Raw genomic sequence first — 72,089 nt, forward strand, 5'->3', positions numbered from 1 at the left:
GGATCCCCACTTTCCCCCTCTTCTGGATGTTGTCACTAGAGTTATTCCTTCAGAGGAGATTGATAATTGGGGTTGATTATGGGGATCGAGGGAAGAGATAGAACATCGAGCATATGCATGACTTGCTTCCTTATTCTGTTTTGAATGCTATCATAGAGATGTTAGGAATTTTATAATTTCTAATTAATTAATTAATATGGGCTACATATTATATTATAACATTTATATTAGTTATTTATATTTTTATGGGTTCAACATAAGTGATCTAATTTGGTGAGCCTATTTGACTATCAACATAAAATTGATATGGGCTTAATGAGCAGAAACTAGTTTGGCCCATTAGGAGATAATAGGAATCCTAATAGGTTTAAAACCTGAGACACAGTTATGGTCTCCAATACACCAAATCAAGAAATAGTTTATCCTCTCCCCATATGAAGAGAAAACGACAGTCTCATAAGGAATAAGGTGATTTTCTTGAGCAAGATCATTAAACCAATTGTTTGTGACTATTGTCCATATTCCGCTACATTTGTTGGATCAACCACTATGTATCCAGGTATTCTTCATAACCCCTCTTGATAATCTAACATAATGTGTTCTTGGTGGTTATTGGTATTTTATAAGGATTCCCTAAAATTCCAACAAGGGATCCCTCTGCCTCGACTTGATAATGATAATGATGTTTTAGTTTGGAAAGGTTCTAGTGATTGGTCCTTCTCTATAAAGCTTGCTTATGAGTTAATTAAACCTGTTGTCATGTTCAACCAACAACGTCTTTTTAGATCTTATGGAAATGGAAAGAACCGGAGAGAATCAAGACTTTCTTATGGAGGTTGGCTCATAAGATTCTTTTGATGAACACTTGCAGATTTAAATATCAACTAACGAATGATCCTCCTATGCTCGATATGCAAGTGTCATGAAGATGTGGCTAAGTTAGTGTTATGAGCAGAAATTTTGCTCAATGGATCCTAGCGTTCGAGGTCTAGGTACCTCCAGAAAGAGAGATTAAGGAGAGGAAAATTCTTGTTGTATTGCTTGCCCGTTAGAATTACATTGCTTCTATATTTATAGATGTTCTGCTACAATTCTAGAAGATAAAATTCTAACAAATTTTGGCATTTCTAACAAATTTTGGCATTTTATGCCTTGGAGGAAATTCAACTTGCACTGCTAATGGGGGACAACCCATAACGGCCAGGAATCTTTATCATATTCTGATTCTAGAATGTTGTTGCACCACTGCCAGCTCAGCTTCACCTTGTCTTCTTCTTCATTTACTTCTACATTTTGTTCTGTGCTTGTTGTGCTTTGGTCCCTGTACATAACAGTTGGTGTGGCACAAAGTAGTTGGTTGAGGTTTGTCCAGTGATTTCTTTACTACTGACCTTTACAGATGGATGGCTCATAACTTAATAATCAATTTTCCAAATTGTTATCATTGGAATATTTTGTTTCAGTGTCTTTGGATTCTCTTTGGCATATGAGGAACTAGTTTATCTTCCTACAAGTCGAGCCTAAAGTTGATCAGATTGTTGTTGAGATCTGGGCGCATACAAAAGAAATTACTCGTATGTACCTTATTGATCACATTATACATCCCCAACCTCAAAGGGATGGATCAACTCATATCCAATGGGTTCCTTCTCCTCATGGCACGTGGAAGTTAACTGTTATGGGGCAGTGATAGATGGGAGGATTTTGGCTTTAATCGAGGCCGTACCCGAATCAAATAAACATTAAAAATGCAGTATCGAGGAAGTGATCCTAGGTCGTCTCTTAGTGAGCAATGATAAACCAAACGTTCATAACATATGTTAATCAAACAGTAACGAGATGGGCGGGGTTTGTTTGTTTTTGTAATTTCAATAGCTAGCAAACTTGAATAAGAAAATAACAGAATTAAAACATGTTGTTCCCCCTAGATTCAAAATCAACTCTCTTATTCTAGGTTACAAGAATTTATCCCTAATCAATTCAACCACTTAATCCAACCCGAAATTAATTGACTAAGCAAAAATTAACATAAGGCTAGCATTATGTGATTAAGCAACACATACACCAATTATTCCCTCTCATATGTCCATTAAGCATGAACGTAAATTAAGCACAGAGACAATTAATCAAGCATTAAGCATGCACAGATTAATAGCAACAAATACAGAGCAATTGGTGAAGGGGAAAACTGATCAGAATTCAAAGTAATAACAAAACCTCAAAGAGAGTTGTGCTTGATCCTCAAGAGAAAACAACACTAGAGACTTAGCCTTCCATTAATCAGCAGAAATGAAAATGAATTCAAAGGCAGAAGCAGAAAACGAAATTGCAATTTGAAGCAGAAACAAAATTTGATTGCTACGTGAACAGTGCGAACAGTAACACAAAATTGAAAATACAAAACCCTAAAATTTTCCCTATGTCAACAATCTGCTTCTACTAAAACCCTGGTGCTATTATATAGGTCTTCAGCCCCAAAGCTTACAAATCTGTTTTAAGTCCAAGCCCAAAAACGAAATAAAATAAAACTGGACCAAATAAAATACAATTGGATGAAATAAAATAAAATTGTCTGCTCTCTTCAAGTCCAAGCTGATTCAGCCCAATTCCGAATCCAAGTCCAAATGCTTATAATTCTCCTAAAATTAAATTAAAAACACACAAAATTAATCAAGTAGGCCCAAATGATAAAACTGCATAATTAATTTTACAATTAAGGCCAACTAGTAATTAAAATGGTGACAAAAAGGGTTAAGAAATAGGAGAAAATAATGACACATCAGGCTTGTGTGGTGGAGTTATAAGGGACCATTTTGGAGCCTTTATTCTAGCTTTTTCCTATAGACTAGGGAGTTGTTGTGTTGTGCAGCCAGAATTATGAGCCCTGAGGATCATTCATAATAATAAATTCCATGGTTAGGTTTTGGTGGAATCAGATTCTACATTGGCAATTCAGTTTATGAGCCATGAGGATCATTCGTAATTATCACATGTGCTAAGGAACATGGTTGCTACACGTTGACTAGTCGTGTTGTTAATATGGTTGCTACACGTATATATGCGCTAAGCACCCATGAACTTACAACAACCACCCATGAGAAGATCTGTGACACTAAGCTGGAAAATAAAAACTAACCATGTGGTCACTTAAGTAAACAACTTAGTAAATAACAGAGATTGATATGAACAATTTATAATAATGAAAATTTATTTAAGGACCAAATATTTTAAAAATAATTTAAGGATCAAAAATTCAAAATCCCTATAATTTGAGGACTAAAAATTTAATTAACCTTTTTTTAAGAAATCAATAAAATATTTGTACATTTCAAGTATAAAATGCCAATGCTTAGTCTCCTATACCTTTTCTCTCTCCTCGTCATAAGACAACCAAAAGCTTTTTTTTGTGAAGAATGTGCATATGCATTTAATGCACCATCAGAATTGGAAGGTTTTTTCCCATAAATACACCTTCTCTCTCTTACTTTTTTCTAATGTACATTGCTTTGCAATTTAATTCTCAATATACACTACTTGGGACTTTCTCTTTCCTTTTTGTTTTTTTCAATTTAAAATATTATAAAATATAAATATTATATTATATAATTTTTTTAATTGGTTTTAAAATTACATATATATTAAATTAAATTTTATAATTTTGTTTTTTTATTTTTTTTAAATAAAAAATATACAAATAAAGAATAAAAAAAAAAATTGATAAAATTAGAGTACAATGTTTTAGTTACTTTGTATGTACTTTTGTAGTTAAATTTATGTGTTGATATTTTTTTTGTTATGTTCGTTAATTAAAAAAATAAGAAAATTAGTTAGTAGTATTAAAATAAACTACAAAACACAGTAAAAAAATAATTGATACATTTATCTTATACAATAGACATAAAATTTCAAAGAGTAGTAGCTGCTATATTGAAAATATCTTGAAAAATATTTATTTAGCCGTTATTTTTGGCTTAAGTGATAAGAATTGATATTTTTATTATTTATGGCTTGCAGATATGAAAAGAAAAGGTTAAAATATCCAAAAGATATTGATAACTACTAAATATGTGATATTTTTTATAATAAAAATATATTAAAAATATCTTTAAAGATATTTAATTAGCAATTATTTTTTGCTGTCACCCGAATCAATGTGCAAGAATATGGACGAGATCAATGAGGTCCTAATCCAAGGAGAAAGAGGACGACAAAGGGTCGTCCGTTTCAACTCGCATGCCTACTAAGATGGACGAAGAAGAAAATGAACGGAAAAGTAGAAAAAAAATGTGGAATTTGCCGGCAAAGATGGTCATAACAGAAACAATTGTCCTAACATATCTCCATCTTAAGTTTTTCCTTAGTCAAGTGTAATTTTTTAAGTATTTTATTGATAATGCAATATAATGTTTTTCTATAAATAAGTTGTTAAGCAAAAAGTCTTCTCATTTTTAATTAAATCTAATGACATAAATAAACTAATTATATTTAGTAATATAATTATATTAAAAATAATTATATTAGAAAATTCAGATTTTAAATAAAAATATTCACCTAAAAAATATATTAAGTAAATTAAATAATAAAACAAAAATAATTATATTTAATAATATCATTTTCTTTAAAAAAATTATAAAATTTAATTTAATAAATAAGTAATTTTAAAACCAATTAAAAAAATTATATAATATAATATTTATATTTCATAATATTTTAAATTAAAAAAACAAAAAGGAGAAAGAAAGTCCCAAGTAGTGTATATTGGGAATTAAATTTCAAAGTAGTGTAGATTAGGAAAAAACATGAGAGAGAAGGTGTATTTACGGGAAAAAAACCGAATTGGAACCTCAAAGGCCATTTATTCACCAAGTATAAAGAGAAGAATAAGAAGAAAGATAAGAAGTTTTATGTGATTTTTTTGCTTTAATCTTTCTAAGCTCAAACTTTCATGCTCTTTGTTGTTACAAAGTTTTGTAACTAAGCTTATCTTGTATATCTTCTCTATTGAGAGTTATCTTGTAAGTCTTTAAAACTTAATTGGTTTGTGAAAGCTTGGAAAGGCTCAATATTAAAGAATACATAGGTTAAGTGATTTTGGTTATAGATAGCATTGTTGTAATTAGGGTGCCTCAAGAGGTTGTGAAGAATACTTAGTTGTAATCCAAAGTTGGTTAGTGAAAATCCTTGAAAAAGAATGGACTAGACATAGTTTCAAGTTATAAATAGATGTATAAAATCTTTGTGTTCTCTTCTCTCTATCTTTTTTCTCCTTTTACATTTTCCTTAGTGGACACTCTTATTTTTGAACTTATAGTTGTATTTTGCAAAAAACACTTTTAAGTACGTTAACAGACAAATCAAGCCCCTTTCTTATGTTTTATCGATTTATTTCAACAAGATACTTACACATGCAAACAATTAGAACATTGGCTAGTACCACCATTCTTAATCTTATAATAGCATAGCATTAATTTCAATGGTCAATATTATTTAATAATTTGAATTAATCTAATAATTCAAAATAATAATATTGATTTCACTAAAAAAAACTCAACAATTTTTGACTTGGATAAAACCAATTAAACTATTAGAGATTAAAAATGATTACTAGAACCAAATATCAATCGGTTTCAAGTACATATTGATATGGAAAAATATTACAAGTGCACGGTTTTCGTTGGTTAAAAAATATTGAATTCGTAGAGACTATGTTTTACAATTATCATTTTATTATTAATAAAAAAGATTAAAAAAATGGGAGATTTAATAATTTAAGGAGAAAGAATAATGAGAATCAAGATAAAAGATGGGATAATTGTTCATTTTTCCCCCGTAGTTACTTTTTGTCCAATTTTTCTTCAACTATATTCAAGGGAAATGAAACACCGGAAAGCGCACTAGGTCATCGAGTATTTAAAATTAAAACAGAGTGATCCGAGTATCGAACTCAGGGAACTTGCTTATTAGGCAGAGTTTTATTCAAAAGTAAGGCATTGTTGGAACAACATTGATAATCGATGGTTAAAAACAAAAATAAACTACTTCTATGGTAAAAACAGTAAATGCAAGTAAGTAAAAGTTGACAGCAATAGGTAAAAAGCGTTGGGTCTTTCTAACAAACAAGCTGATGCATATGAAGATATTTCTCTGATCAATCATACTTTTGTGTTCTATGTTGTAGCCTAAAATACTAAACCTCGATCCTTCGTAAGTTTAGACTAATTCAACCTATGCTTCGTCCGCAAATTCCTCTTATAAGACTAGGCTTAACTTAAACAGCATTATCATAATAGCATATTCAGAAAACCAAAACCCCAACAATCCATCCCTGGTAATGTGGTTATTCAGTCCTGCTTCTATCAAGTTCTAAGGCAACAGTACATTTCCCAATGCTAAAGTCACCTAACTGTACACACAAATGGGTGATCAGACCAAGAGCATGCAGAAATTAAGCATTGAAAGAAGCATTGAACACATAAAATACAATTAATTAGATATTAAAGTAATTACATCAGTTGTTCCTTAGAAATCCCCAACAAGGGTGTTTAGCCAGCCATTACAGAAAAACCCTAACACAAATGAGATTGAGAGTATAGAATAATTGTTCCTTACACAAGAAAGGGGATCCCTCTTCCTCCTCTTAGCACCTCACAATCACTCTACAACTCACTAATCTCTCTCTAATTGAAGAACCCTAGGCTTCTCTGCAATGCTGCTCCTCTTGCTGCCTCCAGAGCTTCTATCTCGAAATTAGCACTGTGGTGTACTTGCTCTGGAATTTAGTACTGTCGGCTAAAATTCTCTGCCCTAATTATGCACAAGACAGGCTTTAAGTAGGCTTTGAATCCGCGACGCTGCGCTTAGCGCCACCCTCGCACTTAGAGCGAGTAAGTGGATTTGGGTTTGGCGCCAATCTTGCGCTGAGCCTAGCAAGAGACAAACGTCTCGCTTAGCGAGCTGATCTCGTGCTTAGCCCGCGACCTTGATCCTTATGCTCTTCCATATTCCCTTGTCACGCTAAGCGCGCTGAAGTTGCGCTTAGCGGTGGATGCGCGTTGAGCCCAAATGGTCCGCTTAGCACGACTACTCCTTTTAGCACGTCAAGATTTTAGCCTCTTTTGACCTGAAATTGAACATATTTCATCATTAAATCAAATGGAAAATATTCTAGAGACAACTATAACAATAAAACAAGATTTATTTACAAATCCCTACAAAATAAGTATAAATTGGTTAAACTATACAAGTTTTAGAAAATGTTTTCTATACAAAAGTTAGTCGTATAAGACGACTAACAAACTCCCTCATATTTACAGTTTTGCTTGTCCTTAAGCAAAGAAAGAACAGTTCACTTGTCCTCAAGTGACAAAATACAGTGGTCAATCCAAATGGTGTTTGCTTCACATATAAATTCAATCATATGAAATGAATATCATGGAATGTTTCAATCAATTGTTGTTTACAAACATGCAGCTTTTCAAAGATAGGAACATATGCATTAGAGTCACAACTGAAATAAGCTACTGACAATGTTAGATATCAAGGAAAGAATCATCAACCAAAGCCTCACAGTCATTGTTTCACTCAAGCTCAAGTGTTTAGGCCTATTCCATTATAAACAACTAACACAAGTCCCAACTTTTGCAAATGATCTCATACCATACTGAAATAAACACACAAAATGAATCTGAAGGACTTTCTAGGCTTGTAATGAGGTTAGGCTACCAACAAATCATGGTTTTTCTAGGATTCAAAAGCTTATATTCTAGGAGAGCATTCATCCAGAGATGAACCTTTACTCTTTTTTTATTCCTACCCCATACTTGCCTTTTATTTAAGCACTTAGCATCGTTTCATTACTTTGCAGCATACACACTTATTAAATTCATTTGTACTTACAGTTTTTTTAACATATATACAGAAACAGTATGTGTATATACAGAAATAGCGTGTGTATGCTATTTACTTTAACCATTTCAATTCTTACCCAATATTTCCCCCAAATTTGGAACAAATTTACCTTGGCAATTACTCCCCCAAATTTGGGACAAATTTACTTTGAACCAAGCTTTCTGTGGATGATGCTCTCCTACACCCTAAAACAAGGTAGTAGGAGATAACACTGTATAGGCTCAAGGTTCAATCAATCAATAATTCATTTAGCTCAAACTGGGTGCAAGGGATAAATCATTCAAGCACAAGGTCAGCTTTTTGGCTAAGTAGCTATCACAATCAAAACATGGCCTTCATCATCCTCAATTCATGCTTTCAATCCATACTTCAGAGATTCATGCAAAAATCAGTAGTAAATTATAGTCGTTTCTCTCAAAATTTAAGGATCACACTCTCACCAGGATACAATCAATGCATTCCTTCACAATCAATCTGACAAACTGACTAACATTTTCAGTCATACTTCTAATCACATGTTCTTTTTCTTCTAATGGTTGCAAGCTTGATCAAAAAAACATCTAATCATTCCAGTCCACTCAATTCATACATGATGTAAGCTCCATTGGAGCATGTAGGCCTAGGATCTTCTTCATCAATGGATTCCTTTGCTACTTGGAAGATGAATAGCAGCAGAATGGAGAAGGAAGAGATAGAGGAGATGCCACTTCAAGGAGAAGACGAGTCTAGAAGAAGCTCACCACCATAGGAGGTCATGGATAAGAGCTTGGAGGAAAAAGGAGATGAGTGAAGGGAGAGGAAGAGAAGAGCACGAAATTTTGTGCTCTAAAAGAGCTCTGAAATCTGAAGTTTAATTTTCAAATGATCAAAGTTGGAAAAATGCACACACATAGCCCCTAATCCAAGATCAAGTCCACGATTCTCCAAGATCAGCCCACTAATCCAAGATCAAGTCCAAGATTTTCCACTAAGTGTGCTTAGGTGTCATGAGGCATGTAAAGCATGAAGGACATGCACAAAGTGTGACTATATGATGTGGCAATGGGGTGTAGCACGCAAATACTCACCTCCCCCTCTAAAATTTAATTGGATTGGGCTTCTCCCAATTCAATTAAATTTATTTCTCAACACACACATCAAATATTCACTTAATGCATATGAAATTACAAAACTACCCCAAATACAAAAACTAGTCTAGGTGCCCTAAAAGACAAGGGCTGGAAAATCCTACATTTCTAGGGTACCCTGCCTACATTATGAAGCCCTAAATACAAGGCCCAAAATTAATGAAACCTTAATCAAATTTGTATAAAGATAAGTGGGCTCATACTAAGCCCATGGGACCGAAATCTACCCTAAGGCTCATGAGAACCCTTTGTTGGATCAAGTGGCCTTGGAATAATTAAGAAGGGGGGTTGAATTAATTATGAACGACTAATTAAAAATCTATCGTTCTTAATGTTACCAGATTCAATTAGGCTTTTGCTACTAAGTTAAAAAAATAAAGAACAGAAATAGAAACTTAACCAAAAGTAAAAGCGATAATTAAAAGTACAGTGAAAATTAAAGAGTGTAGGGAAGAAGAAGAAAAACAAAAGATTTATACTGGTTCGGCCACAAACCGTGCCTACATTCAGTCCCCAACCAACCTGCGGTTCTTGAGATTTCTTTTCAACCATGTAAAATCCTTTACAAGCCAAAGATCCACAAGGGATGTACCCTCCCTTGTTCTTTCTGAATAACCAAGTGGATGTACCCTACACTTGAACTAATCCACAAGAGATGTACCCTCTCTTGTTCTCGGTATAAAAATCTCTAAGTAGATGTACCCTCTACTTGTACCACAAAGGATGTACCCTCCAATGTGTTGGGACAAAGAATTCTCAGGCAATTAGTCCTTTGAATCTTTGTAAGGGGAAACAAAAGATATCTCAGGCAGTTAGTCCTTTGAAATCTTTTGCTTAAGGGGAAGGGAAGAATCAAAATAATTCTCAGGCGGTTAGTCCTTTGAATCTTTTGTAAGAGAGAAGAGAGACACAAAAGAATTTAGGCGGTTAGTCCTTCTATTCTTTTGGCAAAGTGAGAAGTGAATGAAAAAGATGAATAGCACAAGTTTTTGATCAAGGTTTAGAAAACCAGAAAACTTTGGAAAGCTTTTGGCACAAAGAAGAAGAAGAAGTTCACAGAGATTCAAGGCTTGTAAAGTATTGAAAGAGATGAAAGAAGATATTGAAAGATCATTTTTAAAATTCATGTCATGGTCACATATTTATAATCTCTTGATGACTCAAGTTAAAGTTTGTGACTCTTGACAATTTCTTTAAAACTAGTCACCTTTTAAAGTTGTGACTCTTCTGAAAACTAGTCACTTAAAAAGTTGTGACTTTTGGAAAAATCTTCAGAAACAAGTCACTTGAAGAATTGTGACTTTGGAAATTTATTTTTCGAAATTAGTCACTGGTAATCGATTACCATTAAGGTGTAATCGATTACACATCAACAGATGTGACTCCTCAGTTTAAATTTTGAAAATCAAAACGTTTAGAAGCTCTGGTAATCGATTACAAGTATTGTGTAATAGATTACACAAGTTTAAAATGGTTTGAAAATGTTTAAACACAAGTTGTGACTCTTGAAATTTGAAATCTAACGTTTTAAAACACTGGTAATCGATTACTACCTTCTGGTAATCGATTACCAGAGAGTAAAACTCTTTGGTAATGATTTTGTGAAAACTTCTTGTGCTACTCAATGTTTTGAAAAACTTTTTTAGTACTTATCTTGATTGAGTCTTCTCTTGATTCTTGAATCTTGAGTCTTGAATCTTGATCTTCAATCTTGATTCTTGAAACTTGATTCTTGAATCTTGTATCTTGAAACTTTGGAATTTGCTTTACTCTTGATTCTTTAGCATCATCAAAATAATCTTGGAAGGCATTGCTTCCACAATCTCCCCCTTTTTGATGATGACAATCCTGAAATGAAGAGAGTACATACAAGTTTTGTTCTACCGTTCACTCATCCCTTTCTCCCCCTTTCTTTTTGAATTTATGCTTAATTTTAAAGTTTTAAAAAAAGTAATATCTTGATTTCTTAAAATACCCATTTTTCTCTCCCCCTTTGGCAACATCAAAAAGGCCGAAGTGCGTAAAACATACATAATTTAAAACATACACAAAGCTTACTTTGTAAAACAAACATAAAAGATTCTAAACCATTCATGAAGCAAGACATGAATAAACCAAATTAAAATGCAAACCACATAGTCATATATCACAATCCATAAATATTCAGTCATACTAAGCAAATATTAAAAATACTAAGTGTTCAAATGTCATAAGCATATAGCCAAATACAAGGCTTTAGAAACAAAATATAATAATAATAATAATAATAATAATAATAATAATAATAATAAAGTCTAAACTGATGGTGGTGGTGGAGGTAAATCAAGGCAGTCACGAATGATGGTGACATCTTCTTCAACCTTTGTGATCCTTGAGTCCATTGCATCAAATCGCATGTCCACTTGTCGTTCCAAAGCATCAAACCTTTCACCAACATAGGTTTGGAGTCCATCGAACCTGTCCAAAATACTCTGAAGGAGAGAAGAGTCCCCTTCAACCGGTAATTGTCCTTCATCATCATTTGGTTGAGCACCCTTTTTTACCCAAAAGCCATCATGCTCTTTGTGGTAACCAAAGGACGCAACCACAGAGCACCGATCAAGAAAGATCTCTTGATTGGAATATATGGTTCAGAATCAAGAGGGATGTTAAAATGTTGAAGGAATAGAGTGACTAAATGTGGATATGGTAAAGGAGCATTTAATTGCAATGCCTTATGAATGCAATACCGTACTAAGTGTGCCCAATCAATTATTTGGCCAGTATGAAAGGCCCACATGACTATAAGATCTTCTTCAGAAACCTGTGCAAGGTTTGAAGATCTTGGGAGTAAGATACGAACAATAAGATAGTGAAGGATGCGGCTTTCAAGAGCCAATGAACTGGCAAGCAACCTTCCGATCATATCCGCTTGGTTAGTGCAAACCAACCAACGGGCATCATGCATGGAAAAATCAAATTTCCAATCATCATCTAGTGTACCTTCAAATGGTACACCTTCGCTAGACAATTGAGTCAAATCATAGAAGAAGGATTGGTCAATGACCATCTTTATCCATTAAACTTCTGAAATCAAGGTACTTTCTTGAATTTCAAGATTAGAATAAAAAGCTTTTACCAATTCAGAATACACAGGTAATTTTAGAGACATAAAAGGAATGAGATTTGAGTTTTGACATGCTTGAATGCATTTGAAACTCTCATTAGAAAAGAAATCCATATCTATGAACTTAGGGTCTATGATAGAACGAGAGGAGAAGAGATTTGTGTACCGTATACGTTGTTTTTCTGATGAGAACAATGCGGAGGAGGAAATGGAGGAAGGAATTGGAATATCCTGAGCCTCGGAGTGTCGTTGGCTTCTACTTGAAGAACCTTTGTGCTTCTTTGATGGTTCCACCATTTGAGAGACTTATTTGAAATTTCAATCGGTTGAAATGAAAGAGAATGAAAAAGATGAATTTTGGGCTTTGTGGAAAGTGATTTGGATAAGAAATGAGTGAGTTATGGTAGAAAGAAAAATTGGGAACGAGGGTTTCGCGAGAGAAATGGAGGTTCTGGTTTGTGAATTCTGAAATTTGAATTTATAAGCACCAGGGACACGTTGTAATTGATTACAGCATTTGGTAATCAATTACACTTAGCCTGACTCGTTGTAATCAATTACATATTGTGGTAATCGATTACCAGAGATCTTTTTAGGAAAAACTAAGTGCTGAATGAATTCTTAGAGTCAAAGGATTTGAAAAGGGGTCAAAATATTTTATATCTAAAAACTCTTATATGAAAATAAATATATATAACATAATAGATTTTAAAAAAGCATTATGAATATCTTTTAAGCAAGTAATTCACATATCATAAAAAAATCATGCAAGAATCATATGTACTATTAACTATTTGTTTTAATAATAAACATCATGCTTCAAGAAAGAAAATAACTCAATCAAACACAAAATTCACAATAGCAATCAATCAAGACAAACCAATAAAATTTTGTTAGTCATCATATAAACAAGTTAATTGAAAGGAAAGTTTCAACCAACTTAATTTAAAAGAGAATGGTTTTGATGTTACCTTTTTCATGATTTAAGTGCCTAGATCTTCAAAGATGGAAGTCAGACTTTTGCTTTTTGCTTAATCTTCTTGAGAGATGTTCTCATCACTTCCATAGTCCTTGGATAGAAGATTGATCTCCTTCTCCGAACCATCGGATGAGTCATTGTCATCCCAAGCAACATACGCCTTCTTGGATCTTCTTTCTTTATAGCTTTTCTTCTCATTCTTCTCGGGCCATGACTCATTTGAGGGGCAATTTGCTTTCATGTGATTGGGTTGATTACACTTATAGAATTTAAGTGTTGGAGAAACTTCTTGGGATCTTTTCCCATTGTTGAAGTTACGGCTTCTCTCGATTCTTCTATTTTTGACGAATTTATGAAACTTCTTCACAAAGAGTGAGAAGTCCTCTTCATCATCAGATTCTTCTTCTTCTTCTTCTTCTTCTTCTTCTTCTTCTTCTTCTTCTTGTATTGAGGAGGCTTTGAGTGCTATGCTTCTTTTCCTTTTGTCGGTCTCTTCATTGTGGTTGAGACATTGAAGTTCCATTTCATGTTCCTGCAATTTGCCAAACAAAGTGGCAAGAGACATAGAGGAAAGATCTTTACATTCAGAAATGGCAGTTAACTTGGGCTGCCATTCCCTACTTAAGCATCTTAAAACTTTATTAATTAAATCTTTATTAGGGAAGATTTTTCTTAAGGAGGCAAGATGGTTAACTATGTGTGTGAATCTTTTCTGCATACTTTGGATGTTCTCATTAGGGTTCATCCTAAATAATTCATATTCATATGTAAGGGTATTGACTCTAGATCTTTTCACATCAGTGGTGCCTTTATGTGTAAGTTGGAGAGTATCCCACATCTCATTTGCATTTGAATAGTTTGACACTCTAAAATATTCATCAATTCCTAGGGCAAAAGTGATAATGTTTTTGGCTTTAAGATTATATTGGATTCTTCTTCTATCCTCTTCAGTCCACTTATCTCTAGGTTTTTGTGTTGTTGTGCTAGTGCTTGCATCTACTATGATGGGTATGTAAGGTCCTATTTCTATTGCTTCCCAAATGTTTAAGTCTATGGCTTCAATAAAGATTTGCATTCGGGTTTTCCAATAGTGGTAACCCTCACCATTAAAGATAGGTGGCCTATGGATGGAGTTTCCTTCAGGAAACAGAGAATTTGAGGAGGCCATGAATCTTGAAGTTGTGACACTTTCTACAAGATACCTGCTCTGATACCACTTGTTGGATCAAGTGACCTCAGAATAATTAAGAAGGGGGGTTGAATTAATTATGAACGTGTCTTGACTAATTAAAAATCTATCCTTCTTAATGTTACTAGATTCAATTAGGCTTTTACTACTAAGTTAACAAAATAAAGAATTGAAATAGAAACTTAATCAAAAGTAAAAGCGATAATTGAAAGTACACAGCGGAAATTAAAGAGTGTAGGAAAGAAGAACACAAACACAAGATTTATACTGGTTCGGCCACAAACCTTGCCTACATCCAGTCCCCAAGCAACTTGCGGTTCTTGAGATTTCTTTTCAACCTTGTAAAATCCTTTACAAGCCAAAGATCCACAAGGGATGTACCCTCTCTTGTTCTCTTTGAATAACCAAGTGGATGTACCCTCCACTTGAACTGATCCACAAGAGATGTACCCTCTCTTGTTCTCAGTATAACAATCCCCAAGTAGATGTACACTCCACTTGTACCACAAAGGATGTATCCTCCAATGTTTTGGGACAAAGAATTCTCAGGCGGTTAGTCCTTTGAATCTTTGTAAGGGGAAACAAAAGATATCTCAGGCAGTTAGTCCTTTGAAATCTTTTGTTTAAGGGAAAGGGAAGAATCAAAAGAATTCTCAGGCGGTTAGTCCTTTGAATCTTTTGTAAGAGAGAAAAGAGACACAAAAGAATTCAGGCGGTTAGTCCTTCTATTCTTTTGGCAAAGGGAGAAGTGAATGAAAAATATGAATAGCACAAGTTTTTGAACAAAGAACTTTCCTTGGAAGAGAAAGTGTTGAACAAAAACTTTTTAGAAAGATGAAGAGAAATGAATTGGAAAATTCTGTTGAAAGTATTGAAAGAGATGAAATAAGATATTGAAATATCATTTTTAAAATTCATGCCATGGTCACATATTTATAATCTCTTGATGACTCAAGTTAAAGTTTGTGACTCTTGACAATTTCTTTAAAACTAGTCACCTTTTAAAATTGTGACTCTTTTGAAAACTAGTCACTTAAAAAGTTATGACTTTTGAAATAATCTTCAGAAACAAGTCACTTGAAGAATTGTGAGTTTTGGAAATTTATTTTTCGAAATCAGACACTGGTAATCGATTACCATTAAGGTGTAATCGATTACACATCAACAGATGTGACTCCTCAGTTTAAATTTTGAAAATCAAAACGTTTAGAAGCTCTGGTAATCGATTACAAGTATTGTGTAATCGATTACACAAGTTTAAAATGGTTTGAAAATGTTTAAACACAAGTTGTGACTCTTGAAATTTGAAATCTAACGTTTTAAAACACTAGTAATCGATTGCATGCTCATGGTAATCGATTACAGCTTTGTAAATCAGTTTGAAAAACAATGTTGGCTAGTGCTAATCGATTACTACCTTCTGGTAATCGATTACCAGAGAGTAAAACTCTTTGGTAATGATTTTGAGAAAAATTCTTGTGCTACTCAATGTTTTGAAAAACTTTTTTAGTACTTATCTTGATTGAGTCTTCTCTTGATTCTTGAATCTTGAGTCTTGAATATTGATCTTAAATCTTGAATCTTGATTCTTGAAACTTGATTCTTGAATCGTGTATCTCGAAACTTTGGAATTTGCTTAACTCTTGATTCTTTGGCATCATCAAAATAATCTTGGAAGGCATTGCTTACACACCCTTGGGCTTTCTCTTGCATCTTTGGTCCAATCTTCTTAGAGTCTTCTATCCAATGCCCTTGGGGGGTAGGATTGCATCAATACATTTGCTCATTCAAGTCATTCACAAACACTCATTTCATATCAAACAAACCATTGAAACATGATTCAATCATTTCACTGTTCAAACAAGCTTTTTGTACAAGCAATCAACAATAAAATAACTGGAATTTAAATGACTGAAACATAAAGCAACTAAATAACTAATAACTAAATTGTTCATGATTTGCAGAAATTAAAACAAAACAAAATTTAAACATCCTACTCATCTTGTGGCTGATCTTCATTTAAATCCAACACTGGAGCAGCTAGTACATCTTGAAGAATGGGCTGCTCTGGCTCCATGGCTGGTGCTGATGGCATGGTGTCCTCAGATATGGGTACTGGAGAGATAGGAACTGGAGAAGTAGGCTCCTGAGCTGTTGCTTCCTCCTGAGCGACTGGATCAGTCTAAAAAATAAATGGCTCAGGAGGAACAAGCTCATCCTCTGCATTTGGCACAGGCTCCTTTGCTGGCACAGGCTCTTGGGCTACAGAAGCCTCACCCCCTCCAGTAGGAGAAGGCTGGACTCCTGGCCAAGCCACTTGTGCAAGAAACTCATCCACACTCATAGTTGGCTGCTGGCCAAAGCTCTGCAATCTCTGTATGATGATGATCTAGCCTCTATGCAGGCTTTGCAGCATGGCAAATAATGTCTCAGATGTGAAAGAAGATGGTCATGTAGGACGAGCTAATAAGGGAGTGAGAGCTGAAGCTGGTAACTGTGGAAGATGTGGAGTCAAAGTAGATGGTGCTGAAGGATCTGGTAAAGCAAATGAAGAAGGAGTAGAAGCATCTATTGTTGCTGAAGTAGGGGGAGCCTCAGGTTTCATACCCCTGGCCTTCCTTGGCCCTCTGAATGTCACTGTTGGATCATCTAGATTCCAACAGTTCTTCTTTATATATGCCAAGTTAATGGCAGGGCTAAGGCTCTCCAAAGATCTAGAATCTGATGTGACTCCTCTAGCTTTACACAAAGTTATGATTAAGGCTGGAAATCCAAGCCTAGAGAAGTCATGTTGGGCAATGATAGAAATCTGGTGGGAGATGAGGTACCTCAGATTCATGTCCATCTTCATGATAATGCCATAAATCAACTTGGCCCGATCCAGTGTGATGTCAAAAGTGTGGGAGGTAGGGACCAAGTTGAAGTAAGAAAGAACATTAAGCTCAAATGCCCTCCCTGCGATGCAGAGCTTAGCAGCCAACTCTTGAGGATCAGGCCTGAAGAGTGCAAATCTAGAGTAGGCAGGCAGCTCTTCCCCCTCCTCAATTATCACAAGGGTCTTCAAGAAAGTGTTCAGAGTGTCTACATCAAAATTCACCAAATGGCCTCTCACCCTCACCTGCTTAGGTGATTTATCCTCGGGATCATAAAGATTAGCATAAAACTCTTTCACAATGGCAACATCAATGTTGCCTTCATCAAAACTGGTCAATTCCTCATCCCATTTTCTTATCTCCAGTTCTTCCTTGAACTCATCAAACTCAGTGTGGTAGATTACCACATTTCGCTCTGGGATTATCTTTCTGGGTACCACAATATCAGTGTACCTTTCCCAGGCCTCAGGAGAAGTGAACCTGGATCGTTCATATCAGACCTGGGAAGGTGTGGCAGGTGCCTTTCTCTTCTTTGATGCCATCTGAAAATATAAGATCAAACAATAAGATTAATCAAGTTTATTTTCAACAAAATAGAAAAATAAAACTAAAAATTTGACTGGGCGCTTAGCTCAGAAGGCTGGGCTTAGCGCACCTTATAAAATTTTACTCATGGGCTAAGCGCAGCAGACTCGCACTTAGCCTAAAGACATAGAAAATATTTTTTTGCAAATTAGGCTTAGCGCAACATGTTGGGCTTAGCCTAAATCTACAATTTTCAAAACAAAAGAGGGTCTGAGCTTAGCGCAACATGGCGCCCTTAGCTTTAGCCTAATAAAAAAAACTCAAAAACAGTGAGAGAGTTGAGCTTAGCACAGCAAGGCGCGCTAAGCTCAACCTCCTTGACACACAACAAGGGCTTAACGCAGCAGCTGCACTTAGCCTTCTTTAAAGGCTGAGACAAAATTTAAAAAGAATTCAAAAGCGTCTAAACATTGGTGACGCTTAGCGCGAAGGTGCGCTTATTGTCTTCGTCGTTCGTGTTCATTAGAAGTGATGAACGTGCTTAGCGCGACATGGTCAGCTTAGCACAATCAACTGGAAAATCCAAAAATTTTGTCAGATGCGATGAACAGGCTAAGCGTAGCAGGCACGCTTAGCGCGTTCGTTGCGATTCTCAGCAGAACGAAGGGGTCTTGGCCCCTTTCAGCCACATTGCCCCTAATGGGCTTCTAAGTTACCTAAAATCTTAAAATGACTAACCCTCAAACTAAAAACCCTAACTTAACACACTACTAACTAAGAAAGCACGAAATCATCTACCCTATGGTTTGAAAGATGAAAATGAAATTGAAAATGTACTCACTTACTTGGATTATGATTGCAATGTAGAATAAAGCAAGAACAATGCAGACAAGTAGGTTTCAGTTCACAGTAGAAAACGCAAAAGCTCAGGGTTAGCAAAGGCAAAAGCTTTGGTGTAAAGGTAATTCCCATTGGCAGTTCTATATAATTTTAACATTTTCGTTTGGCGTGCTTAGCGCATAGCTGCGCTTAGCGTGCCAATGTGACGTTTGAGTTTAAAACCCATGCGCTTAGCCTAACCTCGCGCTAAGCCCAACTTGAAGTTTCAAATTACAGTGAGCATCTGGGGCTTAGCGTAGTAAGTGGGGCTTAGCGCTTTCTACAACACAAAAATTTCTGCAATATGCGCTTAGCCTGAGATGTAAGGCTTAGCGTGCAATCACACTTCAACTTACAGAGAGTAGTTTAGGCTTAGCGCAACAGGCGCGCTAAGCGCACTTCCAATAATTCAAAAACAGTAAGGTATTGGCGCTTAGCGCATCCTATCGCTAAGCCCAACTCGTGAAAGTTCAATTCCAGAATGGGTATGGGGTTTAGCTCAAGACAGCGCGCTTAGCGCTACCACAATAATTTTTTCTAGAGAAGAGGTGGCTCTTAGCGAATCATCTCCGCTAAGCCCACTGTTTGAAGTTTACTTCCAGTAAAGATGTTGGGCTTAGTGCAGTGATGTGCGCTTAGCTGAACTATTCAACCAACTAGCTAGGGGTCTAAGTGCTTAGCACAAGCAAGCTCAGGCTTAGCGCATGAAGACATGGCGCTTAGCGCAAGGGTTGCGCTTAGCGGATGGACAACTGGAAATTTTTTTCTGAGTCTTTTCTGTCCATCTCTTCACCTAGGCTTAAAAACCCCCCTTGTTCACTACTAAACAAGCTGCAAAATTAATCACAATCACAAGCAACTATCCTAACTACATGCAAGAGATACAAAACGAAAAAGAGAAAAGGGAAAGAAAAGTTGGGTTGCCTCCTAGTAAGCGCTCTTTTAACGTCATTAGCTTGACGCATCATCCTGTTATCCTGGGTCCAACAAGGTTCCAACTTCCAGAACCTTTTCTCTAGTCTCATTTCCTCCATCACAATCACCTTCAAACAAACATTTTGGTTAGGCAAAGCTTTCTCTTCATGAAACATATCAAAACTGATTTGCTGGTCTTCTATGGCCATTTGTAGTTTCCTCTTCCCTATGTCTACCACACAGCTTGCGGTAGACATAAAAGGTCTTCCAAGAATTAGGGGAATGTCAGCATCTTCTTCAATGTCTATCACTACAAGATCAGCTGGAAAGATCAAATGTTTGACCCTAACCAAAACATCTTCGATCACTCCATATGGTCTTGTGATGGAGAGATCAGCCAACTGGAAGGTCATGCGTGTGGGCATTATCTCTATCACTCCAAGTCGTCGGCACATGGAAAGAGACATTAAATTGATACTAGCTCACAAGTCTATGAGAGCTTTACCCACAACAACCTCGCCAATGGAACACGGTATAGTGACACCTTCGGGATCCTTATGCTTGGGTGGAAGGATGCGTTGAATAACCACGCTACAATTGCCCTCCACAACAATTGTGTCACTATGAATGTATAGATTCTTCTTGGTTAGCATATCTTTCAAGAACTTGGCATAGAGGGGCATTTGTTGGAGAGCTTCTCCAAAAGGCAAAGTAATTTCCAGTTTCTTGAAAATATCAAGAAATCTAGCCAAATGTCGCTCTTTATCGTTCTTGGAAGGTACCAATGGATATGGTACTTCCTTGCCTTCAGCTGAAGTAATCTCTCTCTTTTCTCTCTTGAAACCTCACTCTTGCTCTTCTTTTTCTCCTCAACAACCTTCTCTTTTTCTTTTTCATTTTTCTAATTTTTTTCTTTTTCTACTTCTTCTTTTTCTTTTTCTTTTTCTTTTTCTTTTTCTTGATCTTCCTTCATCTTTATTCCTATTTCACTCTCTTTTATTGGTGTCTCTCTCTCCTTTTGGTCATCTTCATCTTCCACAACTTCCTCAAGTTCAATAAGATCAAAAACTGGTTCCAATGTCGGCTTAGTTGTCGACTGTTGTTTATATCCCTCCACCTTCTCTTTAGCTCTACCTTCATCAGCCTGAATTGCCATTCTGCTCCTTGTCATTATAGCTTTACATTCTTCCTTCGGATTCTTCTCAGTGTTGGCACTAAAGCTGCTTGATGGCCTATCCGCTAACTATTTTGTCAACTGTCCCACTTGGACTTCCAAATTCTTTATGGCAGACTCTGTGCTCTTATTGTTTGACATATATACCTGCATAAATTGAGCTAGAGTCTCTTCCAACTTTGTTGTTCGATCATAGAGACTAGGCCCTTGCTGTTGTGGCCTTGTAGATGGAGCACCCTGGTCTCTGTTGAATTGGTTACCAGGGTGATTCCTCCATTGTCCCTGCTATGAATTATATGGCTGGCCATGTTGAAACCCGTAATGTCCACCTGCATTGAAATTTTTCCTTGACCGGTTCCCCATATAATTGACTTCATGAGCTGGTTTTTCATTGGGGATACAGCAACCATAATTGTGAGCTCTACCACAGATGGCACACCCTGCAACCTGCAAAACAGTAGATGGTAAAGATTGCGTAGAATGTATTTGAGTTGGCAACTTACTTAGTGTTTTGGTCAATGCTTCCAATTGCTTGGACAGCAACTTATTCTATGCCAACAATGCATCTTGCAATGTAAGTTCCAGAAGACTTTTCTTTGTTGGTATATGGGCTCTATCTCTGAGAATAGCAATGTCACTTGCAGCCATATTTTCAATAAGATTCATGGCTTCTTCAGGGGTCTTCAACTTTATCTTTCCCCCAGCAGAAGCATCTAATAGCTGCTTGGACTGTGGCCTTAACCCATCAATAAAAATGTTGAGCTGAATCGGTTCGGAAAATCCTGAATGGGTGTCTTTCTTAATAGACCACGGAATCTTTCTAAGGCCTCACTCAGGGATTCAGGGGTCTTCAACTTTATCTTTCCCCCAGCAGAAGCGTCTAATAGCTGCTTGGACTGTGGCCTTAACCCATCAATAAAAATGTTGAGCTGAATCGGTTCGGAAAATCCTGAATGGGTGTCTTTCTTAATAGACCACGGAATCTTTCTAAGGCCTCACTCAGGGATTCATCTGGAAATTGGTGAAAAGAAGAGATGGCTGCTTTTCCTTCTGCAATCTTAGACTCCGGGAAATACTTCTTCAGAAATTTCTCAACCACTTCATCCCAATCTTAAGACTGTTACCTTTGAACGAGTGACCTCTTAGCTTCTCCAGACAATGAGAATGAAAACAAACTCAATCGAATTGCATCTTCAGGCACACCAGCCAATCAAATAGTATTGCATATTTCAATGTAAGTGGCCAGGAGTGCATATGGGTCTTCATTTGGTAGACCATGAAACAAATTATTTTGAATCAGTTGTATCAAAGAAGGAGGATATGTGATTGTTTGTGCCTGAACCTCTGGTTGTGCAATGCTGGTGAAAAATTGCGGCATACTTGAACTTGAGTAATCTTCTAGGGTCACTCTCCTTGGCTCTTCAGCCATGATAACTTCTTCAATTAAATCTGTATGAGATTGCCCTAGAATAGGAAAACTAGAAAACACCTCGGAAGATCGAGGTTCTTCTTCTGGAGTTGTTGTTGCTTGTAAGTCCTGCAAAAACTTTCTAATTCTCTCTGCGTTGCGCCTCCTACAAGTAGCATTAATCTCCAAATCGATGGGGATCAAATCACCTGCAGTAGATCTTCTTTGCATACAAGAGAAACAAAATAGCAATTATCTAGTTCAAAAGAACAATGAATTTGTACAGTAACTAAAATATGAACAAAAAGAATCAATGAATCAAAGAGAAAAATATAAAGCAATGTCGTAAAACTGAACTGAACTCTTCCAATGAATTAAGTTCCCCGGCAACGGTGACATAAATACTTTGTTCATTTTTCCCCTGTAGTTACTTTTTGTCCAATTTTTCTTCAACTATATTCAAGGGATATGAAACACCGGAAAGCGCACCGGGTTGTCAAGTATTTAAAATTAAAACAGAGTGATCCGAGTATCGAACTCAGGGAACTTGCTTATTAGACAGAGTTTTATTCAGAAGTAAGGTATTGTTGGAACAACATTGATAATCGATGGTTAAAAACAAAAATAAACTACTTCTATGGTAAAAACAGTAAATGCAAGTAAGTAAAAGTTGACAGCAATAGGTAAAAAGCGTTGGGTCTTTCTAACAAATAAGCTGATGCATATGAAAATATTTATCTAATCAATCATACTTTTGTGTTCTATGCTGTAGCCTAAAATACTAAACCTCGATCCCTCATAAGTTTATACTAATTTAACCTAAGCTTCGCCCGCAGATCCCTCTTGTAAGACTAGGCTTAACTTAAACAGCATTATCGTAACAACATATTTAGAAAACCAAAACCCCAACAATCCATCCCTGGTAATGTGGTTATTTAGTCTTGCTTCTATCAAGTTCTAAGGCAACAGTACATTTCCCAATGCTAAAGTCACCTTACTATACACACAAATGGGTGATCAGACCAAGAGCATACAAAAATTAAGCATTGAAAGAAGCATTGAACACATAAAACACAATTAATTAGATATTAAAGTACTTACATCAGTTGTTCCTTAGAAATCCCCAACAAGGGTGTTTAGCCAGCCATTACAGAAAAACCCTAGCACAAATGAGATTGAGAGTACAGAATAATTGTTCCTTACACAAGAAGGGGGATCCCTCCTCCTCTTCTCAGCACCTCACAATCACTCTGCAACTCACTAACCTCTCTCTAATTGAAGAACCCTAGGCTTCTCTGCAAAGCTGCTCCTCTTGCTGCCTCCAGAGCTTCTATCTCGAAATTAGCATTGTAGTGTACTTGCTCTGGAATTTTGTACTGCTTGCTAAAATTCTATGCCCTAATTCTACACAAGTAGGCTTTAAATAGGTTCTGAATCTGCGACATTGCGTTTAGCACCACCCTCGCGCTTAGCGCGAGTAAGTGGATTTGGGCTTGGTGCCAGTCTGGCGCTGAGCCTAGCAAGAGACAAATGTCTCACTTAGTGAGTTGATCTCGCGCTTAGCGTGCAGTCTTGATCCTTGTGCTCTTCCAGATTCCCTTGTCATGCTAAGCGCGCTGAAGCTGCACTTAGCGGTGGATGCGCGCTGAGCCCAAATGGTCCGCTTAGCGCGACTGCTCCTTTTAGCACTTCAAGATTTTAGTCTCTTTTGACCTAAAATTGAACAGATTTTATCATTAAATCAAATGGAAAATATTCTAGAGACAGTTATAACAATAAAACAAGATTTATTTACAAATCCCTACAAAATAACTATAAATTGGGGAAACTATACAAGTTTTGGAAAATGTTTTCTATACAGAAGTTAGTCGTATAAGACAACTAACAATAATGAACAAGATAAGAATTAACAAGATTGGGAGAAATTAATATCGAAAATAGTTTTTGGGATTGAGATTATGATAATGATAATTAATGAATCCAGATTGATTACTTTATTATTAAGATTAAATTTCTTTAGAGATGAATTATGTCATTCAAGTTTAGGCTCCCTTTCCAGATACAAAGACAATGCCAAATTGAATTGCCTCTTACTTTCGTGCTAGATATGTTTAATTAAACCTATTAAGTTTCATAATAATTCATAGGTGTTTCTAGCAAAACTCAAAACTACTTTCGTGATTTAGATTATATGTTTAAATTCATATTATTCCAACAATCAGGTTTACTTTTCTGCTCTTCTCTAATTATATAATTGGTGCAAACAAGTGCCTAGCAAATTAATACAAATAAACTTAATAAGAATCAAACCAAAGGGAATTCCAACATTAACACTAGTGGGAAAACAATAAATTTGAAATCACTATTGTATCATGGGCATTGTTGAATCCCAAAATCTAAAGAAAGAACTTGATAATACTAAACAAGAAACCACAAAGATGAAGCAAAGTAGGAAGAATACTAAAGGAAGAATATTCAAACTAGGAAGAGGGAAACAAGATGAATCATCCTTGTGTCGTTGCTCCTCCCCATGGTTTTCCTTGGTTGGGGACTTACTAAAACAAATCCTGAAAGGTCTATTTATACCTATGGACCTAAAAGGGGCTCATGCTTATTACAATTTATAAAAAAAAAAAAACAAAGACGGTATATGGTATTGTAGCAAGTGTCACTTGCACTAATAGCGACAAAAATCATGGCCGAAGAAAGTTGTAAATAACTTTGTCCTTAAAATCTAGGCACTAATCTCACAAAGTTTTGATTCCTATAACTCAAGATATTTTAAAAGCACTACACCAATGTTATGTTGTCTAGTGCACGTCACTACCATGGCAATTCCATATCCCGGCTGTGGTGCATTCTAGTTACCAATTTATTCTTCCCGACACCTTCTAGATACCATTTTCTCCATCGAGTGATACTCTATGAAAATGTTGGTATGATGAACGTATAAGTGGGTGAAAAATAAATTTGTGGTTTAAAAAAATTAGGCCCATTATAGGGTAATTTTTTAGTTGAGTTTCAAATTTTAAAAAAACTCCATTTTTAGTTTTCAAATTTTAGTTTTGATTTTATACTTAGTTTTTAGTTTTAAAATAAACTCATTTTGAAAGTTTCTTATGCTATTAAAATTAATCTAAGAGTGCTTTTATATAGTGGTAACAATGATGGCAACAATGACAACCATAATAATGATGTTCACGTCGTGATTGGTAGTAGCGACGGTGGTGATGACAATGGTAGTGGTAAAAATAGTGTTGGTGGTAGGTGGTAGCAATGGCTACGACCACGATGATAGTGGTGGTGATGGTGGTAGTGATAACGACTGTTGAACCGTTCAAAAACAAATAAAACTAGAAAATTTTTGTAGCACGGGATTAACCTAAGTCAAACTCAGAAATATGATTCAATATAGTTCCAACATTCATCACTTATAAACATAAAGGAGGGAATTTTATCAAACATCTTGTAAGCAACTATAAAGGAATGCGAAAATATAGAAATAGAGTTGAAGAAACAACACAGAACAAGAACAGAACACAATTCAAGTTTAAAAGCATCAATCCAGTTCACCAAACCAATGCAAATAAAATTATCACAGTTACTACAAATGATGTTCAATGTGAAAGTTCACTCAAATGCATTAGAGAAAGTTCAATTGAATCTCTAAATTGTTTGAAATTGCAAATTAGAGTGGACAATTGTAACATCCCAATTTTTTCGTAAATAAATTTAAAAAGCTTTTTAGTAAAAAAATAAATAAATAAATAAATATAGAGCAAATAATAGACTGAGTACCCTAGGTATAAATAGTTATGTTAAGTCAGCTGCCTCCTTTTTGGCTTCATTTTCGTTTTTCCCCTTCTCCTCTCAAAACCCTTTCTTTTTCCCGCAGCCCACCAAACCTGTCTCAGAAAAACAACGATCTCGAACCCGTTCACCGTTGGATCGTCGTGAAATTTGAGTATCATGTTTGCAACCCAATTCCAAACATTCTCACCGTTGAGAATTTCAAAATCATATCTGAGCTTAGAGGAAAACCCTTCGCATTGTAGCATTTTAATTTCCCGCAGAAACCCAAATTTGTCTCGGTAAAACTACGATCCCGGTTTCGTTAGCCGTTGGATTTTGATGAAATTTGGATATGTTGTTCGAAATTCAATTCCGCACGCTTCCACCGTTGGGATTTGCGATATAATATTCGTGGAGGGAGAAAAAGGAATCACATGAAGACAGTACAAGTGGAGGTTTCAATCTCTTCTCCGTCTCTCTGACGTTTGGGAATTCTATCGGAGCAGTCGGATGAATAATTGAAAGAATTTCAGGGAACCGCTAGAGATGTTGTTATCGCTGGCTGAAGACACGTGAGTCCGCCCAGAGGTAAGGGATGAGTTATTCACAATTGGGGATTAGTGAGAACATGTGTAGGGATCCTTAGAGGATTAAATTGGGGTTTTATTTTGGGATGTTTGTTAAATTACAATTTTTCCTTTATGATTATAAATAAAATATTGATGTCCTAATGAAGATTGCTTGATAAATTGTGCTCTTGATATTTGTATGTTTCGACCTATGATTTTGATATAATTGTGTAATATTATTTGAGGGGTTTTAGTCCTCATGTTGTGATGGTCTTTTATATAAATTGTTATATTGAGGATATAAAATGATGATTCAAATTGTGAGTATGTGATGAATTGTAGAATAACATGTTGCTTTGAGATTATAATATTGTTATTGAGATTGAGTATAAGTGTAAAGTTGAACATGTGTTAATTTGTGAGATACGTGTAAACATGTGATGGTGGATTGTCACACTATGAGAAGTGAAATTGTGAATGAGTTCTAGTTGTGGATAAGTGTGTAGTTAACACTTGATGTGAAATTACTTGTGTTGTAAGCTATGAATTGTACAATAATCCGACCAGTGTTATCTTGAGAAAAGCGCTGATGCGCAGTGTTAAAGAGAAAATGTAGGTTTCCTATTTAGGAGCCAGTGTTAAATCATAGCGCAATTGTGTTGAACGTGTTTAAAACACGAGTGTAAGGTCGTGGGTATTGTATAATTCATGAGCAGTGTCTGCATGCAAAAATTATTTTAGGGGTTGGACCTAAATCAGGAGGGAGAGGCCCTGACGGACTCTTCGGAGTGTAGGCCTTGGGGGTCACCGGGTTTGAGTGCTCCTTTAAGCCTATGCTGATCTCATATGGTTGGAGCATTCTCGCAAAACATCGTGACCCTGACTGGTCTCCCTATGATCTTACTTAGTGAGAGTGACCTGACAAACCCATTGTGTGGTGTGTCTTGTTATATACTCCTAAGCGCCCCAGGGTGGTTTTTCACTGACATGGTACCACATTGCATATAGGATTGAGTCTTAGCATAGCTATTGCATATGCTTGCTAATTGATGTGTTATTATATCTTGATCGAAGTGTGAGATTCTTGTGTAATGTGATTGATAATTGAAAAGTGAATTTTGAATGATGAAGTGATGAAGTTACGTGAGCTATGTTTAAGCAAGTGGTATCTCATTTATATAATATGTATATTTAATTGTCTTGTTTCTCTATTAGCTAGGAATGTGATAACTCACTCCCTGTGTGTTGTTGTGTTTGGATCCTGTGATGATCTTGAACTTGTGTTCGGGGGAGCAGATGAATAGGTGGATGACTATGAAGAATCTCATGCTAGAAGACACGGGAACACAACGTTCTGATAGGATGTGACATTAGGATATAGGTTTTATATTAATTGTATGAAGCTTAGACGACCTTGTTGAGTCGAGAATACTTTATTATTTATTTGGACAAGTTTGAATATGATGTAGAAGGAAATGAATGTGAGCCTTTTTTCCCCTTTGAAAGACTTGTTTAAAAAAATGTTTTAAAATTACTTTTAATTAATATTTGAATTTTTTTTATTCCTTATTAGTATATATGTGAGGGGTAGAGGGTGTCACAACAATCATCCAAACAATTTATGATTAATTTTTGAAATTAGGAAATAAATTCATAACCTAATCCATTTTCAATCCTAAACATAATCACAATCATGAAAAATAAAAATAGGATTGGAGAGAAAGAAGAATATTCACAAAGAGTAGAAATACCAAACCATGACTCAAATTCAGCCTTGCTTGAAGTGGATCCTTGAATTGATTAATTGTTCAACTCTCCATGATCATCACCAATGGAAAAGCCACAAAATTTTGTACAATAAAATGATGGAACAGAAATGAAAAGATGAAGAAGAATGAAGAACAATTGAGAAAAAAAGAGAGAGAAAAGAGAAAGCTTGCAGAACAAGTTTTATACAAAAAGTTCTTTGTGAAGTTCAACTAAAGTCTAGTCACTAACTATTAACTAACTAACTCTAATATATAGAGTTTTAGTAAGTAACTAACTAACTACCTAACTAACTAATTACACAAAACAAAATCCCAACTCACAGTCCAACTATTCAAGTACAGAGATTCTGATTTCCAAGCTCAATTTGACCCTTGAGATGACGGAGTTGGCCAAAGCATATTTGTAACAAAATTGAAGATCTTTTTGATATCTTTCTAGGGACTACTCTCACACATTTCCATTTCGAGTTTTGTAGTGTACTCTAGGCCCTGCACGAGGTAGATAGGTCAAGTAAGACCAAAACTGAGTTAAAGTGAGAAAATAAGAGTCAAGGAGATGTCAAATGAGCTAAGAAGAATAGAAAAATATTAAACTACAAATGTTCAATCAGGTAATTGTGCTAGTGGTGGCAATGATAATGATGATGGTGATAGTGACAACGATGAAGTTAATGGTGGTGGTGATAACCGTGGCAATGACAACAATAATAGTGCTGGTAACGATGCCAGTGGTGGCGGAGGCAACAGTAGTGGTTGTGGTGACACTGGTGGAGGTGACATTAGTCATAGTTGTAACATCCCATTTTTTTCATAAATAAATTTAAAAAGTTTTTTAGTAAAAATAATAAAAATAAATAAATAGAGTAAATAATAGGTTGTAAATGCCCCTAGCTATAAATAGCAACATGCTAGGTTTTTCAGACTCACTCTTCAGCCTCCTCTGCCTCTCATTTTCATTTTTCCCCTTCTCCTCTCAAAACCCTTTTTCCTGCAGCTCACTAAACCTGTCTAAAAAAAACGACGATCTCAGACTCATTCACCGTTGGATCATCATGAAATTTAAACACCAGGTTCACAACCCAATTCCGAGAATTCCACCGTTGGCAATTTTAAAATTATGTTTGAACTTATAGTAAAACCCTTCGCATTGTAGCCTTTTAATTTCCCGCAGAAACCCAAAACTGTCTCGGTAAAATTATGATCCCGGTTTTGTTAACCGTTGGATTTTCATGAAATTTGGATATGTTGTTCGAAATTCAATTGCGCACACTTATACCGTTGGGATTTGAGAGATAATATTCTTGGAGGGAGAAAAAGGAATCGCATGAAGACAGTACAAGTGAAGGTTTCAATCTCTTCTCCGTCTCTCTGACGTTTGGGAATTCTATCGAAGCAGTCGGAGGAATAACTGAAGGAATCTCAAGGAACCTCTAGAGATGCTGCTATCGCTGGCTGAAGACACGTGAGTCCACTCAGAGGTAAGGGATGAGTTATTCACGATTGGGAATTAGTGAGAACATGTGCAGGGATCCTTAGAGTATCAATTAGAATGGGTTTTGGGGTGTTTCTACAATTTTTACTTTATCCTTATAATTATAACTATGAGTTATATATAAATTATATATGTTTGATGAATCATTTGATGTCCCAATGAGAAATTTTTGTGAAATTAATGTGCTCTTGTGTTGAGTGTGAACCGTAGTTGATGAAATTAAGTAAGGAGATATTGAGTTTGTATTTTTTCCCCTTTTCATGCTTTTTAGTTTCTTTATAGTTTAAAATTGATATTATATTTGAAATTGAGAAAAGAATTCTAATAGACTATGTGTTGTATTCTTAGATAATATACATATGAATTCATGTATACTTATATATATGAGAAAGTGTTTATATAATTATTTAGAATTAGTACATTGAAAAATTTCTTAAAATTCATGATCAAATATGATATACGTTGCTGGATTTATATATATAGATTTAGTTATATATATTTATTTATATTAATATTTTATGTAAATAATGTTGTAATGTTGTTATTGTGTGATTCCAAAAATTATTCAAGTGTTGGAGTTTGAGAATACTATGTTTAGATTTGAGATACATGTGTATTGAGATGTGTGTATTGAGTTATGAACTGTAAATTATACAATAACCCGACCAGTGTTGATATTGAGAAAATTGTTTATGCGCAGTGTTAAAAAGAAAGTGTAGGTTCCTAGTTAAGAACCAGTGTTAAATTGTAGCGCAATTATGTTAAACATGTTTGAAACATAAGTGTGAGGTCGTGGTATTGTATAACTCATGAGTAGTGTTTATAAATGAAATATGTGATGAATTATGGAATAATATGTTGCCTTGAGATTATAATATTGTTATTGAGATTGAGTAAAAGTGTAAAGTAGAACATGTGTTGAATTGTGAGATACGTGAAAACATGTGATGGTGCATTGTGACATTATGAGATGTGAAATTGTGAATGAGTTTTGGTTGTGAATAAATGTGTGATTAACTCTTAATGTGACATTATTTGTGTTATAAGCTGTGAATTGTACAATAACCCGACCAGTGTTATCTTGAGAAAAGTGTAAATGCACAGTGTTAAAGAGAAAGTGCAGGTTTCCTATTTAGGAACCAGTGTTAAATTGTAGCGCAATATGTTGTACGTGGTTAACACACGAGTGTGAGGTCATGGGTATTGTATAATTCATTAGCAGTGTTTGTGTGCTAAAATGATTTTAGGGGTTGGACCTGAATCAAGAGGGAGAGGCCCTGACTTCGGAGTGTAGGCCTTGGTGCTCCTTTAAACCTATGCTGATCCCCATATGGTTGGAGCATTCTCGCAAAACATCGTGACCCTGACTGGTCTCCCTATGATCTTACTTAGTGAGAGTGACCTGACAAACCCATTTCTTGGTGTGTCTTGTTATGTACTCCTAAGCGCCCCAGGGTGGTTTTTCACTGACATGGTACCACATTGCATATAGGCTTGAGTCTTAGCATAACTGTCTCATGCGCTTGCTAATTGTTTATTATGAAATTGATGTGTTATTATGTCTTGATCAGAGCGTGTGATTTTTGTGTAATGTGATTGATGATTAAAAAGTGAACTTTGAATGACAAAGTGGTGGAATTACGTGAATTACGTGTAACTAAGTTTTATTTGGTTTATATGATATGTATATCTAATTGTTTTATTTCTCTATTAGTTAGGAATGTGATAACTCACTTCCCGTGTGTTGTTTGTGTTTGGATCCTGTGATGATATTGAACTTTGTGTTCGGGGGAGCAAATGACTAGGTGAATTACTTTAAGGAACCATGTACTAAAGGACGTCGGGACACAACGCTCTGACAGGATGTGACATTGGGGTATAGGGTTTTATAGACGGCCTTGTTTGAGCCGAAGTGAATTTATTATTTATTTAGAAAAATTTTATGATGATGTTAGAAAGGTGAATGTGAGCCTGCTACCCTCTTGAAAGGCTTGTATTTAAATATGTTTTAAAAACTTGAATTAAGTTTAATTTTTTTTAATTATTTCTTTTATCATTAGTACATATATGTGTGGGATAGAGGGTGTCACAATAGTAGCAATACCAATGGCCAATGACAGATCTAGAAAAATTGTTTAATGGGAGCAAAAAAATAGTCCATAATATTTTCATAGAAAAATAATGCTATAAATTTTTTCAAAATACATTATCTCATGACAAAAATTTCCAAAATTTATAATTTTATAAATTACAACTACCTTCTACACATCAATTTATTCTTTCTTTTATCTCTTATAACTTTTTATGCTCATTTTAAACAAAATTGTCTTGTGGGACAACATCCATTTTTTTATGGGGGCAAATATTCTTTTTATTAAAGATCTTTAGGTAAAAAGCAGTTTACTTGTGGGGGCAATTGTCCCCCTAATGATGTGAATGCATCTGCAACTGCCAATAGCAATGGCAGTGGTAGCATAAAGAACTATGTCAAAAACAAAATTGAAAATCGAAATTTGAATTTTATGATGGTTAAAAACAAAATTTAAAAATGATAAGGACACATATTTTTTAAATGATGACATATAAAACATTGTCATGTGATTGTCACATAACCATGTCATACTAGTTTAGATAACAAATCCTGTGGTACCACATTAGTAAATAACAAAACCAACATGTCACTTGACTCTAGGAATAAACGGTACAGATTAAAAAACACAGAAACTCTCAAAATATCAATTCAGAAGCAGATGAGTTTTCCTAATCAGCAAAAACAAAAAATAATTCACGAGTTGGCTCATCCTTTAAAAATGCAAAGATGCATCTATTAGTAAATAGGAATCAATGTATTATGGTACAATTTTGATGCAACTAAGCAAACACCACTAATTATACAATAATGGTGTCACTATCTCTATAAAGAAAATTTTATAAGGAAAACAAAAAATAAATATATTAATAACCACATATGTACATTTAATCAGAATAAATATAGAAACAAAAACTCCACGCAAAAATTAACTTCTGAGTCCGCTCAAGCTGGATTTAGATCCCGCGAGGTTTGGCCTTGCCATCTGTAAAACAAAAAGCATATTATTCACAAGCACATCTGATGCCACAGATAATGTAGAAGTACAAGGACAACGATGAAATAATTATTACTTTGATTAATAATGTATCTATTGTTACTTCTGTTTAAATAATTCTTATTAAAATGTCCTTTTTTATTATTCAATCTAATAGTTTAAAGAAACTATAGAAAAAATATTTAAAAAGGAGTGACAATAGACACATAAAAGTAGCAACAGACACTACTTTTATATTAATAAATCAGTGTAAACGATAACTTCCACAAACCTTGATAGAAGAAATCTTGCAAGAGGGCTTAAATTGCTATTTGAATGGACTTCCTTGTTTTGTTTCTTGTTATCAGACTCTGCATTTCGGGTTTCTTCAGATGACTTTGTCTTGCTGAATATTTGGCCAGCAAGTTCTTGCAGGTCCTTAAATGAAGATTCCTTTGAACTGCACAAATTGTTTTTCTAGGAGTAAGGAATTAAGATTGATGATATACACATTTAATTTCCTCTCACATGTTCCATGATGAAGGTTAGTAGAGTGCAAACCTTGCCAACTGCTGAAGCAACTTTTTGACAAAAACATCACAGGATTGGGGCTTTGTACTCTCCATGTTTACAAGAGCATTGATAACAATTTGCACTATTGACCCATCTGGATCATCAGCAATGGCCTACAAAATAAACACAAACATACTGTAACAAAATTCATAAATTATAGAATCTATTCTGCCTATAATTAAGTTGCTACTTCTCATTTACTAGGGACAAATCCACCCATTCATCCCAGAGATACATCTTGAGATGCTGCTGGTTATTTAATTGCCTTTTCCTTTTGTATTTTCCTTCTTTTTCCAGAATGCACTAGTGTCTATGAGTTCAAAAAATCATCATGTAGGATTAATAATCATTTTAATCTTTTTCAGAAAATTCAATGGTGCATCATAATCTTGCTGCATTTCAGCAGAAATTAGTATTTCCAATATATGTACCAAAAATTCAGGATATGGTCCAAATAAAATAATTATATCTATAACAATTCTAATAGTGGAGCCCTTCAACGATCCCAACATCATTCAGCACAGTGCAAGCAGCTCTATTTGGTATCACAAACTTATTTTAAACAAGAAAAAGCCAAAATACAATTAAAATAAAATATGTGCTTGAATTCACCTCTTTTAATGAAGGAATAAGCAAAACGGATAGCGGCACAGAGGATGAGATTATTTTGGCACTTTCTTCATCATCAATAGAATAATGTGATCTTGAAAATGCCTTTGGTGCATCAAAATATTCACGAGATGGTCTGAAAAAAATACTGCTTGAAAAATCAAAATCACTTTTTTATATAATCAATATTTACCAATTACCAACATTATGGCAATGGAAGTACCTTGAAGAATCAGAGCTGCTTGACATTTGATCTCTCTTGCTATCCTGTACATCATTGTTGAGTTTTCCCAGTGCAAATCTCTCCCGGACATTCACTTTCCTTAATCCGCCTTGGATAGCAGCCTTTGCCTACAAAGAAAAATAGGCACAAAAATTATTTTAAAGATAAGAAATTCCTATATAACCAAGTAATAGAATTAGTTCCAAAGTAATCACAAACATGTCTTCCAATAGTAAAATGTAAATCAACATAATTAAATAAAGGTACCTTAAAAGTACTTAAAATGTAAGGCTAACTTGTGAAATATGTAAAATGGTAGAATTAATAAATATATTATTGACTGTTCCCCCATAAAAAAATATCACTGAAACCCTACAAACAGCAAAGAGAATAAACAGCTTATCTTGCCCACAATTAGCATACAAGTGAAATTCACAGCTTAGATAAAAATAAATAGAACCTCAACAAGATTTGTAGCACTATCTTCCAGTGAGGCATTTGAATTTCTGCTATTAAGTCCCAGTCGGGACCTTGGTGTCTGTGGAGAATCAGAATCGTCATGCTGGCTATGCAAAACAACAACAGTTCCGCTAGTAGAAACATCTTCAAAAGAAGCATAGCTGCTGCTAGACTGTGTGACAATAAAATTCTTAATAAATAAATGCATTGAAGAGCAACAATAACTAACCAGGTTTGAAATATGAATTTAAAAAAAAAAAATCAGAGCATTAAAAATACCTGGGAACTTTGGTCACGAAACATTGATGGCTGTGGTCCTTTTGGAGATCGAATAACAACAGTTCCTGATCCATTCCCAGAAAATTCATCCTGCTAAATTCAGGATTCACTATATCAAAGCATGTTCAAGTTTAAAATCAAGTTCAACCTAGTTCATGGGATTTTCATTAGACTTTTATATACTATTAGGTGAACTCTTTAAATGATTATTATACTGCTGTAGACATTTTAATTGTTGTTTATATGTTTGCTATGGGCAGCAAGAAGTAAAAAGAAAATTTATCAGCTTCAGATCAAAATATCTAAAAATACAGCTTGTTACAACTCACAGATAAGCATTTATCACAGATCCAATGTTTCAGAAACAAATGAAAAGTCTCCCACATTTCTTGTGTGGAGATATATCATTTAATTGAACTCAACATTTTTGGAAAGGAAAGACCAACATAGTGAGAGTAATTACATTTTCTAGGTGATTATCCGGATGTTCATCATGGTAGGGAACTCCAAGATCTTTTCCAAAAGAAGTTTCTAGCAACTCATTAAGTGCACTTTTATTTCCAGATTCCCCTTGATAGCCACTCTCTGGAATTTTTCTTTGGTTAAGCTGATGATCCGAAACTTCAGTTTTCTTATCTCTAAACTGAGGTGGCCGTGACACACTACGAAAGGTTCCAGTACCCTGTGATCCACCAATGCTGAAGTCCCATCCAGAACTTCTCAGGGTTTTACCTTGGCCACTGCAATTTAGAAATTGTCCATCAGAAAATTCACTTTAACATAAAAAGCAGTAACTAAACACTTGCAACCTACCTAGGCTGATTAGTTTCGTCACCCCTTAAATCTTTTGCAACCTTAATAGTATCAGATGCCTCCCCCATCCCCCTTGGGGCATTTCTAGGTGTTGTCTGATCTTCCTTTATTTGGTACTTTGGACGCTCCCTGTCATGAAAACACAAAGTATGAAATCAATCACAAGCTGCGAAATAACTGGATTTTTGTTATTTTCTGGTCATGCATAGTGTTCAAAGTGTATTGGCACAAGGGTTTCAATAGTTACTACAAACATCACATCTTATGTATCAACACAAGGGTTTCAATAGTTACTTCAAACATCACATCTTTTAAATTCAAATATATAAACTAATGATTAACAAATAAAAAGGAAAAAGAAGAAAAGAGGGGGGGGGGGGGGGGGGGACTCAACAGACGAAGGAAAAAAAATGTAGATTTAAGTACATAAGATAAAGCAAGGTTGAAAGTAATAATTAGTACCTTATTCTCTCCAATAGCTTTGGACTCTTCCTAGCATTCCGAATGAAACGATGTCTCAAAAGCTCCTTAGCACTTGGCCTCTGGAATTAAAGCCATTAAATGGGGGGAAAGTTAGGGAAGAGACCAACAGAAAGAGTCACCTTTGCTAGTTCCAATACAAGTTTAGTATAATAAGCTACTAACTAGTAAAATCTCATCAATACATTGCACTAGGTTGACAAATGACAGATACAAATTTCAATAGAACAAATCCAAATAAATACATATCCCACTACTTACTAATTAGGGTGCAAACTTAACACATGAATCCCAATATTTCTTATTATTATCCCCCCCAAATACATAGACACTGGTCAAACATACAGAGCAAGAAAGAAAAAGAAATGGTAGTGAGAGTAGGTAAAGCATAGACACTTGCCTCAGCAGGAACCTTCTTCAAGCACAATGAAACAAATTCTTTCATATAGCGAGAAAAGTGTTCATCTAGCTGCCCAAAACATCATCAAATGTTAACTCTTTAACTGGGGAAAAAATCTCATCAAAACTTTATGAAGTCAAAATACTTTGCAACTTGAAACATCAATTAATCTGATATTATAGAAACACAGAACTTGTGGTGGATTCTCTCGGGGTATGATGAAAAGCACTCTCATTGGATGAAGATCAGCAAGTGGAGGCTCCCCTTTTGCCATCTCAATCGCAGTAATGCCCAGAGACCAGATATCTGCCTGTATAAACAAGATACAGAGTGATGATTCTTAGGGGATAAAAACAAAAACAATAAAGGAACAGAGGATGAAAAGAAATATGTTAGGATGAACTCAGAAAGCATAATAAATGATTTGAGTAGTAACTATAAGATAACCTTCTCATTATATCCTTCTGAATTTTGAATAACCTCGGGTGCCATCCAAAACGGTGTTCCTACAAAGGTCTGCAGTTATTCAAACAATTAGCATATCCAGTTGAAATGAAGTGCACTAATCAATATTATCATTAATTAAATATGCTTACCTTTCTCCTTGATATAGTTCTTGTTAACTGTGCAGAAACACCAAAATCTGCAACCTGTAAGAAAGTCACAAAATGACAGAAATTCATATGCAAATGCATGTTAGTTCACGTATCAAATTATTTTGTACTGTTTTTTGAAGTCCTCTAGTCTTATAAAAATACACAAACCTTTACATCACCGTTATCAGTCAATAAAATGTTTGCAGCTGCAAAATTGATATGCAAATTCTGTGAATTTAGAGCTAATAAAAAAATTGAAGTCCACGATTATAAAAATTCTAATTATGGGAGGGGGGAAGCAGCTTCAAAGCACAGGAAAGACAATGGAGAGTGTCACTGTTGATACCTTTAATGTCTCTATGAATTTTTCCTTCATTATGAAGGTAATCAATTGCATGAAGCAAATCACGTAGAATGCAAGCTATTGACATTTCATCAAGTGGAGGACCTGATTGGAGCTGCAAAAGCACCATATAGCCATATTGAACATGAGCAAGAAAAAAAATATACAAGTAATAAAAAAATTAAAAAAAAAAAATATGTATTGGGATTAAAGTTTAGGAAAAGAAGGAAAAACAGATATATAAAGACTTTGAATAATATTGCTCAAACACTAGAGAGATCAGCATCACTCAAAAAGATAACTCAACAAAATGATTAGAATGGTGAAGGTAAGATTTTTCTGGAAAGACGTACAGGGGAAATTCCCTAGCTACCAATTATTCACAACAAGAACTTAAACTTTCCCAAGTTTCTGTATTTGAAAGTTTCAAACCATGGGAATACTAATGAGATTCAATAAAAACTTTGAAATGATTACAAGGCTGGTCTGAGTCACAGCTAACACAAGTCACCATCAGAATGACCATTATAGGGAAGAATCATTGCAAGTAGGATTGTCGATAGGAAGATATTATAAACATCAACATTATAGTTATAGTAGGGTTAGGGTCATCGTTCCAATTCTCCCCATCCGTGTATGCTAGCATTCGAAAAACCAACAATAACACCAACTAAGAGAAGATTTTCATCAAAGATGAAGATTTAATAACAATATTTTGGGAAAAGGAAAAAGTCACCAAAAAAGTGAAGCATGGCAAAACAATAGGAAATAAAAGAGAAATAAAAACTACAGTGAATCATAAGGTAAAGACATCATGTAAGAGGAGTTCTAGATTTTAAGGAAGTTGGCAAAGGAATAATGGCAAGACTAGGTTACAAATGGTACCACTCAAATACCATGTTAAAGTTATAGTAGTTTTTAGGCAGACAAAAAAAAGAGGGGGGTAAGGAAGACTTGAAACAATATTTTACTACATTGGCATTATGTGTAATAATGTGATATAAAATTATGACCTAATAATTATTAGGTCAAGTACTAGAGTAGTATTACTAGTATAATCCAAAGCTTGCTGATACAAATAAGACTACTAAGCCTAATACTAGAAGGAAACAAATGAAGAAACATAATGAATAAGAAATACCCCCTAACTAAGATTGCTTCTTCACTTAGATGATTAATTCATTGATCCCAGAGTATATTCCTAAGATATTATAAATATATTATGGAGATATGATAAGATATTCTAAAATACTCGAGATATTTAGAGATATTCTAACAAAGTTAAAGGTGAATAATGACCATGTATATATATTTTTTTCTTTTGCATTGTGTGGGGGCCTAGGGATTAAAAATAAAATTAGTAAGTAAAAAGAAATGGGGACAAGGACATGAAATTCTTTTAGAAATTAGAACAAGCAATAAACAAGCATAACAAATGTGAGGAAAGGATTAGAACAAAGTTGTGAGTAAATAAACACAAGTGTAGTTGGAGACTCAAACAAAACCAACAAACATCAATCAACAAAGATATTTGGTACCATGCATAAAGGAATTATAATTTAAACCAAACTCAATTCTTCATTGAAATATGAACATCATACTCTAATTTTTAACATTTATCTGGTCCACTAGAACAATGGGGTAGCCTATCACCCTCTCATAAATCCCAACCCTCCCAATTAGAACCGAACCTTGGACGTCCAAGACAAAGTGTAGCAAGTCCCTAACTGTTGTGGCCTCCCCTTAGGGGCATTCTAGGCATACTTTTAATGTTTATGTGTAATTATGAAGAAGTACCCAGATTTTCTACTCAGCAATTGTACTTTAACAATTCAACGCATGAAAAATTTCAAGAACAAGCAAGGGATGTTTTATTAATGGAGGCAACTTCTGAAGAAGATCAACGTTATTTTCAGGCATTGAACATATAGAAGCAAGTCAATAGAAGTAACCTACTAGATCAGCAACAGAGCCTCCAGCCATGTATTCCATTATTATCCAAAGTTTAGTTTGATTAAGAAAGGAACCATAATACTCAGTAATGTATGGAGATCGACATTGCGACAGAACAGAAATTTCCTGGAAAAAAAAAATTAATTGAAGAAATAACATTAAACATTTGGTAAAAGGTGCCTATTGTAAAGTAGTAGTAATCTGTAAGATTCTATGTATACCTTCTGAATGTCCTCAATTTCATCCTCTCTGCAGACAGTGGAAAAGAAAGAAGAGGAATGTTTTTTTTAGATACAGAAAGAGGAACGTTACAAAGTAACCCAAAGCAACAATTGCATCAGAATTATGAGTTCAACAAGGCAATAAAATGTAGATAAGAATGGCAACATTCTACAAAGAGACAAAATCTAAGTTAAATACTTAACATATATGAGAAGGTCCACTTGGTTTTGCTACAATGTGTGCTACTTCCCTATACTATTAAATGGATGAAATGCATGTCACTAAAAAAAATAAAAAATAAAAAATCTCTTTTCAGTTAATAATGTTCAGCTTTTAAATGGAAAACAAAAAATTAAATGGATGTTACCCCTATTCTTCTAATCAAATGGAGAACAAAAATTAAATGGATGTTGCCCGCACATCCTTATAAGATTGTTGGCAACTTCTTGCATTGGGTGGAATGTAAATCACATGCATATAAATAAAGTTACCCTAACAGAGTCCAATGTTACCAAAAAGAATAGTATTTAACGCCTACAGTTACTGTGAACATGGACCAATATATGCACTTGTGTAGAGTAAGTGTCATCCTTGCAATAGGTGGTGGTTCAACAACAATTTTCCAATACTTTGTGTTAGAGATCTAAAATCATTCATTTGTCTTTACATAAAAATTTAGCTTTTGGGATAGTTGGTGCATGACATGGTATCTTATTTGGGCCACTTGTAAATGTCCAATCCTGTAAAATTTACATTCCAAATTCCTAATCCTGAGCTTAGGGGTGAGTTAAGATCTCACATTGGCTAGATGTATGCCCAAAGTACTCCGTATAACAATGACTTGGCCACTTGGGTAATCCTCTCCTTTGAGTTAGCTTTTAGGATTGTCATAACCAGTTCATTCCCAGTTCAAATAAAAACAAGAAAATATGGTTTCTCTCAAAGATATTTTCAATTTTTGTTTTCTGGTTCCCATGGGTATCCTCCGAAAAAAATCGTGTTCGAGTCATGGTTGGGCACTAAACGGGGACACCTATTCCAATGGAGATTCAAACCATGGTCTGTCACATTGTGGGTGACTAGATAAAGTATGTGAAATGGTCATAGATAAAGTATGTGAATCTAATCATATAAGTAATGATCCATCACCCACATAACTGGAAAACAACAAGTAATTTTTCAGTTTTTCGGACTAACAAATTTGATTAATGATATTGAACACAGGACCATGGAGAAAACTCATCTAATAAATGCTCCTATTAATTGTACCAAAATTGAGTGAAATTAAGTGGAGTGGATAGATCAATACAGCTGCAGGATTCCATACTTCTTTTACAAAGAACATATTAAGAAGGCAGTCAGCATTTATAGAAGGCAGGCACATGTTGTATAGTGCGTTGATTGCAAATTAGGTAATAGATGAAGCTAGAAGATGTCACAAACCTTGCATGGTTTTCAAAGTGGATTATGAGAAGGCGTATGACTCTGTTAGCTGGAATTTTCTGATTTACATGATGAGTCGTATGGGATTTTGCACCAAATGGATCAGGTGGATGGAGGGATGCCTAAAGTCAGCATCAATTTCAGTGTTGGTCAATGGAAGCCCTTCAACAGAGTTCTTGCCTCAGAGAGGACTCAGGCAAGGAGATCCTCTATCACCTCTCCTGTTTAACATAATTGCGGAGGCATTGAATGGAATTATGACTTAGGCGCTAGAGAAGGGGTTGTACAAGGGATTTTTGTGTGGCAAAAACAAGGTGGAAATTAGTCTCCTTCAATATGTGGATGATACTATCTTCTTTGGAGAAGCATCAATGGCAAATGTTAGAGCTATCAAAGCAATATTGAGGGTTTTTGAGCTAGCCTCGGGTCTCAAAATCAATTTTGCTAAAAGTGGATTTGGAGCTTTCGGGGCGACGGAGACATGGCAAAGTGAGGCTGTTGATTATCTCAATTGTAGCTTGTTGACACTCCCTTTCACATACCTTGGTGTTCCTATTGGAGCAAATCCGAGAAGATATCAGACATGGGATCCTATTATCTCTAAGTGTGAGAGAAAATTAGTGAAGTGGAAACAGAGAAACCTGTCGTTCGGGGGGAGAGTGACTCTTCTAAAATCAGTGCAAACATCTATTCCTATTTTCTTTCTCTCTTTTTACTGGGTTCCTCATAAGGTGGTGGATGAGTTAGTAAGAATTCAGAGGAATTTTCTATGGAGTGGTGATCAGCAGCAGAGGAAAATAGCATGGGTCAAATGGAAGACGGTATGCATGCCAAAGGAAGCAGGGGGCCTAGGAGTCAAAGACATTAATTCCTTTAACTTATCTTTACTGGGTAAGTGGAATTGGAACCTATTTCAGCGACCGGGGGAGTTGTGGGCTAGGGTGCTGGACTCGAAATATGGTGGTTGGAGGGGCTTGAGCGATGCAACTAGAGCAAAGACAAAATCTATATGGTGGAGGGACCTAAAGCTTGTGTTTCAACACCCACAACATGGTGTGCTAATCAACAACTCAACATTATGGAAGGTGGGTTGTGGGGACAGGTTTAAATTTTGGGAGGACGCATGGATGGGTGGGGAAGAATCGCTGCTAGCAAGATACCCCAGGTTGTATAGAATATCTTCACAGCAAAATCAGTATATACAGCATATGGGGGTCTTCAGAGATACAGGGTGGGAATGGGATTTCAGATGGAGGAGACCGTTGTTCGATAATGAAGTAGATATGGCAGCATCTTTCCTAAGAGAGGTCGAGTGTCTCAGGATTCAGGCTCAGCAAGGCGACCAGTGGGTGTGGAAGGCAGATTCGAGTGGGCAATACACAGCCAAATCAGCCTATTGTGTTCTACGGGACGAGCTGATTGATGGGAACCTGGATGGAGCTTTTGAGGAACTGTGGAAGCTTAAGATTCCCTCAAAAATTACAGTATTCGATTGGAGACTCATAAGAGATAGGCTACCGACAAGGTCAAATTTGCGGAGGAGGCAAATTGAGGTAGATGATCCAAGGTGCCCTTTCTACAGATCCGAGGAGGAAAGTGCATCACATTTATTCTTTCATTGTAATAGGATATCTCCAGTTTGGTGGGAATCATTGTCGTGGGTGAATTTGACGGGGGCTTTCCCAAAGCACCCAAGGCAACATTTTCTTTACCACATTCACGGAGCGTTAGAGGGAAAGAGGGCTAGTAGACGGAAATGGTGGTGGCTTGCATTGACTTGGACCATTTGGAAGAAAGAAATGACATGATATTCTCCAATGGGACATTCAATGCTAACAGACTATTAGATGATGCACTTTTTTTGTTATGGACATGGCTCACACATTTGGAGAAGGATTTCAATATACATTTCAATCAATGGTCATCCAATATCAGAGCAGGATTCTCTAATAGTATAGGATAGGATCCTCAGACAAACTTTGTATTATCTTTATTCCCTCAGCATTGGTTCATCTACTGTATAGGGACCAATTCTGAGTTGTCTATTGTATTTTTTAGTACCTCTGGTACTCAATTAATATACTATTATTTTTTCTGATAAAAAAAAAAACAAAGAACATATTAAGGAAGACAAGGAGAAACTGTTATTTTCCAGCGCAGTACTTGATATTTATTTCATAATTCTAATAAACAAACAATCGGAGATAATCTAGTGTAAGAGTGTTTTAATGTATTTTCAGATACCCTGTTATTATCAGTAAATGTACCAAATAAATACAAACAATCCTGCAGATCTTTGTATTTTGACATTGTTGAAAAGAATATACTTACGATTCTTCCAAATCAATCACTTTGATAGCAACTTCTTTGTTGAGCTCCTTGTCAAACCTGGGAAAAGAGAGTGCAACAAAGTGAGAAACAACTGATTATCCACGTATGACTTTAGGTAATGTTAATAAAAGTTATCCAGAGCAATAACCAGTTCCTTACACAAGGTTATTCACATTGCCAGCTAGGTAGCTTTATGGGAACTAGGACATGAGATGCCCAAAAAGACAGCAATAAATTTACTAGTATTAATTTGTAAGTGCACTACTTTGGCATTCATATGGATGTGACAAATCACTTCAAATCATAAAAATATTAAGACAAAGAATAGGGAAAGTCAACATAAGAACATTTTACAACTATGTAAGAGTTAATAACAAGTGACACTAAACAAAAAAGATCTACATCCTTAAAAATGACATTTACAATAATTTTCCAAATGAACCTTCCAATTAGTCATAACCTGCTTCTAAGTAACAAATATATGAAATTAGACTTGTCCTAAGAAATAACTAAACCCGAATTAATGTTGCATGAAACATCCCTACCTTAATTTTCTTTTCACATTAGTCTATTAAAATAACTTTATCAATCAATAGTAATAAAATTTCTGTCACCTTATTCGCAATTAAAAACAACCCAATCTAATATTACCCTACATTGGTAACAAACCATGTTAAAGATGCAAGGACAACAGATGCTTGAATAGTTAGTAATTCAGAATCAGTGCCTGATAAGTAAAGTGCACAGTTTCTCTTCTCTCTCTCTCTCTCTCTCTCTCTCTCTCTCTCTCTCTCTCTCTCTCTCTCTCTATCCTCTCAGTTCTATTTATTCTTCTCTCTTCCCTTCTCTCTTTTTGTTTCTTTCTCTTTTCCCACTTAAATTCTATATCAGTGCCACTAAACGTTCTTTCATTTCCTTTCTCCTTAAATATAGAATAGAACCCAGTCAGCAATGTTACACTCAATTTGAGTTGCAGAAACTGCCACTGAACATGAGAACCTTGATTTGAGAAACAAAACTGTAGGAATTAATAGAAGATATTGCAGTTTCCTATATTAGATGAATCAGAGATTTGATTTACTTTGTTTTAAAATAAGATCTTTATCATTGTTAGCTATTATTTGTTTCCTTTATTATTCCTTGTATCAAGGAACAGACCTTATTGTAATATTTCTATATAAGCAGTACTTTTACTGCCTGAATAAAATAAGAAAGTCTTTCCTATTACTTTCTACATTGTATCAGAGCTCTAGGTTTACCAATCTAGGGTTTTTCTCTCTCTTCCCTAATGGCAGCATGCCCTGATGGCAGCACCAACGACTTAGCCACCACAGCTTTCTTAGAAATAAGGACAGAAGAAGCACGACAAAGAGTCATGTTGAACAAGCCAGCCCTTGTTTTAGAAGCATAAGGTTCTGCCCTTGCTGCAAAGAACCTAAATGAAGAAGGGAAGAGAGATGAAAAAAAAATCTGACAGACCAAGATGCAATCATTGCAAGCGTCCATGGCATACACACGAAACTTTCCTTAGTGTCAATTCCAATTATACTTGGATTGTTGATTTCGGTGCTTCCGATCATATGACGGGAGAGTCTAGTTTCTTTGCTTCATATAGTCCTTGTGCAGGTAACCAAAAAATTAAGATTGCAGATGGCTCTTTTTCAGCCATTGCAGGAAAAGGTTGTGTTGTCATATCCCCAACACTCATTCTCCAAAATGTCTTGCATGTTCCTAACTTATCTTGTAACCTATTGTCTGTGAGTAAATTAGTTCCAGATATAAATTGTCTAGCTAATTTCTTTCGTTCTCATTGTGTGCTTAAGGATTTGTACTCGGGGAGGACGATTGGCAGTGCTAAGGAGAGTGGAGGACTCTACCTCCTTGAAGAGGTATGTGGATCAAGACAACAATTACAATCAATGAGTTCCTGTTTTGAATCAGTTTTTGTTTCAAATAATAATAAGGATATCATGTTATGACATTTTCGGTTAGGCCACCCAAGTTTTAGATATTTAAAACACATATTTCCCAAGTTGTTTGTTAATAAAGACCCTTCAATGCTTCATCATGAAATCTGTGAATTTGCAAAGCATCATCGTACTTTTTTTCCTGTGCAGTCTTATAATCCATCAAAACCATTTGCTATTATTCACAATGATGTTTGGGGTCCAAATAAAATAAGGACACTTTCCAACAAAAAATGGTTCATCATTTTTATAGATGACCAAATAAAATTGATTTTGCACCATTTTAAAGAAATTTCTGAAGATGAACAAGATGTCAGAAATTTCTTTAGAATGGTGCAAAATCAATTTCAAACTAATATACAAGTCTTCAGAAGTGATAATGGGAGGGAATATTTTAACACGATCCTAGGAAATTTTTTTCTTGAAAATGGGATTGTCCATCATAGTTCTTGTGCTAATACACCCCAACAAAATAGGATTGCGGAGAGAAAAAATAAACACCTTTTAGAGGTGGCTAGGGCTTTACTCTTTTCTACTAAAGTTCCCAAATATCTATGGGGTGAGGCTCTTTTGACAGCTGCATATTTAATTAACCGCATGCCTTCCAAAGTTTTACAATTTCAAACTCCTTTGCATGTTTTTAAAGAGTATTTCCCTATGGCATGCGTTTCAGCTGATTTACCATTAAAAATATTTGGTTGTACTGCTTTTGTTCATGAACATAAGCAGATCGGAAAACTTGACCCACGTGCAATGAAGTGTGTTTTCATTGGTTACTTTCCAACCCAAAAAGGATATAAATGTTTTGATCCAAAATCAAAAAAAAAAAATCGTAAGTATGGATGTTACTTTCTTTGAGAACCAACCTTTTTATAATGACATTCATCTTCATGGGGGGAGATCAAAGGAAGATTATTTTGAAAATATAATTCTTTTAAATGATGTCCTTATTTCACAAGATTCTGAAACTTGCATTGCTGCACCGAAACAAAAAGGCCAAGATTCATTAGTTGAACCCACTCTCATAATGAGTGAGGTCCTTGCTGAATCCAGGGCTACATCTTCAAAGCAAAAATATAACAAACAATCTTTGGATACTGGAAATAAAGAAGAATTAACCTTAATGCCACAACATGATAATTCTTGTAAGGAAATAGCAAACAAGCTCATTGATTGTCACCGAATTTGGAAAGGAAAGGTTTACATGAGGAGAAACAAGGAAGTTGTAGATGCACAAACTCTCCAGCATAACCATGAGTCTGAACCGAGGGAGAATTTAATTAGTGGTACAGGTAAACCTTCTTCTTCTAACTCCAATGATCAAGATAACCCTTCTGAAATGAATATACCCATAGCTCTTAGAAAAGGAGTTAGATCTTGTACTAAGCATCCTCTATCCAAATTTGTGTCATATTCAAATTTATCTTCATCTTTTGTTGTGTTTACCTCCTGGTAGTCTTGTGTATAAGTTCCAAAAAATATACAGGAAGCTATAAAGGTTCCGAAGTGGAAGGAAGCTATCCTTGTGGAGATGAGAGCTCTTGAGAAGAACCAGACTTGGAGTGTTATGCCTTTGCCAACTGGAAAGAATACTGTGGGTGTTCACCGTCAAGTATAACTCTGATGGTTCAGTGGAAAGATACAAGGCACGATTGGTGGCTAAGGGATTCACTCAGATATAGACTACTCAGAGACCTTTTCCCCGGTCGCAAAGTTAAACATGGTTAGAATTCTCCTATCACTTGCAACAAACTTGGATTGGCCTTTGCACCAATTAGATGTTAAAAATGCATTCCTCAATGGCGACTTGGAGGAAGAGATATACATGAATAGTCCTCCTGGCTTCGAACACAGATTTGGGACAAAGGTTTGTAAACTAGAAAAGTCTCTTTATGGACTCAAGCAGTCTCCAAGGGCATGGTTCGAAACATTTACCCAATCGGTTAAAAAACAAGGATATTCTCAAGGCCAAGCAGATCATACCTTATTTACAAAATTTTCTTCTAAAGGAAAAATAGCTGCACTAGTCTATGTTGACAACATCATCCTCACTGGAGATGATGAAGTGGAATTGGCTAGGCTAAAAAAGAACTTGGCAGCAGAATTTGAGATCAAGGACTTGGGATCCTTAAGGTACTTTTTTGGCATGGAGGTTGCTCGCTCAAAAAGGGGAATTGTTGTTTCACAACAGAAGTATATTCTAGACCTCTTGGAAGAAACGGGAATGAGTGATTGTAGACTAGCAGATACCCCCATGGATCCCAATGGGAAACTTTGGGAAAAAGGAAGTGTTTTTGTTGATGTTGGAAGATACCAAAGGTTAGTTGGCAAATTGATTTACTTGTCTCATACCCGACCTGACATTGCTTTTTCAATGAGTGTTGTGAGTCAGTTTATGCACTTTCCTTATGAAGAACACCTTGAGGCAGTCCCGAATTTTGAGCTACTTAAAAAGCAATCCTGGAAAAGGTTTTTTTTTTAAGAAAAATAGTGAAAGGAATGTTGCTGTTTTCACTGATGCAGATTGGGCAGGGTCTGTTACAGACAGAAAATCTACTTCAGGATATTGCACCTATGTGTGGGGAAATCTAGTGACTTGGAGAAGCAAAAAACAAGGTGTTGTTGCCAGAAGCAGTGCAGAAGCTGAATTTAGAGCAATGGCCCAAGGGATTTGTGAAGGATTGTGGATTTATAGAGTCTTAGAAGAACTCAAGATGACAATAGAACTCCCATTGAAGTTGTACTATGACAGCAAGGCTGCAATAAGCATAGCTCACAATCCTGTTCAGCATGATAGAACGAAGCACATTGAGATTGATCGCCACTTTATAAAGGAGAAATTGGATGCTGGAAATATTTGCTTGCCATTTGTGGCTTCCAATCAGCAAACAGCTGACATCTTGACCAAGAGCCTAGCAAGACCCATTTTTGAGCATTTAACAAGCAAGTTGGGCATTATGGATATCTATGCACCAACTTGAGGGGGGTTGTAGGAATTAATAGAAGATATTGAAGTTTCCTATATTAGATGAATCAGAGATTTGATTTACTTTGTTTTAAAATAAGATCTTTATCATTATTAGCTATTATTTATTTCCTTTATTATTCCTTGAATCAAGGAACAGACTTATTTGTAATATTTCTAAATAAGCAGTACTTTTACTGCCTGAATCAAATAAGAAAGTCTTCCCTATTACTTTCTATAAAAACTATCTTTAATACTACTGTAAGTTAACATGTAAGAAAGATATGGTTCAATTTTCAAACTTTGAAATAATAAGCCAATAGAATCATGTCCAAGCATGAAGTCATCCTCCATTGCAATGGGTTCACAGAAATTATCAGATCATCAGAATCAACCAGCAATTGAATATTTAGCAGTCAAAAGAGATCTAGTGTAGCTTGTACATCAAGAACACCTAAATGTTAAACAAAACAAAATGTTAAGTGGTTCAATATTTATGCCTCAATTTCCAAATTTTGGAGAATAAAATTCAAACAATAAGTATGGCATTCATAAAATTCAAATATCAATAACAAGATACAACATTAATACTAAGGTTTCCTAACCTACTCAACTCTTCATAAAAAAATAAACCCTTTATTTACCTTATCATCAAATACAGATGCCAACACAATACATTCTGTTATCCTTCACTATCAAATGAGCAAGTAAAGAATGAGTAAAAAGCATAAGATTTGTATAAAAAAAACAAAAAATTAATCATATTCCACCTGCAGAAGCAACAAGACAGAAAGCCTCACACTAAGAAGCACGCCCTTCAACTCAAATTCAATTTCTCAGGGCACATTACAATAAGCTCAAATGTCCAAAATCAAACACTTACCCTTTATACACGTCGCCAAATGATCCCTGCCCAATGAGCTCCAATGAACTAAACCTTGCCCCTGCAGCCTCAGCCAGACCTGCTATGTCAGCCATTCTCAGGAGCAACCCTTCAGAACCCTCACACACTGCACATTACACAATCATCTGAAAAAAGACACCAAACATCACACTTGAGAGTTGACACAAACAGCACATTCTCATTACCTCATATCAACCAAATCAAACCCAAACACACACCCCAACTATTCACTTTCAAAAATGACAGCAATAATCAATCAAAATCAATAAAAAGACAAAAAAAGAAAAATCAAAGCCAACCCCACTACCCCAAGTAAACCAAACTTCAAGGGGGGACCAAAAAACCAAAAATTTGTAAAAACAAAAAGACAAAACAGGCAATAGCAATCCGAAAAGTAACTCAATGCAGCAAAACACTGCACTTGGACTCAAAGCAAAGCAAAAGAGAAAGATGGGGTGTGCGTGAGGGTGTATGTGTGTGTGTGATAAAAAAAAGTTAGGTGGAAGTGCGATGCTACTGAAGTGACCACGCAACAGAATTGAATGCACGAGGGCACTGAGCGAAAACGAAAGGAAAGCGAAACAGCAACAGCAACAGCACCAACGTCGCATGAATGAAGAAGATTTTGTTCGAATCGTAGAGGAACAGGAATAGGAATAAGAACGGAAACTCACCAAGAGCAAGAAGATGAATTCCAAGTTGGGGCTTTGCTTCGTTCCACAGAGGAATCGAACGCCAAGTATGCTGTGTCAGTGTTTGTCTGTTTAATAGAAATGAAATGTCTTGACTGTCTTATTCCCTACTTCTAGTATTAATAATTAATAATTGATTAATTAATTCATTTTAGAGTCTTCTCCCTTATTTGTATTATTAATTAGTTAATTAATTTTGTTATAAATGAATTAATTATTAATTAATGAATTATTAATTATTTTTTGCCTCCTAAAACTATTCATAATTGTCTGTGTCGAAAATTTCTATCTGTCATACGGTGCGTTTTGGTTTTTTTTTATAAAAAGAAAACATATTGACCAGAAGTCTAGAAGTACAAGACATGTTTTGTAGTACTTTTTTTATTATTATTATTATGTTTTGTGAAGGTGAAAAAGTCACTGCTCCTTAAAAATATAAAGTATTCACGTTAGTATTTGAAATTAATAACATTCTAAATAAATTCCTCAATTTTCTAGTTATTATATTTAAGTATCTAACTTTAACTATTTATTATCATTTTGATATTTGAATGTGTTAATATTATAACTTAAGTCATACATTTTTATTATTTTGAATTATAGTGATTAATAATTTTTTATTTTCAAAAAAAAAAAAAAATTGGTCTTGTTAGTTTTAGGTTCAAAGATTAACGTGACATATTATAGGAATCACAATAATCTTTTATTCTTTTATTTTATGAGGAAAAAAAGATTAATTATACACCTATTCTTTTATTTTATGAGGAAAAAAAAGATTAATCATACATCAATAATGTAAAATATTTTTATTCAATTTCAACATATTTTATATAATAAATTTTTTTATTTTTTAAATAATTATCTTAAAATTCATATTAAAAATAAATTGTGATTAGATGACAATATAAAATATTTTTATACATTGTCATTATGTAATCATTACATTCTTGTATTATACACTTTTAATAATTATTGCAATTTAAGTTGAACCTTTTTAAACAAAAATTTTAGATTTTGAAAAACAATATTTATTGCATTTATAATAGAATTTATATAAATAAATAAAATAATTTTTTTATATGATATTTCTTATTGCATTTATTCAATAAAATATATAATTAAATTTTATTATATTATTAAATATGATATTTATTAAATTGCAATAAAAATAATAGTAGATATTTATTAAATAATTATTACAAAAAAAATACTTGAATATATACATATATATTTAATATTAAAAAAATATTTTATAAAATAAAATTTTTAAAAAAGATTTTTCTAAACTGGGTAAAAAAAATGCATACTTGAAGAATCTTTAGAAGAGTGAACAACATTTGATAATCTATCAAAGTCTCATCAACTTACAAACTTGATATAAGATAACAATACTTCAAGGATAATATAATATATATATATATATATATATATATATATATATATATATATATATATGGATGGTCCGTAAGTGTATTTGAAGGAGGGATTAAATTTTTTTTACATAATTATTTAAATAAAATTTAACAAAAAGTTATTATTAATTTTACATATAAAATTAAAGATAGGATACATTAGTAGAAGAAAATTAAGCAAAAAATTAACTCAAAAAACTTTTTTTTTCTTTTTTTTCTTATATATACACTCAACGGATCTTGAAGAAGGGGGGCAATGGTACCTACTTGCATCCTCCCATCATGTTTGTGTGTGTGTTTTGGGGGACGGGATTACTTGTGCCTTATTTTTAATTGGAGTATTTTAGCAACTTACACCAAAATCTTTAGACAAAAAACAAATTACTCTTTTTTATATTCGTAAAAATTAGATACATATACTAGGAGATTTACAATGCTCATACTCTGCTGAACTAACTAAGCATGACCTCTTTGATCACTCCTTTGTTATAATAAATTTATTTTGAGGATATTGTGCTAACTTATTTATATCAAAAAAACTAAAAATCTCATTTCTTCCTCTTATCCCATTAATTTTTGTTTCCACTCTCATCACATATTTCTCTCTCATCTCTTAATCACTTATATTTCTTTCTTTTCTCATTATTGATTTCTCTTTTCTGTCCTATCTCATTCATGTCATTTTTAGCTCCTCCAAAGTTTATCATCAAGATATTAACGTAAGAAATTCAATGTCTGGTTGAATCAATGGTTAAAGAACATGAAAACTTGTAACTCTTCAAGAATATTGTTTTGCACTAATGATAAAGAGAACAAGATCATAGTTGCCAAGAACATATTGAATTCTACTTTATAAAAGAAAAAGTAATTTTATGAGATAATTTAATCGGAGTAATAATTTAGACATTTTATTGATGAAGATGAATTGTATTGGCGGTGGAAAGCATGCAAAGAGACTTCAAAGATGTTGATACAAGCTTTTGAAATATGAAAAGTTATAGAAAATTATTGAACAACATATATCATTTTAAAATTTAATTATGCATAAAGAATTATTCTATAACACTAGAATAATTTTGTTGAGTGTGAAGTTAGATACTTGAGTGATAGCTAACTTGTTCCTTTTTCAAGTTAAGGAGAACCTATTTTAGGATCTCTTTTGTATTTTAACTCATATTCATCATTTTCTATTATTAATGAGGTCTTGGGATTTGAGATACCTAGGCAACATAGTTTTTTAACCATGTTCTTAATATGGAAGCTTTAACTTATTTTTCTCATGATTTCATTTTAACACACCTAGGCAAGGTCTTTGTTAAAAACTGTTTGTAAAAGTTGTTTTAAGCTTTTGGACAATCTTTTAAAGATATTGTTTCCTAAGTCCATTGTAAAATCTATTTTAGAAAAAATATCATTATTCTGAAAATTATTTTAAGTTTACATGCATACACTATTCAACCCCTTCTTCTAATCTGTTTCGGATATTTCCAATTTATTAATAAATGTTAATCTTTGTATGAAAACAATAGTTTCTTGATATATCTCATATCATAAAAATCTTACTTTGGTGTGAAAGATTTTCATTTTCTTTCCATATACTTCTAGACCATTTTCTCTTATTATTTCTACCAATTTATTAAGGTGATTATTATGTTGGTTTATTCCTTTTGGAAAACAAGAATGTCATCAAATATACTAAAGTAAATTATGTGTATTAATTAAATATATCATTCATAATATTTTGAAATTCACTAGGGAAATTTTTAAGTCTTTGTGACATTGTATTCCATTCATATAGACCAACAAAAGGGACTATAAATGTATTTTTGTATTTATTTTCCTTTATTATCGAGATTTGATAATATCTTGATTGTATGTCAAATTTTGAAAAGATTATGCATCATATAATCATTTCATTCAACTAGACATAATGAGGATTATGTATATTATCCATTTTAGTACATTTACTAAAATGTCTAGATTTAATAACTTATCTTAGGTCTTTCTAGCTCACATGAATTCATAGCATAAAATTTTGTGCAACTCCATTAAGATTTACTAACCTAATTAATTCCATATCTAAGTATATTGAATTTCTTGTAGCTCATCAAGAATATTGTCTTATACTAATGGTAAAGTACAAGATTATAGTTGTAAACCACATATTGAATTCTACTTTATAATAAGAAATGTAATATATAGGATAATTTAATAGAAGTAACTTATAAAATAAAGATAAAAAAAGTTTTATTGATGAAGGGAAGTTGTTTTGATTGCTGAAAGAAAACACATGCTTAAAAAATGTTGATACAAACTCTTGAAATGCAAAAGGATATAAAAAATTATTGAATAGAACATTTTGAAATTTAGTAATGCATAAAGAATTTATATTTTAATAACAACATAATTGTGTTAAGCAAGATGCTAGAACATAAGTGATCTAACATCTTTTTTCCTTTTTAGAGTTTTGGAATAACCTATTTTAGGATCCATATATATATATATATATATATATATATATATATATATATATATATATATATATATATATATATGCATAAGTTTTCATTATTAATGAGGTCAAAAATAGGAAGAAAGTAAGTTATTAAAAGAAAGTTAACACAAGAAATCAAGTAATGTTATCACTAAATTGGAAGGATAACAAGTAACATTGCCAGTGATATCAAGTAACTATGAAAAATAAGTCACTAATACTAAATAGGTTTTTCCTTCAACACAACTTGTTGAAAGAATGTATTGGTTCAGTCGTTGAAGTAGTACTATCCTACTAGTACACGTATTTTCAATAACTATGAGATTTAAGGGACCAAACTATAATTTTAAAAAGTTAGATATATTTATAACAATCATTTAAAACAAGTTTAACTTATTCAATTTATTTTTTTTCAGTGATTGAATTCCCTAATTTTTGTATGACCTTTGTTTTCCCTATTTCACCACCACCTTTAGGATTCCTACAAGAAAGCAGGGTGTTCCTCCCTCTCTAACTTCTTGTCTTGTAGTTGATGGAGGCCCATTGTTAAACCCTTAACCTCCATTAGCATTCATCCATTTTCCCTCTCTTACCTAATTGATGGAGGACCCCAATTTACCTCATTTTCTTTTTTATGGTGATAGTGGTTGGTGTAAAAAGATTCAAAATGAATACGACTTCCAAGTGGGGAAACCCAATGGCACAAGAATGGTAAGACCAAAGCAGTGACGGTGAATTGGGAAACAAAAAGGTTGCAAGAAGATTCAAGTGTTGTACACTAATTTCGGGAAGAATAGAAAACTTGAAAAGACCAACTAGGTGGTGCACTAGTACATGATTTCCTTTTCCCTTAACTTCCTTGTGACCTTCTTTCTTTCCTTATTTCACCCTACTGTTTAGTGTTGATAATGTAAAGCAAGGCCTTCTTCCCTATTCATATTTGTTTTCTCCTTAAATGATGAATGCTCTCTGTTGAATTTTTAACTTCTATTTGCATCATTATTCATTGATCTTCATTCGATGTGACAATAATGGTTTGTCAATCTTTTCTGTGGTGAATCATTTGTGGTTTCACTCCATTGTAAGGTATTTTGAATTGATTGTAAGGTTGTACAACCTTTGGAGAAGAATAATCATTTGTATGATGACCTTTTTCCATTTTGTGGTCATTTATTTTCACCCTTTAATGGTTTTTTCTGACTTTGTAAGTATCTTATTATTCTGCAATTTAGAAAACAATTTGTGGACCATAAAAAGGTTAACATTGTAAACTTTTTGTTATATATTTTTTGTTGTTGAACTTAGTTGTTGAGTAGTGTTGTAGAATTGTGACATCTAAGGCTTTGTTATTGTATTTTTTTTTCATATTGGCAATTACCTTTGATATTAATATGGCCTTTGAGGTTTGTAAACTTTTTATTATATTTTTTCCACAAGAATATAAAAACATGAGGATAATCTCTTTGGATGGTGAAAGGTACGATTTGACCACTCTAGACTATCACTCGAAATAAATATGGACGATGTTTCTACTCCATCAAGATGAGTCTTTTGAAATCATATTCTATAAAAGGACTCTTCAATATGAATTTTGGAAGGAATGATAGTCCAACATATCTGAATCCTTGGAGGCAAATGACATATTATCATCAAAGATCATTCTGGTAGAGTTCAATGCATCTCTTGACAAAACTGTCAGATGAAATAACACCACCCAAACAATCAACAACTAATACTTCCTCTAACTAATTTGAAGTTATGAGAAACAAGGTATGGTTAGTTATCAAACTCTCACAACAAAAAGGTACATTCTTTAACTTAGCTTATTATTATGGTTTATTCATATATCTAAGTGTGTTGGTTAAGCATCCAATGAACCTATCGTCCAAAAGAACTTAACTATTACATTGCACTTCATAAAGCATGTTACATCCAATGTATGAACAATTACACATTTATTAGTCACATATTTCAATTCCTTTAATATGTTTTTTTTTGTGAGACGAGCTCTTTTTAGTTAAGTCAAGAGCAATGCTCTTTGTTGAGTAATTTATGGCAACTAATCATACACTCTTAATCTACCAAAACACTTCACGTGCCACTCAACATTTTGAATTGAAAACCTCCTCGCATTCTCTTAGAAAAACCACAAATAGTTGATTATTTCCAAGACCCATTTTATCGATTATTTACTTGAAATAGTCGACTACCTACGAAATTGGAAATTTCCATATGCGAGATAGTCAATTATTTACTTGAAATAGTCTACTATTTGTGTTGGATGAAGTTTACAACTTCAAGAATGCATGAAATAGTCAATTATTTGCAAACAAAATCGACTAAGTGCGAATAGCGAGCACTTATGCACACACAAAACACATATATAAAATGCTCATTTCATACAAGTCTTGTTACCAAACAAACACATACCAAACTAGACATACATAAACACCATAAAACCAAAAAAGAAACAAGACATAAAATTAAATCTACATACACACGCATGCATATGCATGTTATACTAGATAACCTTCATCTAGAATGCATGACATGATATTTGGTTAAGTTGATTGCACTTGTATTGTCACATCTCAAGGGAATGTGATCAAGGTAGATACCAAAATCCTCTTGTTGTTGCTTCATCCAAAGGAACAAAACAACTACCAAAAGCAACATATTCAACCTCAGCTATAGATAAAGCCACACAAGTTTGTTTCTTAGAGTGCCACGAAACCAAAGTTCTCCTAAGCAAAGGACTTGTTCCACTAGTAGCCTTTCTATCTACCTTACATCCTGCATAATCTAAATTGGAATACCCAAATAAGCTAATAGATGCACCCTTAGAATACCACAGTCCTACTTTTAATGCACCCTTAATGTACATAAGAATCCTCTTTAAAACCACTAAATGAGATTCCTTAGGATTAGCTTGAAATCTAGCATATACACAAACATTATGCATAATATCACGATGACTAGGAGTTAGATATAATAGTGAGCCAATTATACCTTTATATCTTGATTCATATACATGTTTAGCTTTTTCATCAAGGTAGCATGAGGTCAACATAGGTGTTGATGACTCTTTAGACTTCTTCATACCGAACTTCTTAAGTTAATACAATACTTGGATTGGTTGATGAAGATACCACTTTCTAACTGTTTTATTTGGAGTACTATGAAGTAGAATAACTCCCCCATCATGGACATTTCAAACACTCCCTTCATGGTCTTAGCAAAGTCTTTACATAAAGCATCATTAGTAGCACCAAATATAATGTCATCATATATATTTGAACTAGTAATATGTCATTTCTAGTTTTCTTAATGAGCAAGGTTGTGTCAACTTTACCTCTTTCAAACTTTTGTTCAAGTAAGAAATTACTCAACCTTTCATATCAAGACCAATGGGCTTGCTTAAGTCCATAAATTGCTTTCTTTAGTTTGTATAAAAGATTAGGAAAGCCATAATCAATAAATCCAGGGGGTTGAGAAACATAGACTTCCTCTTTTATGTATCCATCCAAAAATGTACTTTTGGCATCCATTTGGAAAAGCAATCCACTAAGGAAGCAAAAGCTAAAAGGAGTCTTATGGCCTCAAGTCTTGCAATAGGGTCATAAGTCTAATCATAACAATAGCTTCTTCTTGTCTATAACCTTTGGCTACTAAACAAGCTTTGTTTTTGGTTATAAAACCAGTTTTATAAATTTCATTTCTAAATACCCATTTAGTTCCAATTACTTGTTGAGCATTAGTTTTTGGCACAAGATCCCAAACTTCATTTCTTTTAAATTGATTTAACTCTTCTTGCATTGCCAATAACCAATGTTCATCAAGTAAATCTTATTCAATAGATTTTGGCTCTACATGGGATACAAAAGCCACATATCTACAACAATTATTAAAAGAGCTATGAGTGGTTACCCCTTTGTTTATATCACCTATTATGTTGCGAAGTGATAAGTCCCTAGAGGTTCTCCATTCTTTGGGAAACTCCTTGCAAATTGTTGACTTGTATCAACATTTTGCTTCTTTAATATCAATGGTCTAGTCTCCTCAAGATTGCTAGATCCTTCAAGATTTCTTGTATAATCACCATCTAGATCTTCCATTGACTCATGAGTTTTGTTCTCATGATCACTCAATTCATCAAAAGCAAATGTATAGATTCTTCAAATACTAAGTTTTTTCTATTGAAAAATCTATATGCTTTTCTTCATCGACTTTTGAATCAAACTTGCCCAAGTTATTTTTTCCATTATTCAAAACAAAGCATTTGCTTCCAAAGACCCTTAACTGCAATATATTAGGCTTTCTTCCTTTGTAAGGCTCATAAGGTGTGGATTTCAAAATAGGGCTTATTAAAACCCTATTGAGAACATAGCAAGTTATACTTATGGCATCCGACCAAAAATACTTTGGTAAGTTGGTTTCATTTAACATATATAGTTCTTGCTAGTTCTTGCAAAACCCAATTTTTTTCTCTCTACAACCCCATTTTGTTTTGGAGTTCTAGGAGTAGAAAAAATTATGTGAAATCTCATTTTTCTTCACAAAAGGTTTTAAAATCTTCATTTTGGAATTCTCCTCCTTGATCACTTCTCAAGGTCTTATTTGAATAACTTTTGCAAGTTTCTTGAAAGCTTTAAAAAATCACTTTTTAGAGTAAGAAAAAGAGTCCATGTAAATCTTGAGTAATCATTACCAATAACAAGAGCATAATAGTTACCTCCCAAACTCGTAGTTCTAGAGGGACCAACCAAGTTCAAGTGTAGAAGTTCCAAAGGTTAAGATGTAGAGACTACACCTTTTGGTTTAAAAGAGACTTTGACTTGTTTGCCTTTTTGATAAGTAGTTATATCATTTTGAAATTTCATTTTAGGAAGTCCTATTACAAGATATTTGGAATCGAGTTTATTCAAATGATCCATATGAATATGTGCAAAACGTCTGTGCCAAAGCCATGCATCATCATTCTTACTCAACAAGCATTTTGATTAACTTATAGATTTTTTTTCTAGATCTAGCATGTAGATTTTATCAAGTCTATTTCCTATCAACTTCATGTCATTTAAAGGATTGCAAATTATACAAAAACTTGAAATGAAGGAAATATAAAAGCCTTTATCACACAATTGACTTATCCTAAGCAAATTATGCTTTAGACCTTCCACATATAGAACATTTTCAATACAAGTATTGTAGAAGCAAGATATTTTGATGTTTTGATGATGCCAAAGGATCAAGTTCTTCTCAAGTTTAATTCAATACAAGAATCCAAGAAAATCAAGATATATGATCAAGTTGATCTCTAGAATCTTAGGAAGAAGTTTCCAAATTGAAAAAGCAAAAGGTTTAGCCAAAGAATTTTATCTAAATCATTTTAAAGTGAGATTTACTCTCTGGTAATTGATTACCAGAGGATGTAATCGATTACCAGTGGCCAATATGCTTTCTGAAAAGGTTTTAAATATTTTAGATAGCATGTAATCGATTACACATGGCTTGTAATCGATTAACAGAGGTTTCAAACGTTTTAAAACAGCCATAAGAAATTTGAATTTAAATTTCAAAGTTGTGTAATCGATTACAGTAAGTTGGCAATTGATTACCAGTGTTTAAATATTCAAATTTCAAATGAGAAGAGTCATAACTCTTCAGAAGTAACTGTGTAATTGATTACACCATTATTGTAATCGATTACCAGTGAGGATTTTCGAATATAACTCCCAACAGTCACCTATTTTCAAATGTTTCTGAATGGCCATCAAAGGCCTATATATAAGTGACTTGGGATACGAAAATTCTTGAGAGTTTTTATTGCCCAAAAAGTCTTATCCTCTCAAAAGATTAAGAGAGTTTTTCTGAACTGAAATGTCTTATCCTCTCAAAAAGGATTCTTTGGTCAAACACTTTTATATTCAATAAGGAATCTTGATTGATCTTCAATTGCAATATCTTTCTCTTTCAAGAGAGATTTCTTCTTCTCTTCTTCTTACTTCTGAAAAGGGATTAAGAGACCGAGGGTCTCTTGTTGTAAAGGATTCCTGAACACAAGGGAAGGGTTGTCCCTGTGTGGTTCAGACTTTGTAAAAGGAGTTTTACAAAGAGAGTGAAAAATCTCAAGTGGGTTGCTTGAGGACTGGACGTAGGCACGGGAAGTGATCGAACCAGTATAAATCAAGTTTGCATTTCTCTTTTCCCTTAAACTTCTTTTATTTATTACCATAACCTAGAATCTTCCATTTGTTGTTGTCACCATAGGTAATGAATCCTTCTTATTTTGTTGTTAGAGAGAGAAACTTTGACTTGTTTCCAGTCATATGCCTTGAGTAGCTGCTATTTAAATACCACATTGATTGCTTCGCTTTAAGGCATGTTAGACATTGGACGATCCATCACTGGATGACCCAAACATCTCTTAAGGTTTTGATGAAAACAAAGATATAAATTTGTATTAACCTTTCTGTTACATATAAGTTAAATAGGTTTGATGACTGGAAACAACACCATGTGAGACTTATCCATTAGCGGATACCTCGACTTTTGGAAGCAAGAAGTACTCGTCCAATCCATCCAAACAACAATTAGAATATGCATTTTTATTTGAATTACTAATTTATGCCAGTTTATATGATTGTGTTTTAAATGGAATAAAACTACGAATCAATCTTATATTTCCTTTTATGAGTCTAGTGGCCATATTAAGTTATGAATGACACATATGGAAAGTCCTGATCCTATCAGATAGAAACATGAAGTATCTACTTATTTCAAGAAACAAGATCAAGTTGCACAACGGTCATATTGTTCAATCCTGAAGATTCTCTCCATAATTGTGATCTTCTATCTACCTATAAATACGACATCAAGGACTGAAGAACAATAATGAATATGTATAGAAAAACAAGAGAAAAGAAAAACATTAGTTATATACTAAGCTTAAGAAAGTCCATCCTTTGTAATATACAAAGTACTTGTAAGAGATTAGAACTTCATTTTAAATTCACTCTTTGAGTGTTGTAAAGAATCTTTGACTCTATATCAAACTTTTGATTATGAAACAATATTTGGGTTGTTCTTAGATTCTGGGGGAGTCTAAGGGTTGTGCCAAAAGTGGCCTTGAGAATACTTATAAGCCAGAAGTGACAGAAAAGAATACTTGTAATTAAGTTTGATTAGTGGAACCCTTTACTAGTTGGTAAAGGAGAATTAGACATAGCTCAGGTTGAGTAAACCAGTATAAAAAAAAAGTATTTTTACTACTATTCTTTAGCTTATCAAAGTATTTCAAAGTCCATTATTGATACATTCTGCACACAAGGTTTTCACTAAAATTAAGTTTTATACATCATTGGACGACAATTCACTTGTACTTCCCACTTGGAACACCAAATCTTTTAATGAAACATGATAAAGAGCTATGACATTTATACATGCAATAGTGAAATGAAATGAAAGGTGAGATGGAGGGTGTAGAGAAGTTAAAGAAGTTCTATAAGCTTTTTGTTTTCTCTTTAAACCATACCTAATTCTAGCCTTACCCATGACACATTTTTGAGAACTCAACAAGACTTCTAAGTTTTCTCTTCCACTTGTGAACTTTGCAAGTGTCTTTTCAAGATAATTAATTTTTCACTAAAAATGCTTGCAATTTTCACAATTTGAGCTAGAAGCAAATATTGCTAGATTTACATTTACAAATGGAATCTTCAATAGATTTTTCTAAATCCACTTTCTCTTTTCTCAAATCATGGGATTCCTTTTATAAAATAATAAATTTCTCAATATGCCATCTAACTTGGCCTCTTCATGTAACTCTTTGAATGCATCAAGAAGATTGTCATAATTTGTATTAGATTCGGAAAAAGAGTCACTTACATTGCTTTTGGTCTCATCTTCATCAATGTCAACCATGAGACATAGATTTTCTTCTTCCTCCTCACTTGAGGAACTTGCATCATTATCATCCCAAGCTATATATGTTTTGTTTCGTATCACCTCCTTGTTGTTTCTTTAGGCAGGTTGGACTATCCCCTTTTATGTGGCCTTGCTTCCTACACTCAAAACATGTGTAGCTTTTAGGGGTGATGAAGTCACTTTTCTTTGTGCTCTTCTTTTGAAAGTTTCCTTTGTCTTTTCCTTTCTTTTTCATGAACTTGGAGAACTTTTTAACAAGCAAATTCATATTTGCATCAACCAAATTTACTGAAGGGTCTTCATCACTAGCTTCATGATGTGAAGTGCTTATCTTTAAGGCTAATTCATTATTCTTCTTGTCAACTTCTTCATCCTTTAGTCTCCCAAGCTCTAAGTCATTCTCCCTTAGCTTGCCAATTATAGCTACCATCATGGTTATTAAATCATTCAATTCCAATATAGCCATACTTTTAGGTTGCCAAGTTCAAGTGAGACTTTTCATAACTTTGACATTGAGCTCCTCTCTTTCAAAAGTCTTGCCAAGAGCCAACAAATGGTTCACCACATGTGTAAAATGTTTATGCACATCCAAAATGCTTTCTCCCAACAACATTCTAAACATTACATATTCATGAATGAGAGTGTTCTTTCTTGCCCTCTTGACCTTGATAGTTCCTTCATGAGTTACTTCCAAGATTTCCTAAATTTCTTTGGCATCTGCACATTGAGAAGCACGATAAAACTCATCAAGGATTAAAGCAAAAAATAATAATATTTTTAGCTCAAACATTATATTGAGCACGCTTATTTTTTTCCGTGTCTAAGAATTAAAGTCTTTTTCCACCTCTTTTACCTGAATAACAAATTTTGGAATGTAAGGACCATTTACAACAACATCCCATACTCCTCAATCAAAAGATTCAAGGAAAATTATTAAGTGTGCTTTCCAAAACGGATAGTTTAATCCGGTAAAAAGAGGGGGTTGGTTTATAAAAGCATTTTCCATAAAGGTTTGATAACTTTTAGCCATTATAAGAATCTTTTTCAAAAACCGTTGGAATGACTATAAAAAAAAGCTATAATAACCAATTGTTAGAAATAACGGTGCAAGAAAAAACAAACCAAGAGGGGGTGAATTGGTTTTAAACTGATTTTATACTCAAATTGAAACTTTTTACAAGCAACTTCCTTTTATCCAATTGAAACAGGAGATTCGGATCTGTTGCAAATATCCTTTGATTTCTTAATCACAATTAACCAATTACACAATGATAAAAATCAAAATATCAACACACAAAAGTTAAGAAACTTAAGCAAGAAGCAATAAAAGAGTTGAAGGGTTAGAGAAAAGATGCAACCACAATTTACACTAGTTCAATTTCTAAGAAATCTACATCCAATTGATCCATAGTAGGATCTTTTCAATGTAATCTTTGAGTTAAAACCAAACTCACAAGCAAATCCACTCTCATATGTACTAATCCTTGAAAACCTATCAAGAATTAAAACCTACATGTAGAAAACCCACTACATGAACACCATTGAGTAACCCACTCAATGAAAACAAAAGTCAAAACACATATTAAGGAAAGATTTCACCTGATAAGTGAAAGATACAAAAGTTTAAAAACACTTCCTATGTAGTATAAACTTCTCTTCATGATCCAATGTTAGGTCTGGACGACCACTTTTCATATCTACCTTGGATTTTGATGATTAACAATAAGTATAAATATTGATATTTTAATGAGTTTATGACAAGTGGACGTGATCAATGTTGTAACATCCCATTTTTCATAAAATAAATAAAAAATTTATTTAAAAATTAATAGAGTTTTTAGAAATCAAATAAATCAAAGGAAAGTGTTTTTGTTAATCAAAATAAGGGTTTCATATTATTAGAAAGTAAATAGAGTAAAATAATGTTTTAGAAAATAAAATGATGTTTTGATTGGTTATTTTTTAATGAAAGAGTAAAATAGAGTTCCTTTTTATAAAATAATAAAATAAAGAAAAACAAAGCGAATAATAGGCTCAGAGTATCCTAGCTACAAATAGAGAGACATATTAGGTCATTTTTTTACATTTACAATATGTTTCTACGCTCTTCCTTCCTTCCAAATCCCCTCTGCTTTCTTCCTCTCTCAAAACCCTCTCTTTTTCTCGCATACACCAAAACCTGTACTAGTAAAACTATGATCCCAGACTCATTAACTGTTGGATCATTCTAAAATTTGGACACCACCTTTGGAACTCATTTTCTCACATTCTCAGACTCTCACATTCCCACTATAAAGAGAGAAATACCCCTCGCACAGAGACAATAAAATTGAGGCTCTAATCCCTTCTCCTTCTCTCTAACGCATGAAAAACCTAGCAGAACAACCGAAGGAAAAGCTTGAGGAATCTTAGGGAATTGCTAGAAATGTTGCTATCGTTGTTAGACTACACACGTGAGTCCACTTAGAGGTCAAAGATGAGTTTATCGCTATTGGGGTTAGAATGAACATCTGTAGGGATCCTTAAAGGATCAAATTGGGGTTTATTTTGGGATGTTTACTATTTTGTAATTCTGCCTTTATGATTATAATCACGAGATTGTTATGTTTGACATGCCAATTGATGCTCTGATGCGAATTGGTTGATAAAATTGAGTTCTCTTGGTGCTTTCATGTTTTTAAACCTATGATTTTGATTCCTTTGATTTTGATATGATTATGTGAAATTGTTTGAGGGGTTTTACTCCCTATGTTGTGAGAAGTATTTTTGTATAATTTGTTTGAGTTTTGGACAAGATTTACTAGATTAGCGTGAGTTGTGTTCATTGATGATATCCTAGTGTATTCAAGAAATAAGGAGGAGCATGAGAAGCACTTGAGGATTGTGTTGCATATCCTGAGGGATAGGAAGTTGTTTGCCAAATTGTCGAAATGTGAATTTTGGTTGGAGAAAGTGCAGTTCTTGGGGCACGTGATTTCTAAGGACGGGGTTGCGGTGGATCCGAACAAGGTGGAGTCAGTTATGGAGTGGCAACAACCGACAACTCCGACGGAGGTTCGAAGTTTCTTGGGGTTAGCTGGCTATTATAGAAAATTCATTGAGGGATTTTCTAAATTGGCATTGCCCCTAACTAAATTGACTCGTAAGACTGAGAAGTTTGTCTAGAATGAGAAGTGTGATCAAAGTTTCCAAGAGTTGAAGAGACGGTTGACGACAGCTCCAGTGTTAATTTTACCCGACCCTAAGAGACCATTTGAAGTGTATTGCGATGCAAGCGGGCAAGGCTTGGGGTGTGTGTTAATGCAAGAGGGAAGAGTAGTGGCGTATGCTTCACGTCAATTACGTCCTCATGAAGTTAACTATCCGACCCATGACTTGGAACTAGCAGCGGTGGTCTTTGCTTTAAAGATTTGGAGGCATTATTTGTACGGTACTCGCTTTGAAGTTTTCAGTGATCACAAGAGTCTCAAATACTTGTTCGATCAGAAGGAACTCAATATGAGGCAACGAAGATGGATGGAGTTCCTCAAGGATTATGATTTTGGTCTTTCCTACCACCCGGGAAAGGCTAATGTAGTAGCCGATGCGCTAAGCCAAAAATCTTTACATGTTGCGACTATGATGAGTTTGGAGCAGAGATTGATAGAGGAGTTCCGAGATTTGAATCTAGCAATCGAGATGCGACCCAAGAGCTTATTTGTGGGAGCGTTGCAGATTACCAATGAATTCGTAGATCACATACGCGAAGCTCAAGAGAATGACCCGTTTTTGCAAGGCAAGGTGTTAGATGTAATGGGGGATAAGGATGTGGAGTTTGAGAAGGACACAACCGGGTTAATTAGATTCAAGGGGAGGATATGTGTGCCATCTTTAGCTGATTTGAAAGTTAAGATCTTGGAAGAAGCGCATAAAAGTCGTCTTAGTTTCCATCCAGGAATGACTAAGATGTACCAAGATTTGAAAAGAAGTTTTTGGTGGCATGGCATGAAGAAAGATGTAGCTGAATATGTAGCGAGATGTTTGACATGTCAAAAGGCTAAGGCTGAGCACCAGCGACCATCAGGAGAATTGAAGCCATTGGAAATTCCGGAATGGAAATGGGAGAGCATATCTATGGATTTTGTATCTAGTTTACCCAAGACTAGTCGTGGACATGATGCTGTGTGGGTCATAGTAGATCGACTCACCAAATCTGCTCATTTTATTCCGGTGAATATGAAGTATAGAATGGAGAAGCTAGTGGAGTTGTACATCAAGGAAGTAGTGAGGTTGCATGGAATTCCTTCTAGTATTGTATCTGACAGGGATCCGAGGTTCACTTCGCGATTTTGGACAAGTCTACATGAAGCCTTGGGGACAAAGCTAAAGCTTAGTTCAGCTTATCATCCTCAAACAGATGGTCAGACTGAACGAACTATTCAGACTCTGGAAGATCTACTTCGGGCGTGTATTATAGAGCAACAAGGTAGCTGGATGGATTGTTTGCCATTGATTGAGTTTACTTACAACAATAGCTACCAAGCCAGTATTGGTATGGCTCCTTTTGAAGCTCTATATGGACGAAAGTGCAAAACTCCTATTTGTTGGTACGATGATGGAGAAGCAGTACTTCTTGGACCTGAAATGCTACAACAAATTAACGAACAAGTGAAATCGATTCGAGAGAAGATAAAAGCATCTCAGGATAGGCAGAAGAGCTATTATGATAGACGGAGGAAGCCACTAGATTTTCAGGAAGGAGAACATGTGTTTTTGAAGGTTTCTCCCGTAACCGGGGTCGAAAGAGCTCTCAAATCTAGGAAGTTGACACCCAAGTATCTAGGTCCGTATCAGATTTTGAAGAAGATTGGGCCTGTAGCTTATCATATCGCCTTACCTCCGAGTTTATCGAATTTGCATCCTGTGTTTCATGTCTCTCAACTGAGACGGTACAACCCAGATCCATCACATATACTTGCAGTGGACGAGGTACAGGTGAAGGATAACCTCACCTATAAAGCACAACCTCAGAAGATCACTGACTGAAGAATGAAGTCGTTGAGAGGAAAGGAGATCGCGTTGGTGAAGGTGCAATGGGGAACCGATGAGGGTGATTCTACATGGGAGTTGGAGGATAGGATGAGAGAATTGTACCCAAGTTTGTTCATAGAGTAGTTAATTTCGGGGACGAAATTCCTAAAAGGGTGGGAGTATTGTGACATCCTGGAAATTTCTACCCGGAATTTTTGAAAACGATGCATTTTGCATGATTATATATATATATATATATATATATATATATATATATATATATATAAGTATTATTCAGTGTCTATGCCTATATGTTCTTGGTAGAAGTAGGAATAGTGGGGGCAAGATATGCGGGTTAGGCTAATTAAGGAAGAGAAATCCATAATTGGGAGGTTATGGGTTAATTCTTAATTAATTAGTTTAAAAATCATCGTTTTGCGTGCGACTTAAAATTTAACGAAACCAACCTCTGAACCACGCTCGGGGTTTTATTCTGAGCGTTTTGATATATATATTGGTTACTTTCGAAAACTGGCCCCGATGGACGCAGAGAAACGCGAGGAACTGAAACCTGAGAAACGGAACGCAAACCGAGGCAAGATTTTAGCGTTTCAAATGACAGATTTTTCTCACTTTTTGTGGCTGAGTATGGGTCACAATCAAAAGAGAAAGTGGGCCCTTCTTGATCCACTCAAATGGAGACATGTGGCATAGCTTAAATAAAATAATAGAAAAAGAGAAAACCCTTTATTTAAAACCAAAAACTGTTCTCTCTCCTCACTCAGCAAAACAGAAAAATTCAGAAGCTCTCCCTCTCTCTCACGCAGCCTTCTCCTTCTTTTCTCCCATCCACCATTGTTGCCCAACAAAGCTTCAACCTTTGGTGCCCATTTCTGCTCCAAATCACGAAAGGAGGGCATTTTCGGAGTCGTGAAGCGCGCCTCTACGTGTGGGACTTTGAAATTTCAGGTTTGGGTGGACTTCTTTCTCCTTTGATTTTCGTGGGTATGGGGTTTTGGGAGATATGATGGGTAGTTTTGCTAGTTTTCTGCTTCATGATAGTTATTTGTGAAGACTCTTGTTGAAAGCTTGTTGAACTTGCCATGTTTGGATGAGTTAAGTTTACCCATTCAATTTTAGGGTTTTTATGATGATGCTTGTGATGCTTATGTGCTGAAATTGCTTATGGAAAACTGTTAGAGATTAAGGGTAGAATTAACCTAGGGTTAGAAAGTGAGAATGTGGTGTTATGAGTGGAAAAAGAGTGAGGCTTGAGAGTTGGAAGGTTAAATCTGGATTCTGTGGTAAATGGAGGTTAAAGTGAGTTAATTCTAGCTTGAAATGTCATTTAGGACTTATGAGAAAGCTTGGACTGTGATAGGGAGAAAAACAAATGACCAAAGTGAACCAAGAGCCATTTCTAGGGCAAAATTGGGTGTTGAGGAGTCAAATTTTGATTCGGTGGAATTTTAGGTGTAAATCCAGTTTGAGCAAGTTTAGATTGATGTTATGGACTTGTGTGAGGTGAGAGTTTGCTTCAAATTTACCTCATTCTAAATTTCACTTCTCAAGCCTAGGAAATCCATTAAATTGAGGGGTTTTGGACACCTAGATTTTGTGTTGTTGTGGTTTGAAGCTTGACTTTGGTTTAGACATGATTGATACATGATTTGGGACTTGTAGGATTTGATTTGGGCAAGATTGGATGAGGGGAAGTGTGGTTTTCGAAATCTGCACTTTGTGCAGATTTTTGCTGTGAAATTGTGCAGCAGAATTTTGCACAAGTGCAGAAAAATGCTTGTGTGAGATTGGCTGTGGAAAGAGTAGTGCAGAATGAGTTATGGATATTTGCTAGTAGATCCCAACGGTCAAAATGTAGGCTTATGTACTAGAGACTTCCAGTAAATTTTTCGAGTCGATCCAACGGTTAATGAACCGGAACGAAGGAATTGTTACTGGGGTCTTTAAGTGAGAAAAGCTGTGATTTGGTTGGTGTTTTGGGCAGAGTTTTCTGCCTTTGCCCTATCTTGCTTGGCTGTGATAGCTTGTGCTATTTGAATGTTGTATTACTTTGATGTTGGGGAAGCTTGGGAGGATTGATGTGGACCCGGTGTTGAGAGAAACGAGGATATGGGCTACGTGGGAGTACGTGAGCTCAGTTGGAGGTGGGCAACATGGGATGGTGGGTTTATGCGCGCATTGTGGATGTGGAAAACTTGTTGTGCACCATCGCCCGACCGCCACCTAGTACCACATGTGATGGGTACCCCATAATCCTACAAGCTTGAGATGAGGAAGTGTAGAAGGGTGAAACTTCCTGCTTTTACTCGTTGACCACAGAGTGGTACCTGGAGATATGTCGCGGGGGTCAGGAGACCTTGGGGACGTCAGGTGGGGTGCTATTGCCCAAAACCAAGCTTGACCAATCCCGACCCAACCCGGGCATAGTCAGTCAGTGAGAACCTGTGATGTACCTAAACAGGCGAGCTCCTGGCAGTCAACCTGTGATGCGCCAAGTTGTTCAAGGCCTCGGTAAGAAGTCGTTCTCGCTCATTTCTCACAGCCATTACTTCCTATGTCATGCAAGAAACAAAACTTTGAAGAAAAAAAAATAAAATAAAAATATACCAACACAATAGAGTACACCTCTAATCAAACAAAACAAACACAACACATCAGAGTACACAAGGAAACACAGAAAGCTCATAACACACATGGCCGAAAGGTTCGACCTGCTCTGATACCACTAAATGTGACACCCTCTACCCTTACAATTATAACTAACTAATTAAATAAATCATACAAAATTTAATTAAAAGATTATAAACACATAATAATAAAAGAAGAAAAAAAAACATGCAAAATTAATTAATAAATTTTCTTTTTAAACACATTTAATTTAATCAATTCAAAAGTATAAAGGTTCACATCCACTTAGTGAAAACATAATAGAATTTTTTTTTTAATAAAAGATAAGATTATCCCGGCTCAAAACAAGGCCGTCCACTCTAAATAAATAATAAAAAGAAACTAAAGTAGAAAAGTATAACACAATTATATCATTCAGTAAATCATAATCCCTATCACAGACTAAGTCTCTCCATCTCTAGCATGTGACTCATCATATGAAGGCTCACCTGAAACAAAGTGGCAATCAGCCCAAACACAAACACACATCGGGAGTGAATTATCACATTCGTATATAATAAAACATTAGAGCATGTGAAACATATAATACTTAAAGCTGAATTTATATAAATAACATTACTGCACAAAATCGCACACATTATTCACACCCATTCAAGTTTACACACTCCATAAAATAACATCAACCACAATTGTTAACTCAATGAAATTCAAACACAAGCGTTATGCAACAATTATACTAAGACTCAAGACTATATGCAATGTGGTATCATGTCAGTGAAAAACAACACTGGGGCGCTTAGGAGTACATGACAAAGCACACCACACAATGGGTATACTCGGTCACTCTCACTAAGTAACATCATAAGGTGACCAGTCAGGGTTACTCTGTTTTGCGAGAATGCCCCAACCACATGGGATCAACATGGGCTTAAAGGAGCACTCAAACCGAGTATCTTTACCCCCAAGGCCTAGACTCCGAAGAATCCGTTTGGGCCTCACCTTCCTGATTCAGGTCCAACCCCTAAAATATTTTTTTTTATTTGCACACAGACACTGTTTATGAGTTATATAATACTCACGACCTTACTCTTATATTTCAAACATATTTAACAAATTGCGCTATAGTTTAACCCTTCAGGATCCTAACTAGGAATCCTACAATTTTCTTTAACACTGCGCATAAAAGTTCTCTCAAGGTACACACTGGTCGGGTTACTGTATAACTCATAACTCACATGACAAGTAATATCACTACAAATATCAATCACACACTCATTCACAACCATGTTTCATGTCTACAGTTTAACATTTCAGACTCTAACTAATTACAAAATATACTCAACAATTAGATAACAATGTATCATAATAATAATAACATACAATATTTAACTTCAAGGCTTATAAACAAGTAACTATAAAATACACGTAAAATATATATATATATATATATATATATATATATATATATATATATATATATATAAAGTATATTATATTCAAAATATATAACAAAATATATATTAACGTAAACGTAAACGTACATATTATATATAACATATAAAAAGTATTAAATATATATTAATATAAAGTAATCACAATAATATCAAATATATTATTAAGTAAATACAAATTATATATAACAATAAAATATATACTCATATTGATTTCTATGAACAACATGTATACCTATATTTTAAATATATTTCAACTAAGTTGCCAACATCAAGAAAATGCCTAATTACAATGTGAATACAACTTTAGTTAATTTCTTTAAATGATTTTAGCCAATTCAATTATCCAACAATCCTTACACCTATGAATTTCATGACAAGAAATGACCCACGTGAAATAAAATATAGAGTTTGTAAAAAAAACAGTATCAATATATATGTACACGTATACACTGCGGTGTAAAAATAATTATCCGGATACAATATACATTAGCACAGGAACAAGATTGAAAGGCCAACATATCTGGTATAAACAAAATCACCACCACACAATTTTTATGCTAATTATAAAGAATTCTAATTCCTAAGGTACACACCTAACACAGAAACACATCAATCCTACAACAAACTCGCAACAGAACACATCAATTCTACAACAAACTCGCAACAGAACACCAATTAGTTCATCAAACACACTCAATCCGCGATTAAACATGAAAACCTAATTAAATTCATAAACACCCCAAAATAACCCAAAAGTTGATCCTCTAGGGATCCCTACACATGTTCATTCTAATCCCCAAGCGTGAGTAACTCATCCCTTACCTCGAGGTAGTCGCTTAAATGTTCTCTGTTAGCAATGGTGGCATCTCTGGTGCTCTCTAGAGCTCCTCCTCTGATTGCTCTGTTAGGGTTCTTGTGCGTCAGAAAAGAAGAAAGGAACAAAATGTGTTTTCCAAAAAGCTGCTCTAGGTTAACATTTGGCTTATATAGTGGGAATTTATGACCTAATAATTTTTATTTTATTTTTTCTTATTTATTTATGTATTAATTTATTAATTTATTATTTTCTTATTTACTTATTAAAGTTACGGCTGTTACAATTCCACCCCCCTAAAAAAAAAGTTT

The 72,089-nt window shown here is 34.5% G+C and overlaps 1 protein-coding gene across 12 annotated transcripts; it reads right to left on the reverse strand.

Moving 5' to 3' along the window:
- Positions 1-32,508: 32,508 nt before the first annotated feature.
- LOC100786501 (germinal center kinase 1) lies at positions 32,509-50,144 on the reverse strand. 12 transcript variants are annotated; one of them, XM_003540072.5, is made up of 21 exons: positions 50,005-50,144; positions 49,310-49,455; positions 43,495-43,551; positions 39,720-39,747; positions 39,502-39,624; positions 37,549-37,660; positions 37,371-37,408; positions 37,203-37,256; positions 37,054-37,122; positions 36,800-36,916; positions 36,607-36,675; positions 36,189-36,268; positions 35,727-35,855; positions 35,377-35,653; positions 34,914-35,003; positions 34,636-34,806; positions 34,176-34,303; positions 33,956-34,088; positions 33,332-33,456; positions 33,063-33,230; positions 32,509-32,779 (listed from the first exon to the last, which is right to left on the reverse strand). In XM_003540072.5, exons 2-21 carry the CDS (start codon positions 49,402-49,404, stop codon positions 32,740-32,742), a joined length of 2,103 nt encoding a protein of 700 aa, XP_003540120.1. In that variant the 5' UTR covers positions 49,405-49,455; positions 50,005-50,144; the 3' UTR covers positions 32,509-32,739. The 12 variants fall into 12 exon arrangements, with proteins under 12 accessions (XP_003540120.1, XP_014628615.1, XP_006592624.1 ...); XM_014773129.2 differs by having other exon boundaries at positions 33,956-34,100; XM_006592561.4 differs by having other exon boundaries at positions 34,914-35,006.
- Between the last annotated feature and the right edge of the window lie 21,945 nt (positions 50,145-72,089).

Source organism: Glycine max, chromosome 12 (genome assembly GCF_000004515.6).
Source record: "Glycine max cultivar Williams 82 chromosome 12, Glycine_max_v4.0, whole genome shotgun sequence".
Lineage (NCBI taxonomy): Eukaryota > Viridiplantae > Streptophyta > Magnoliopsida > Fabales > Fabaceae > Glycine > Glycine max.

What these genes read in the sequence shown, in the direction of transcription:
- LOC100786501 (XM_014773126.2), bottom strand. Translation starts at nt 49,404, where the DNA reads ATGGCTGACATAGCAGGTCTGGCTGAGGCTGCAGGGGCAAGGTTTAGT. An exon ending in CCCGAGAGAATCCACCACAA is followed by an intron (nt 36,676 to 36,799) that starts GTTCTGTGTTTC and finishes TGTTTTGGGCAG; the next exon opens with CTAGATGAACACTTTTCTCG. An exon ending in TTATTCCTTCATTAAAAGAG is followed by an intron (nt 33,457 to 33,955) that starts GTGAATTCAAGC and finishes TTTATTTTGTAG; the next exon opens with GCCATTGCTGATGATCCAGA.